Here is a 60948-nt window from a genome sequence, read left to right as displayed (position 1 = left end):
AATTTGGTGTCTACAGTACTCTGTTGATAAACAAGTTTTGTTACTCATCTTGAGAAACTTGAATTTTCCCGTAAAATAGTCATCTTTTATTTTTGACTTTAACAACTAATGTTTACATCGTAAGGAAATCACCTTTCTGACACAGATATAGTTTATGTATGATATGCCTGTAAATATAATCATTTTTGTATACAAAATTTATTTATCTCTACATCTACCTAATGTTTAAAGTGTAAGAAGTAATCACCTTTCTATACAAAATTTATTTTTCGGTTCTCAATCCTACAAGGAAAAAAAAATACAACTTTTAATGGTAATACACCAAAAAGATGAGAAGTAAATCAAATATAAATGAATCTTTGTTGATTCAAGGTAAATTGAAAAATATTTTTTATTTTTACACGTCATTACTTATTTATACAATGCATCGTAACCCTTGTCTCTTCACCCAAAAATAATATATTGCTTACACTATATAGTTATGTTAAGTTGTGATATTAGTTAATATTCTTTACATGATTATCTCTGGTAACACATTATATATTTTGGTCAAGAGCATTCCCATGGTATCAGAGCATGCTCCAAGTTGAGCATTCTAGATTCCCACCATGCTCCAACTTGTGGGGGTGTTATGATATGAAGAAGATATGTTGAATATTTGATTTGATATGTTTAGGAGTTGTTAGTTGGTAAAAGATAGAGTTATGTGAAGTTGTGATCTTAGCTAATATTCATTTACATAATTATCTCTTATAACACATTATATTTTTTTACCAAGAGCATGTATGGATTTCTTCCAAAAAAATGAGAAGTTTATAATTTATAAATTAATCCTTGTTTATCCCAAGTGCTTCAAACAATTATTTTACATTTACAGGTATTGTATATACATTGCATTGTAAGATTGGTAACCCCTTTTGCACGCCGAACATAAATTACAAAATATATTGCCTTTGCTATATCATCCAAATTTAACAATGAAATAGCAAGATAACATGAACATTAGATCAATGTGAATAATATACATTCAAAAAAAAAAATAATAATAGATAAACAAATAAATAAAGGTGCATCACACGAACTTAAATCTAGTCTTTTTCATTGTTATTAAACAAGTAATCCTCAACGCATATCAAAATACATTTAACTCATAATAAAAGTTCTGTTAAAAGTATCTTCTCCCCAAGAATCACTTCCTTTATGTAAGGTTATGTTGTGAATTCAGTTATAAACAATTGCATTTTTGGTTATGGAGTATGTGTAAGTACATCCGCGTGTATGTCAGAAATTGTTTCTAAGCATATACAAGTAATCATTCTACACCTCTCCCATTTCTCTTTTGACTGAAGGACTTTAGATGATCCCGTACATAGGAATGTCACCTGTTCTGTTACATCAGAAGTTAATGTAAGATGGCAGCAGTACAGTCCATCTGAAGCTAGTAAAATGCTGCAGCAATGTACAACTGAACCTAGGAAACGACTGCTTAAGGTGAAGAAGATTCCCTATCTAAACTACAGCTCCGGTGTGACTGGTTTCCCTCATTACTGTTCTTCCTTTTAAAAAGTTCCTTGATCTCAGCCTCTTTTCTATCAATAAAACCAATCAAGTCCTTAAAACTGGCCGAGCTCAGACCTCTAGTCCTGACTGGTTCAGCTGGCTCTATCTCATCTTGACTAACTATTTCAGGAGCATACCTGCTGTATTGATAACACACTCTGCAAAAGAAAATACCAAGTGCCACAAAGCACGCAACACCGCAAATCAAGAAAAGCCCCCAAAAACTACTCAGGGAGAGCCGACTATCATCAGCTTGATTTGATTGACTTGTGCAAGTACTGTGTGTCAACCATTTGTCGTGGATTCTTTGGAGTTCACCATTCTCAGAGAGTTGAAGTATAGCTGTGGACATGTCAACTGCAAGAGGAGAGTCCCGCTGAAAGGCCTGAGAAAACAAATATAAACAGATAAGCTCATATTGTGCCATCCATTGCAGAAAAGTTGCACAATTAATCTTCCAAAATTCTTTATAGTTTAGAACCTCGGAGGCCTAAGGTTAACTGTTGTTCTAGTTTTTATACTAATATGATGTCATGAACATTCAAGAGCAAGTCAGCTTCTTACAAATCCCCAGCCGCTTTTTGTGAATTCTTGTCCTACTATCTGAACATTGCAGTTACTGAAGGACAAGAAGACTTCAATATAAGGAAGCTCGTCGACAATGGCAGCTACTCCGCCATTTTTAGGCCCGCGAGCAAGGGCATCAGCATATGCTTCTTGATTCTTGAGGCTTATAAGCCGAGACTCAGCTATATTTAGCTCTCTAATAAGATAATCACGAGCAAATGAGCCATCCTGAATCCCTATAGGATCATTACTTGCTTTTAAGCTGTCAATTCCTTCAATCCTTGATGATAGTTGCTGCACTGTGAGGATAGAAGTCAAACTAGCTGTATAGCTAGAATTGATAATCAAAACCACAAAGAGCCATATAAGAAGCACAAATCGTCCCAAGGAGCTGAGGGTGTTTTCTCCTGTCAATTGCAGCAAAGCGACAACAGCAAATTTAACTGCATTAGTAACCAGAATGTTTTTTTTTTTACAAGATTAGTAACCAGAATTATGGATATACTAAGGGCCTGTTCTGATTTACTAAACTGAACTTATTGGAGCTGAACTGAACTGAATTGAATATTTTATGAGAGAAGGAAAATAAGAACTAAACTGAAAATAAGCTGAAGAGAACAAGCCCTAAGTTACAGGAAAATATTATATCGGTAACATTTCTAAAGAAAGTCAAGAACAATATACACTACTGATAAACAATGTTGGTATTAGACATTGAAGAGGAAAACAAAAGCTTTTCCAATCCATATATAGCAAAAGCAGTAATGAAACAGATAATCGATCAGTTAGGGAGGATTTAGAAATGAAGAACAAAGTAGATCCCCTACAATCAACTAGCACTTATGAGTTTATATATGTATATATGTGTATACTCCAACTGTGATCATATCCTCCAATTAAGTTTCACTCACTAACTAATCATTCTCAAACTACTAGTAATTTAAGCTGTATCTAAATACACTTGTATGAATTATAAGACTATGTTCTTCCAAAAAAAATAAATTATAAGACTATGCAGTTTACTGGACTAAACTAGTAAAATAAGAATGAGAAATCTTCTTACGGTGTGAGAAAAACATTGTTGAAAAGCTGAACCTGCAAAATTACAGCCTGTGTCAGAAAGTCATTATAAGAAATACACAATTGTTGATGAATATTCGATAAGGCGCCTATGAGTGTTCAATTGCACCAACGTAAAATAACTATGTATCAGATAATCATTTCATATCTGAGGGAAGATAGGAAATTGATACTTCTACTTCACACCATTCATAGTTTTCTGCAATCATTAGTCCCAAGAGAACTCAACTCATAGTGCCAACCGCAAACTAGTATACTACTCCATCTGGTAACAAAAGACAATAAGTAACCACTTCCTTCCTCCTCTCATATAATACAGAAGAATTGATTAATAATTAAAACCTATATATGAGCAGATTCCAGGCAACAGATATAGCAGTTGAGTAACATCACCAGTCTAAAATAGCTACAAAACTGCTATCAAAACCAAGAAGCTTCAAGAAAAAGAACAACTAACCAGATTATTGTAATAAGTTGCTGACTTGGTGGACCACGGAATTCACTATTGATTCGATGCTCCAGAATCCAAACAGCAGCTCCCACAAGTAAAAAGAAAGACCCGGTAACGATCCACATCTCCACAGTAAAGGGTTTGAGAAAAGCCCAGGCACTTGACTTGACTTTTCTTACAGGAGCAATTACAACTAGTCCTGATTCTATATATGGCTGTGTGAAGTCCACTATCCTTGTTCTATTTGTTATAATAGTTATATCACCGACAGCTGCATCAAATTTCTGATGAAGGGACAAAAATTTATATAAAAATAAAGTTAAAGATGTATAAAAAAAAAAAGAAAAAAAAAAAAAAACCAAGCACATAAAAAATGGCTCCTGCACCTATAGAAAATTATGAAAAAGTTCTCAAATAAATCAACAGATACATATGTTTGCATATAGAGGTGCGAAAAAGGGGTAATGATGATGTTAAGGAAAAGGCCTGTTTAGCAAAACGAAACGTGAAGCTTTAATTCTCCGATGGAGTTGATTTAATAAAAAAAATAATGCACATCAAGCAATGTAGGAAATATGCAATAGTACTGCGTGTAAGATAAACTGAGAAATAGTCTCTGGAAAAATTTGCAATACTTACATTATTAGCAACATCATTGACAAGATTGTCGAAATTTGGATTTCTTTTACCATCACCATAGAGCACATAGTTGTGCGGAACAGGATAAGGAAGCAGTTTTAGAGCTGCCTCAAAGACATCAATACAATATCCCTGAACTCCAGGAGGATCCTTGTCTAAAGAGACAAATGCTTTATAACCAACACGATTGGGTACCACAATCTGCAGAGGTTTACCATTATTAGGAAATACCCATCCTCGGGGAATTTTGGTGACTTGACCTGGCCATATAACACTACTAAGATGTTGGCTACTAGAGGATTTGTTAGGAGGCTTCAGATACAAGGTTTCTGGAGTAACAACTGAAAGGCCAGAATAATTAGACCAATACCCAATCTTATTAGATCCAGTTCCAATAATATTCAGTATGTCCACTGCAGGGTGAATTAGGTTTCTTTCTGAATCAAATTGAATAACTCCTGACAATCCCGTGAATTTCATTCCCATCAGTCTTTGTAGCAATTGCTGGCCTCCTTGGAAAATTCGAAGATTTGATAAGTTGAGTGAACTTCCATTAATCGTGAGGTCACTGGAGAATGATAAGTTACCACCCTGGTGGAGAAACGAATCAAGCGCATAGGCAGCTAACCAAACAGAATCATAAGCATAAAAGGCATAAGAATTAATGCTCGAATTTCCTGCATTTTTCAAACTCTTCCATCTTGACATAAAAGCATGTTTCTGGTCAGACTCTGCAGTATGATGGCGGAGAGCCAACACTCCTTGTAGTAGATCCATAGTACTAGGATCTACAGGTTTTGAGTCAAGAACTGACGAAAGCCAATCCGTAGCAATCCAAACATAGCCATCGCTTATCATCCCAAGAGACTTTGCAACAGAAAATACAGTCAGACCAGAATCAGGATTTACATGCACAATAATAATTCGAGATTCCATCAAATTGACTTCAACTAACAAATCGTTAATAGCATTTTTTGAAGCATCTGGAGGGAAGGCAGCCTTGTATGAAATCTTGGCACGCTTTTTGGCAAGAGCATCGCCCAATGCAGAAATCCCATTTCTGCCATAATCATCATCCACAAATATAGCAATTACCTCCGTCCATCCATAATACACAATCAGGTCAGCGATAGCATACATCTGAAAATAATCACTCTGTATTGCACGAAGAAAATATGGGTACTGTAGTGAAGAGAGAGTAGGATCTGTTGCAAGAGACAGTAAAGGCACATGTAGCTCATTAACAACATTGGAAATGACATGAGCAATGCCAGAAGATTGAGGACCAATTGCAATAGCCACATCTTTCTCCATTAGCTGTATAGCTACATGATAAGTAAAACAATGTCAATGTTTTCAGTCATTCTACCAGGGTGAAAGAATAAGTTTTGCAGTAAAGAGCAGATACTGCATATATATTTCAGTCAATAATTTTCATGTAATTGGCATTCTTAATACTTCAACCCTAACATACTAAGCTCAACATATTACCTACAAACATGAAAATATCATCCATATGTAATTTTACAGATTACAAGCACAATACTATTTCTTTTTTTTTCAAGAGTATAAACCATCTTTCTGTCCTTTAACAAGAGGTTCTCTTTTATTATCAATATTTGATGATTAAACTGGCTGTATTGACAAATATGTCATCTTTTCCCCATATCAAATTGAATATCCCCATATCAAATTGAACATTTAGACAAATTCTGCTGCACAAATGCAACAGCTTAAGATAGACAGAGATTTTCAAATAGAGTGGAAAATTATTACTTCTAATCAACATTTTGTTTTGTAGAGATGAACATCTTAGATATATCATGTTTCTGATATAAAAATAGAGTTCCATTTCCCAAGTAAGAACAAAATTAGATATACGTGTTAATGGACCAACCTAACCAAAAGCTTAAGCTTATGGTTGGAGCACAGGAATATGTTTTATACTCTATCAATACGTTACCAAAAGCCATAAGGCAAACTATTATCCAATTCACAGATAAAATATAAGCCATCTAAAACTGTCAATAGTCTTACAAAAAAAAATCAAATACTCAAAAATACAAGCATTAAAAAGTTATATAAGATACGTGAAGATAGATGCAAGAATACATAAAGCACTAGCTCTTGTTAAATTTCATACTACCACTGCATTTTCATGAACTATATCAAAAACTATATATATGTAATTTATATATGATTTATATAGATGCCAGTAAAAATAAACACAGTTTAAAACCGTTGTTTGAAAAACCAAGCAGAACTTAGAAGATTTTCAAACCAAGACTGTCAACTATAGCAATTCAAAAAAGGATTGGCAAGCGGTCCTAATTTCGTTGGAGATTGAGAGTAATAATTTAGGGGGAAAAAATTTGCTTGTATGTCTCCCATTTAACTCCCAATCTACATACTTTACATTAATTGGTTTTGGTTGGGATACTGAACAGCGTAAAATGGAAAGTCTAAAGAGTGTACGGACATTTCTTTTTGTTTATTTTTTAAAAAAAAAGCTTTCAATGGTGGAAAATATTAGTCTTTTTATCTACTAAAGTGCACAAGCCACCTCAATGAGCTTTTCCCGCCACTTGATTTCTTTTATAAGCTTCTAGCCAAACTCGAAAACAACTACTTACTAGTATGAATTCCTAAGTGATGAGGCTTAGGTGAATATGTATAAAGCATTACCCCTTAAAAGCTCCAATTTATGTCACAACTCAAGAATTGATCTTCTATAAATAAAAAAAAAATGTATAATACTTACGCACACAAACATAAACAATTACATAAATAATCGAACAGCGAAACAAAAAGAAAAGGCTCCAGTGACAAAAATTACCTTCCATAGTTCCCACGAAACCACTGCAATTAGTATCACTATATATAAGGTTTATTGTTGTTCCCTGTAAAATGCTGGAATTGAAATTGATATCATCAACTGCTGCAGACATTGCTGGCTTCACTGCTCTTCCAATAACCGAATTGAAGGTGAAAAGAGCACCAATGTTCACAGATTTTGGCCTCGAAATAGAAGATGTTACACTAGAATTATCGGCCACACCTTTTCCCAAACTGGGTTCCACTTCCACCATACAAAGGATTATCACTAATATAGCTCCCATCCAAGGTACATGTCCAAGCCTTCTACTAAGGTGGACACCCATGATTAAAAACACCGGCTTTCTTTGGATTTTCGACTGAATGACTAATCAATCAAACATACCATGCCTGTGTACAAGAAATCAACCTTCAATGTAAAGACCCAAAAAATACAACACATGAATCTATGAAAAAAAATCCCAAAAAAAATTCCCATGTAATTAAACATCATGGAATATAAAATCAAACCTCATCACCTAACTACTCAGAACCCTCAAATATATAATTTAAAACTACAAAAATCAATAGTATAAACTTAAAAAATTGCCTGAAATTTCTAGTTAGCTAATAAACAAATTTTTGATTCCCAACACACTAATCACTAAACTACATGACTACTTGTTATAATTAATATTTTAAAATGGCAAACTTTTGTCCTGTTTAAGATGTTAATCACCCGGGAAATCATGTACTTAATAAACTAATGTAATCTAAACTGTGTATTATTAGCATAAAATAAGAAGTACAGTCAACTTCATAGAAAAACCCAACAAAAATTAGAATAAAAAAATACCCAACAAAAATGATTGTTAATTATGATAGAAAGATTACCTAAAACCCTCAAATTATGAGCAGATGAATGAGCAAGAAATGCCTGGATGCCCAACATTAAAAATCAGCAGATAATGAGTCCAAGACATATGGAAAAGAAGAAAAATATGCGAATAAGTAAGGAAGGAAGCAAGCATAAAAATCCAAAAAATCACATTCATTAATAATTAAGTTATAATTGATAAAATTGTGGAAATAACCTACAAAATTGGATAGAACATTGTTTTTGGGACCAAAAGAGTTTGTGGACTGTAAAGTTTGTAAGCAATAGTCTTGTGAACTCAGAAAAGAATGATTCATTCTTGATGTTCAAATCTAGTAAGTGGATTTTCTTCATAATAATTTTGCTACTGTAATAAAATTCCCTTACTGTAAACATTTTTTCGCTGTCGGTATGTAACATGTTTTTTTATTTTTTATTTTTTTTTATTATATATATATATATATATATATATATATATATATATATATATATATATATATATATATTTATCTAATATTTCTGCGGGTCAAAAAAATAAAACGCGTTGACTTTCACATAGTGATAGGAAGATCAGTTGAATTTATTAAAATAATAGGTTGTGAGGTATAAGTTTGAGGAGAGATAAGAAAGTAAGGGATTTTGAGGAGTATTAAAAAAGTAAAGAGACGGTTTATTACCGAGAGACGGTTTATTTTTACTCTTTCGTGATTGCTCTTCTTATTTATAATCTTGTTCTTTAATTTACAACTATTGTTAAGGTTTAGGGCCTGTTCATATTTACTTATTTTCAGTTCAGTTCAGTTCAGTTCAGTTCAGCTCATTTGTTAATTTTTTTTGTTTTAGATGTTTTAGCATATTACAACAACGACAATAATAATAATAATAATAACAATAATAATAATAACAATAATAATAATAACAATAATAATAATAATAATAATAATAATAATAATAATAATGTAATAATAATAATAAAAATAAAAAATAATAATAATTATTATTATTATTTTAAATTATATTCGTCGTTCAAAATGTCACATGTTTTTTTATAGTTGAACTCATTGACAAAATGAGAGTACTACACAACAGTTACTAGCTTTCATAATCGTTTAGTTTTTCGTCTTCTTCTTCTTCATTAAGTTGCTCCATTACCTCGGCATTCCTCTGAATTGACTCCCATATCTGATCAGTTATTTGGTTTCGTACAATATCCATAGCCGCTTTTCTGTTATCATCGTACATAGTATGATCTTTTGTTGGTCCCATGACTTCAACTTGGTGCGTGAATGGAATCCCTAGTTCATGTAAACGAATAAAATTGTGTAGAGTACAACAAGCAACGATTGACTACAGTAAAATATTGAAGAATACTTTTTATTTTTATATATATATATATTTAAAATATAATACACAAAAATTTAATAATTTAAAATATAATAATTTAAAATACAGAGTTATTTTTAAAACACTTTTATATTTTTCACAATCCACTATATATATTATCATTAATTTTCATAAACATTTTCATATATTTTTATGCATTTTAATTTTTCAGTTCAGTTCAGTTCAGTTCAGTTTAGTTCAACTCCAATCAGTTCAGTTCAGTTCAGTTCAGCTCGGTTCAGTAAATATGAACAGGCCCTTATTAGCTTTTGAATTGTACATTATTTGATGGCACGCAAAAAACAATGTTATGAAATTTAAATGACATTAATATTAAATAGTGATCTTTGAGCAGATGTTACCAAGAGGTATAAATAACTTAAAAAACCTAAAATCGAGGGAAATCGATGATAGAAAAAAATGGTATTAATTATGGAGAGAATTTAAGAGGAAAAAGATAACTAAGTGGTTATTGTTTTAGTATTATATATATATAGATATAGATATAAATATTAGATGGTCGTAGAACATTGAACTTACATCATCAAGTTTTTTGCTACAACGAACATTTCACATATTATAACTCCGTATGACCAAAGCTCACAAAAAATTCGTTAGCAGGAAAATACGTTAAGTATTATTGAATCATGCAAATCAATTACGAGTTCTAAACTAACAATAGCTTGGTATGAAGCGATGCAAATCAATTAAAAATTATTTAATAATTATTTTTAAAATAACATTGTCAAACTTTTGAGTGTTAAAATAATTGTCATAAAAGATTTTTGTGGCTTTCTTATATCTACAAAGCCATTATATAGCCACATAAACCAAATAGTATGTATTAAAACTATCAGGTCTACCATCCAAACCAAAGGTATAAATACACGCATGTAGGGAATATTTTAAGCATCCCACAATTGAGCCCCATTGTGTTCATACACTTAAGTATGGTGACGTCCAAAGGGAAGGAAGCTAGAGCAAAAGAATCGTCAACAAGTTTTAGGAACTTGTAAACCGTTCATAGGGTGAAGGTTACACCCTTCACGATCCATGAGATCGCTAACTCCATAGATGTCCTGAACCATGACTGGATATTCGGGGATGTGACAGGGTAAAGTCGTATCCCCTAATAAAAAATAATTACCTAAGTCCTCTAACTAAAGTAGATAGGGAAGTAGGGTCGAACTCCACAGGGAAACAAGTCTTTCTATTCCTAATTAATTATTATAGTCTAAATTATCTAAGTAACCAATATTTTTGTGAATAAAATCTAAACTACGAAGAATAAGGTCGAAAGAAATAAAGTAGGGGGGAAATCAAATATTAAAAGACCTAGGGCATAGGTTCACTAATAAACAATATTCCAGGGCAAATCATAATAAGAAATCATCAATCATTGGTTAATCAGATTATAAAGGGCTTTCGCTACGTATTATAATCACAGAGTTAATTTACCGGTATTAAATCTCATCTGTCGAATCTCGACTTAACCATTTATAAATTAATCCGCCTATTGAAACTAAGCCTAAACATCAATTCTCATCTGTCGAATCTCGAATTAATATTGCTAAACTCATACAATTAAATCTGGCCAAACCTAATTGCATAACATTAAAACAATCAATAGGAAATCAACCAAGCATTGATAATTGACAATCACAAAATTACCCCTTCATATCATTTATTAGATCCCCATAAACCCTAGAAATAAAACTACTCACGCATCATCATAACTAAACTAATCAAATAAATAAATAAAAGCATAATCAAAGAAGTAAGTAAAATAGTTGAAATTAAAAGAGAAGAAATTGTTATCAAGAAGAAATCTGGATTAATGGAAATAATTAAGAACAAAAGTTGAGAGAGAATTTAAGAGAGAGAAATATTCTAATTAGAGAGAGAAAGTCTAAGAAAGAAGTTAATCAAAATTCTGTACAAATCTCGTACTTAAACGTTTCCTAAAACAAAAATTAAAACTAAACTAATCAGGCTCCATAAAAACACGCGCCCGATCGGGCCCACCTTTTTCTTCGCGTTCCTTCTCAGCAGCATCGCCCGATCGTGCTAGACGCTCGCACGATCGGGCGCGCTATAAGCCATGCACAACACCAAGCAACGCCGCGCCCGATCGGGCCACTCCTTGCCCGATCGGGCCCTTGCTTCACTTTGAGGCTCGGACTTCGATTGGGCTTGATTTCTCGTCCCAATCCAGGTTTCCTCTTCGGGTCTTGAATACTCGGTCCAAATGCCTCGGGATCCCAATTACCGAGCCCTTAATCACCGGCTCGATGACTCTAACCGGCCTTGGGCTTCAAAGATGGTCGTGCACTTCTAATTCTAGTAGTCGCTTCACGAAAAACTCGAGAAAATGCTCCAAAGGCGTAATTTCCTACAAAACTCAACAAAGACTACGAAAACACTAGAAAACACAAATTAGTAATAAAAGTGGCTCGAAAGAGCCAAAAACACTACTAATTATGACCAAGGGACGGGGGTAAATTACTATATAAAATAGACATATCAGGATGAAGGTACAAATCCAATCTAAAAGAGATTGAACCTACCCTAAAAATAGGCATCTACTTTATTTTTCTCATATTCATGTGCGCTCTACCAGCCCTCCCTTTGTCTTGTTGGTTAGGATCATTCCAAGCCTAACAAGGTCAGGGGTTCGAGGGTTGGTAGGAGGATATTCATGTGCGCTCTCTGACTAACATACAATTAATATATTAATCCTAAACCTGTTTAATCTATGTTGGTTAAATATTAATGCACAAACAATTCAATTATTGGTGACCACTTGAATTAAAATCACATTAGCCTAAAATAAAATTATTAATTATCTTATTAAGCATGATTTCAAGTACAAAAAACCTTTAATCTTGCAAGAAAGGTCGTGATCAAGCAATAACAATGATTTGAAGCAACAACAATATATTAAAACAACCAATCATCATCATCATAATAATATCCTCAATCTCATCAAAGCATAATAATAATAGCATGATCCTAGGCATGATACTAACTAGGGGTGTTCGCGGTGCGGTTTGGATCATAAACCGCACCAAATCGCAAAAGTGCGGATCGTAATTTTTTCAAACCGTACCAAACCACACTTTTAAAAAAACCGCACCAAACCGCACTATAAGATACGGTTTGGTGCGGTGCGGTTTGCGGTTTAGCTGTATTTTATTAAAATTGTAATTATTCTTTTTAAAACAACACTTTTATTTTATATTATAATTATTATTTGATAATTAAACATTAAACTCTTTTTATTAACTTTAATTAACTAATAGTAAAAAATTAGCTCATATATTTTAATTCTTTTATATAATTTTAATGAAAATATGATATAAAAATCGCAAACTGCATTAGAGTGCGGTTTGCGGTGCGGTTTGGTCTCAATAATTTTCGGAACCGCACCAAACCGCAAACCACACCAAACCACACCGCAATTTTCAAACCGCAAACCGCACCAAACTGCAAAATTGCTGTTTGGTTTGCGGTTTGGTGCGGTCTAAACCGCACTCTGTACATCCCTAATACTAACATGATTAATATATAACAAATCCTAGTATGTCACTAAACATTAAAAATCAAATCTTTAGCCCTAACATGATACTAACATGATAGAAGAAAATTGGAAGCAACCTAATCATGATACCGGAAAGCATCCTAACATGATACTAGGAATTAAAATAATCTAAGCATGCTTTCTAAAGAAATATAGCAATAAAATTACTCACTTTTTTTTGCCTCGTACCTCATTCTATCAAAACAATACACACGTTAGTAACTTCAATAAAAATATTAAACAAACGATTAATTTAAATAATTGAATTAGGGATTTGTGACCAAACCCTCAGTAATTATCAACCTTTCACGTCTTGGGAGATGGCAACTTCGAGCTTGGTTAGGTGCGTCTAAGGCTCGTGAATGCGGTATTGTTTTCAAAAGGGAAGGCTTAGAAAGAGGGAAAAAGAACAAGCTTCTAGCTTTGAGAGAGAGAATAGAATTAGATGATTTTTGATGATTGATAACGGGGAATAACACCCCTATTTATAGAGAAAACACCCGAAACATTTAGAAAAGAGTCAGAATTTGACTCGAAGTAAAACAACCCCTATCGCGACGTGATAGAGTTATCGCGATGCGATATGGCTGTTGCGATGTGACATACCATATCGCAATGCGACAGACCTATTGTGACGCGATAGGCTCTCCGTAGCGCGATGGCGAGATTAGGATAAAAATTCTGTATGAGTATAATTAGGTAATTAGACTCCATAATTATCTTAATTAAAATCAACTTTATCTCTTAAAACACTAGTTTCATTTCAAATTGAATTCTTCATCTTTTCAAAACAATATAAAAATATAATTATTAATCCTAACTCTATTAGAATTTAAAATAACCCTCTAGATTATTCTGGAAAATTAAAATCAATCCTAATAACTTTAGGAATGATAATTAATGAGCCCTCTACTTGATAATTGGGCCATATAAAATCATTTTGGGCCCAATCTAGTATTTTGGCCATAGCTTCCTCATTATTCACCGGAATTGGTCTTATAATAATACATCATCGGAAAGCTCTTTTCAAGCCCTATCCAACTACACTATTATCGGACCCATATCATGGACCAAACTAAACTAGACTAGACATTTTTCATAAATAAGGTACGAAAAGAAATATTTTTGAAAACAGAAAGAAGTATTTTTATTAAACACGGGTGCATCACGAGACTCTTTCACATTTCACCTCGTTCGATAATCAAATGACATGAAAGGTATTCATCACTAGGTTTTGTTTTTGAGGAGACACAATCAGGTGTCTATATAAGCCTCTACTTTGACTGATGAGTTTGGAGAAATGTAAGTTTCGAAAACAAAAGTCAAAGTAGCGATAGGGACGGAGAATGATTCAGAATGTTCTGCGATCCTAAATCATTCTTGTAACGCCGATACCTACAAAATAGCGTTAGTTAAACAGATAAAAGAGTTAGAAATGCGTATCTTGCACTGTCGAGCACACTTCTTTGGAGTAACCAATTTGTTTGTTGCAGCATTTGTGACGACCCTCCTCAAGTTAGGGGATATCACCAAAGACCGCTCTGCTTTTAACTGCCTTCATTTCTGTTGTGACAATATTCTGCAAGGTAGGGAATACCATCAAAGATTGCTCCACTTGTAGCGATCTTCTGCTGTTTTGAGACCATCTTCCACAAGCTTGGGAACATAGTCCGAGATAACTCTGCTTGTAGCCATCTCCCATTTTCTTGACAGTTCTCCACAACTAGCGAACATTGTCGAAGGTGACTCTGCTTGTAGTCATCTTAAGTTGTTTGTGTCAACTTTCCACATCTTATGGAACATTGTCGAAGATCATTTTTGCTTGTAACGATCCTCAGCTATTTGTGAAAACCCTCCACATCTTAGGGAACGTCGTCAAAGATCATTCCGCTTATAACAATCCTCAGTTTGCTAATGCTTTGCCTATGCTTTAATTTGCTTGAATGTTTGTTGTGTTGTTGCTTTGCCATATTCTGCTATGAACCAATATCTTGGTGCTTGTGATGAACCAATATCTTGGTGCTTGCGATGAGCCAATGTTAGGCGCTTAAGTTAAGTGAGACGACAATTATAGGCCGATCGCTTAAAGAGATTGTAATTGAGCTGAAAACTAAACATGTCAACTTGCTTATAGGGGCTAACTAGCATACAAAGGAACCCAATTCTGAATAAGGTCCACATAAACCAATATGGGGCCTAAGGAGTTGCGTCACTGAGGAAAGGAGGCCATCGCTTGCCAGCACGTGCCATCGCGACGCGCCAGGCTTATCGCGTTGCGGTAGCGTTATTGCAGCGCGATAACCTTATCGCGTCGGGATGGAATCGTGTTTTCCGGATTTAAACCACTTTCTTCTCCATTTCGCCGCAGCACCTCATTTTCTTCCGTTTTCGCTCGAAAACTTCTCTTGGCTTGTTCTCCTTCGTTTCTCAACAAAATTCGCTCAAGTGTTTTGCAAATTGAAGCTTGTAATCTCTAGTTTGTTGATCTATGCAAGTTTTCCTCAAACTCACACTATTTTGTGCGAATTTTGTGTGTTTTTATTCGCTGATTTTTGAAAATTTTGAAATCAATTTTTCTTGTTTTGCTTTGTTTGTCGAATTTCTTGCCTAAAAACACTTGTTTATGTTTGTATATTGCCTTAGGAGTATTTTAAAACTTGTTTGGCTCAATTTGGTGAAGAAACAAGCAAGTTGCCATTAATAAACACCTTGAGTTCGTGAGCATAATGTGGCTTTTTCTACATGTTTTTGCTTGTTTTTCATGCTTAGTTTGTCACAATATTTGCCATAATATTGCAAGAAATTATCTGATTGCTCAAATTTTCTTGTTATTGTGGAATCAAGAAAATGCTCTGTTTTAGTACTACGTACTATGGTTTTTGACGAACATAGTATCATGCGACTAGGCGAACTTTAGATACTATAGAACCATCAATTCACTGTTTTTATGTTCTTGAACATAATTAACATGACTCATCATCGAAGTTTCGGCTCTCGTTCTTGCGGGGTTCACCGGGAGGACGAGTTTGTCAACGCAAGCGAAGGGACTTCCACTAGCCTTGGGGAGTTCCCCGAGTCGGATGGGCAGAACCTGTATTTCGCGCCCAAGTTTTACATTTTGGAGCGCGTTTGGCTCGGTATGGACGACGAGCGGGTTCGTTGCCACGGTTCAAGCAACGAAACCATTAGTCATTTGTACGAGACCTATTTCATCAACAACGCGGAGCTCCGCGCGTTGTGGGAGTCATGCGGGTTGACTCCTCTGCTGCAGGCCACTCGAGCCCTCTACTCCTTGCAGTCGAGCCGCTTTATCATACGTGGTTTGGTGCAGTTCTTTTGGGACACCACAAATACGTTCCATTTTCCCTAGGTTAGATGACTATCACTCCCCTCGACTTCTCGATGATAACTAGACTAGAGTTCTAGTCAATCGCAGTTCCTTTGGGTAAGGATATTACCCTTTTGTCACTTGCAGTGGACGAACTGCTGGAACCTATCGCTGTTCGGGCCCATGCTGAGTTGCGATCAGTGCAGTTGAGCAGCCGGTCCATTCGCTGGTCTCTGCTTGCAAAGGCCTTTCGAGATGATGTGACCACCCCTGAGCAGCGGGTGAGCATTTTTGTTTTAACTCTACTGTCAGGGTCCTTTTCTCCTGACAAGGGTAGCCGAGCGCTGCTCTATTATCTACCTGCTCTTCGCGACCTACGAGAAGTCGGGACCTTTGATTGGGCCATTTTGGCCTATGATGACTTTCTACTTGGATTACGACTCGTCTGTTGCCATCGTGACTATGAGGAGGAGGTCACACTTTCTAGCTTCTAGAGGATCGTAGAGGTATATTAAGCTTTTAGAAGCTTTCTTTTGATACATGTTAGCTTTTGCTGACCCTTCCCCGTCGTTACAGGTGTGGTTCTATGAGTATCTCCCATCTTTGTCGCCAGGCAGGCCTTCGCCACGAGGGCTCCAAGTTGCTGCTTGTTGGGAGGCTGTTATCCTAGCTTGAATAGTCCCAGACTTGTTCATGAGGCACTTCTCTCGGTATGCATTGTTGCTGTCATTTTTGTTCGCTTTGTTTTGTTCCCCAGGATTCTGACTCATGGCTATTTCTTTTACAGGGGCCTGAGCCTCTTTTTCGTCCATGGGCTGAGTTGGACATTCAAACGCGAGCTTTTGCGTAGTCAGCCCATCATCTTTATTTCCAAGGGACATATGACGCTATGGTGTACTTGGGTAAGAGAGTTGTGATTCAGCACTTTACGGAGTTTTTCGTAGTTCCGCGACGTCCTCCACCACATATGATGGATCAAAAGGCTCTTTGGACTCATATGGAGAGATCTGCGGTTGGTTATAGTTGGCAAAGACATAGCCATCCGTCCTAGTATTATGCTAGGAAGCTCTTGTCGCGATTGGCTACACCGCCTTATGTTTTGGAGGAGGAGGAGGAGTTAGTATGCTTTATTTATTTGATTTGTTTATCTTTTGGTAGCCGTTGATGACCTTAACCGTTAGGTTTATTTCTGCAGGAGGTGGCTGATGCGGAGTTTGTACCTTCACCTATGTCTATCACCTACCAAGGGTCGTTTGGACCCACAGAGGAGATGACACTAGTAGAAAAAGGCTCATTTGCGTCGCTTCTATGAGCGACGCAAATAAGAGTCATTTGCGTCACTCCTTTATAAACAAGTGACACAAATAAGAGTTATTTGCGTCACTCCTTTATAAACAAGTGACGCAAATAGCTGTTCTGAGCAACTTGTTGTTTTTTTATTTGCGTCACTTGTTTATAGAGGAGTGACGCAAATAGCTTACTAGACAATACAAAGCGAGTTATTTGCGTCACTTGTTTGTTTAATGAGTGACGCAAATGATGTGTTTATTTTTTTTTAATTATAAAAATTGCTTGTATATGTTTGTAGTACCTGTGTCCCTTGGTAGTGGTATAACGTAATATGCTAACGCCAATAATTGAAATTAAAATGCAATATTAATGAATGCAAATGTAAATTTCGGCAGAATTTCCTTTGTATTTTGGCCTACCCATATAATTGGGAATGACGACATTATATTAACAACCTGTCCAATAAGTTTACATCTCAATATCATTGACATTATACTCATCATCTCAACACCAATTAACCAAATTCATTCACGTCAAGCCTATAATCCAAAACAAGAGTCGAACATTTGGTAAGTGTAAATCTAAAGTTCAACATTACATATAAAATACTCTGCCCAAATATCTCGAATCTCATTTATCTCCTCCTCGATGTACGGTGTATTTCTTGAAAAATCCTATTAACACAACAAATATACAAGAGGAAAGTTTTAATTCAAGATTGAAGCTAACATAAAATTGTATTTATCAAACAAAAATGAAAATTTGACAACTCATACCTTAATAAGATCCTCACGGACAAAACTTTTTTAAGCCACGTACTGATTAGAAACAAAGCCAACTGATCCAGGCCTATAAAGCTTGCACTGAACAATGTTGTCAATAGTCCAAGCGATGTCACCAATCTTCAAGGCTCCTGCTCTCATAACTTAAACAGTAGAAGGACCTATAACAGCTTTAAACTGCAAATAAAAAACTGAACAAATTAGTACTTGAATCTTATGCAAAAGGATTATGATAAGATATTAAGTATTAACCAACCACATACCGCCAAAAATTCACAGATTCTTGAACAAGAAAAAGGGTAGTGTTTATACACACAAGCCTTCATAAGCTATGATAAATTTGTGAATAAATTAATATTCAATGTTTCTTGATCTTAAGAAGGTTGTGGTCTTGTGGATATCCTGCTGCACGCAAGACGCAACACAAAATGGCAATGTTAGTCTCTCTTAATATATGAAATTATCATTAGACACCAAATATCGCATAAAATGACTCACTATAAAATATCGATAAAATCACTCATATAATCTACCAAAACTCCACTAATTATAACTATTGACCTTGGAAAAAAAAGGAAGATAAAAAAAAAAAATGGGCCATAGTGCTCAAAGTATGGTCATGGGAAAGATGAATGATTAGAGTACACATCAACAACTACTATCTAAAGTGAGGAAACTATCTAATGTATCACCATGCTATAATTTAAGATAATTATTTAGTGACATAGCCTTCACAATACTCTTTGTTACCTAACAGTGACTATTTTTCCTTCATGAGTAGCTGTATTATGATAAATAATGTCTCCTAATTAAAATTTCATGGTATAGATAGTATTGTTTAGGAGTTGGGGTTGTATAAGAAAATCATTAATACATCTCCTTAGAAAATTTCACATAAGTGAAAACTCTATAAGAAAATGAAGGGTGTTCGAATATTATCTTAGATTGTATTAATCAACCTCAAATTTCATGCTATAGCTAATACGGTTGAATTAAGCATTTCCTAAATAAAGATATGCTCTATACTAAGATTACTAACAAGCCACAAATAATACAACTTCAATGTCAAAGACATTTTAAGGTAATAAAAGCTAATATGTAAGAGAGATTTGCAAGATGCATACAAACATGGACAATAATATAGTTCAAATTCTACAAAAACAGAATGCTAATAACCATCAAATATTTTGAAGAGGCACACAGTCTTCCCATTCTTTTAGACATTTTGACATAAAAATAAATCTTCCATGCTAGCTCTCTTTCCTCGGAAACTTGAATATCCACACCTTAACTTTTCATCTTCACTATCATACAACAAGAACACCAAAAGTACAATGCCACTTAATAACATATATGAATGGCTTTTTATTCAGAAAGTAATTCTATTGCAGATATAAAATCAACACGTTAAGAAATAACAATGTCAAACAGGCTTTGGAGAAAGAAAACAGATCAAAACTCGAGTCCAACTTAATCTACAAAAATGCCACAATTTTTTTATTCTTTTTTTTTTTTCTGGTAATTATGGAGGGTTAAGCAGAGCAAGAGAGCCTAAGCTAAAGTCTCATCCAATGCAACGCATTGCTTATAATCATGAAAGGAATGGAACAAACACCTAATTGTGCCGAGCAAATGATAACATCAAGGGGTGAAAAAGTTACTAAACAGGAAAACACATAGTTATAGAATTCTAGGCCTTTTCAAGTGCCAATTTCTAAACAAGGTCAAGCTTTTTGTACCCACTTACTTAGACACCATGCCAAATAGACACCTTCATGTTATTCTCTGTGGAAACTAGAAAGTGTGCCAAAGATGTGCTTCTTTCATTTCAATACTATTAAATATCTCTTATATTAACAAGAAAAAAAAACCCCTTAAAAAAACAAACTGATCCCAAGAATCACCTTTGATACAAGAAATCAAACAAGATAAATTAAGCACAAATGGGAATGATTTCTGTCACGGATTCACAAGTGAAATATTTAGAAGTTAGATGAATAATAGAAAGCTAAAATGTTTCTGACTTTTGTGTCACTTCTTAGTTAATGTGCGACGCAAATCACTTTTAAGGATGCTAAAAAAAAGCATTTGCTTCGTTCTTTTGTATGAGTGACGAAAATAAGGCGACGCAAATGTACGTTTTTCTACTAGTGTGATACCTCCAGCCCCCGAGGAGTGGCGTCTGGTGGAGAGATCGATTCCCCACCATCAGACTTCGGTAAGCTACGTCTTGGTCTTTTCTATATGCATTTTTTCAATTGCTTTTAACCTCTTTTAATTTTGCTGTTTTCTCGCGAGGTGGTGACGAGGATGGCGAAGGCTATGGGCGCCTTTCGTTACCATCTCGTGAGGATGAGCCACCATGTGTTGTGTCATCTGACAACGATGTGGCAGAGGTATGTCTCTTTGTTTACACTTGATTATTTTAGTTTCCTCTTTTCTTTGTATTTAACTTGGCTTACTTTTCTATTTTAGCATGTCCCTCCGACGCGTACTCACATGAGACCTAAGAGTAGGAAAGAAAGGTCTGGCTCTGGATCGAGACGTCGCCACACCTCGGTTGAGGATCAGGGCGGACGAGAGGGGTTAGACCATGAGGTCGTCATAGAGGGTTCTAGTTCCCCTACTGAGGAGGAGGTTAGGCAGCCCCCTAGTCAGGATGCTTCGGTGCCGATTCCTTTCACGGCTAGTGGGATGTATGAGGTCAGCTCGTCGTCGCAGCAATCTCCTTATCAGGACCCCTATCAGGGTGAGCCCGGTTGGACTGCCCCTACTATTTCTTTTCCTCTGAATGGAGAGGCTGATGCTAGGCAGGAGGTGACTCCCTGGACTTTACAATTTTACAACACATTCGGTATTCATCTTCTGGGATCATAGATGTACCTTTGTTCATTTTTATTTGACATGTATAGGACTTTGCTATGACACTTATATTTAGACATATTGTATATACATACTTTTGTTATTATGTCTATTCTAATTTTTTGTATTTTATTATTTTTATTTTATGTGCATGTGAGTGTGAAAAAATTATGACAAATTTTTGCGCAAAAATTTTCGTCATTTTATTACTAATGGAGGGTATCCGATGACTTTCTCCCCAATAGAAAAAAATGAAAAATAAAATGAAGTTTGATTAGAAATAAGCTTAGTTAATTAAACTTAAGAATAATCAATATGGGATATGTATTTGAGTGAAAGTTGCCAAAAATAGAATTAGATAAGGCTTTCAAAGGATAAAAAACCGTAAAGTCAAAGTAAAAACTGATTCAATGTTGAAAGAAACGCAACCAGCATATATAACGCGTGACGCTGCCACAGGCGAGAGCAGGTTATCGCAGCGCGATATGCCTATCGCGTTATAATAGCCTTATCGTAGCACGATAATGTTATTTTCCCGAATCCGTTTAGGATTTGGTTTGCGTCAATCCCTATTTATAAATAGCCCTCAAATCTGCTGATTTTTAGCATAATCCGCGCAGATTAAAAATACTTTGCTTATTAGTTTTTAACCAAGTAGTCATGGCTAAGACTTTTCGTGATTTTTCTCGTGAGTGGTGTCGGTCTTTGACTTCCAAGGAGAGGAAAGAGCTTGACTTTTTTTTACTTGGGGGGTTTATATGGTATTAAGGGGGTAGATCTTGATATGGACTTTGTTCATACCGCCTTAGAATATTTGGACTCAAATACCCATTGCTTTAGACTAGGTTATGATGAAATTTTTCCTTTACCGGAAGAATTTGGTGCCATTCTTGGCTTTCCTTCTTTAGATCTTGCGGTAATTCCTAAGGTGAGCGAATATTATTATAAATATTTTGAGCGTCTCCTCAATCTTAGGTATAGGGACTTGAAGGATATAGTGCATAGGAATGTGATCAATTTGAAAGAATTTGCTCGTTTTTATTTTGATAGACAACGATCTGAGTCTTTTTCATGTTTACAAGAGGAGGGCTTTCCTCTTTTGCATGTTTAGCCAATACCTCCTCACTAGTGGAAACATTCAAGAGGGTCAAGCAATTTTGGTATCTGTTATGGAGCAAGTTGACTCAGTGATAGGCTAAAGTGGTATCACATAATCAAAAGTAATTCCTAAAACCACTAACTAATAATAGATGGGGAAGTAGGGTCGAATCCATAGGGAAACTGGTTTTTCTATTCCTAATTAATTCAAGCAATCTAAATTATAAAGTAACCAATATATTATAATCAAAGGATAACTAAACTATAGGAGTAAAAGTAGGGAAGAATAAGAATAGAGGAAATCAATGAATAAAAGACCTAGGGCATAGGTTCACCAATAAATAATATTCCAGGGTAAGGCATAATAATCAAACATCAATGCATCAATTAATTAGATCATAAAGGGCTTTCTCTATGTATTAAAATCACATAATTAATCTACTGGTATTAAATCTCATCTCTCGAATCTCGACTTAACCATTTATAAATTAACCTGCCTATTGAAACTAGACCTAAACATCAATTTCTCATCTCTTGAATCTTGAATCAATATTGTCAAACTCATGCATAAAAGATCAGGCCTAATCTAGTCACAGAGCATTAAATCAATCAATAGGAAATTAATCTAGCATTGATAATCAACAACAATAAATTACCCCTTCATATTATTTATGGATCCCCACAAACCTTAGAAATAAAACTACTCACGTATAATTAAATATAAACTAATCAAAGCAATAAAATAAGACATGATGAAAGAATTAAAATAAATAACTGAGATTAAGAGAAAATAAATTGTTACCAAAGTAATTTGGAATTAAGAGTAGAGTTAAGAACAAAGTATTAGAGTGAAACTAATCTAAAAGCTAAGTAGAGAGAGAAAATCTAAGAGAAGAATTAAGAAAGAGTAAAAGAAGATCCTTAACTCGCTTAACGGAAAAGTATTTATATTAAGCAAGAATCCTAAACTAAAACAAACTTAAATGACGATTAAACCGCCTAATAATGACACGCGCCCGATTGGGCGAGGCACCGCCCGATCGGGGGCTCCTTTTTACTCATCAAGTGTGTCTCTCGCGCCCAGGCGGGCGTGAGTTTGGGCGTCATCTTTGCTTCCCCCGCCTTCGGGCGGGAGCTCTTTTGGCCGGGCGGCACTCTTGGGCCACTCTTTGGACTTTGATTGGGTTCCAATTCTTCGGGCCAATCTGCGGATCTTAAATACTTGGTCCAAATGCCCCGATATCACATACACCGAGCCCTTAATCACCGGTTCGATGTCTCTAACCGGCCCTGGGCTATGAAGGATGGTCGTGCATCTCCAATGTTCGTAGATATTCCATAAAATCTCGGGAAAATGCTCCAAAAGTGCAAATTCCTACAAAAGTCAACCAAATATATGAAAACACTAGAAAACACCAGTTAGTAATAAAAGTGGCTCTAAAGAGCCAAAAACAATACTAATTATGACCAAAGGACGGGGGTAAAATACTATATAAAATGAACATATCACTCAGGGCCGGTTAGAGCCATCGAGTATGAAAGTTGACTCAACGGAAAATAAAGTATGGGTTGAAAAGAAGCATAGTGTGATGGCTAAATGGGAAACTATCTCTACAAAAATTCTATGCAAATCATCTAAGGGATCCCTATTGGTTCAAGAGATGGATGATGAAGAGGTCGCAGACAAAAATTGGAAGAGGGCTAGAAAAGAGAAGACTGATTAGAGCATTGCTTTACTTACATTTATTTTGTTTTCAAGTTAACTTTATTTTTAAGCTTTTTTTTAATTCCATTAATAATGTAATTTTTTAAATAATTATTAATGCAATTTTTCAGCTTTAAAAATTAAATTAACTCTTCTAAAATAAAAATCTATTTTATTAAAGCAATGAAAACGACTTGAATAAATCGAGAATAGTTCGAGTTCGAAAGTCGAAAATTCTCAAAATACACCGAAATTTGCCCAGATCAACGAAAATAAACTGGTATTGGAATTTTGAACCTATCGCTGCGCGACAAAGTTTGTCGTGGCGCTCTGGTCCAAATTTTTGTTCGTCGTTGTTTCTGCTTTGGTGGATTGATGTTGGAGTGCGAGATTTGTAAAAATTATAGTGGTCGCGCCCCATAAAGGGTTGCCTACGTATTTTTTCCTTAGGAATTAGGCCAAACATAGCTCTTTTGAGTATACTACTCAAGTCTTCATGGGTAGAATTTCTTCAGTTGGTCAAGATTCATCATGATTGAGAACTCATTACCATCCATGTCAATTAGTTTTGCAGCACCTTTTGATAGGATAGTTTTGACGATGTATGGGCCAGACCAATTAGGCCTAAATTTTCCTCCTAGGTCTAGAACATTTTTCCTCAATGCTTTTAACACCAATTATCCTACTTTGTTATTTCTTGTCTGGACTTTCTTATTAAAGTGTCTAGCCATGCGAGTTTGATAGCATTGAGTGTGATGTAGAGCTTCTAGTCATTTTTCATCAAGTAGAATTAGCTCTTCATATCTCGCTCTAGTCCATTCTACTTCATCGAGTTTACTTTCCAAAGCGATGCATAAGGAAGGTATTTCTAGTTCTACAGGTTGTACGACATCCATTCCATAGACTAAGGAAAACGGTGTATTTCCCGTGTATGAACGAATTGACGTGCGGTAACCCCAAAGAGAAAAATGGAGTTTGTTAGGCCAATCCTTGTAGTTTTTTGTCATTTACTCGATGATAGTTTTCAAGTTTTTGTTGGCAGCTTCTACTGCACCATTTGCTTGAGGCCTATATGGGGAAGAATGACGGTGTTGAATAATATGCCATATTTTTGAAGCAATTCTTCACATTCTGATTGGAAGTGAGTTCCATTGTCACTTATCATTTCATGTGGGACTCCATATCGACATATAATGTTTCTCTCAATAAAGAGTGCTACATGCTTTGTGGTGAGTTTTTCATATGACGTTGCTTCAACCTATTTTGTGAAGTAATCAATTGCTACAAGAATGTATTCATGGCCTTCTGTCCCAGGAGGGGTGATTTTTCCAATAATGTCTATCCCCCATGTTGAGAATGGCCATGGTGATGTATAAATATAGAGAAGTGATGGAGGAACGTGTTGTAGGTTAGCGTATACTTGGAATTTAGGTTATCTTTTTACATATTAATGGCAATCTCTATTCATGGTAGTCCAATAATATCCTTGGCACATTACTTTTTGAGCTAGCATTTTGCCATTCATATGATTTCCATATACTCCTTCGTGGATTATTCTCATTTCCCTTTGAGCTTCCTTTTTGCCTACACATATGAGATTCCTACCTTTAGGTACCCTTTTATGTAGCTCGTCATTTATGAGCACATATTGGGAAGCCAAAAGTCTTAGTGCTCATTTTGCTCTCATGTTAGTGTGGAGTGAATATTCTCCTTTGGTGACATAGTTGAGGATGTCAGTGTACCAAGGTTCTTCCTCCTCTTCTTTTTCTTGAAATACCTCGTTATCTTCTATGGCTTGTATTTAAGTCGGTTTGTGGCTTTTTTCAATTGTTAAAGGCATTTGCTCAATTTATTTAGGAATTCTAACCATTGAGGCTAGTTTTTCCAAGACATCAGCAAATTGATTTTCTTTTCTTGGTAGATATGTTTCTTTTACCTTTTTGAGTTGATCGGTAAGAGTTTCCAAATATGTTTGATAAGGAGCTAAGATTTCACTCCTTACATTCCATCTTTTGGAAATTTGGTTGATGATTAAGGAAGAATCTTTGAATATTCGAAGTTTCTTTACTCCCAATGCCAAAGCTGTTTCGAGGCCTACCACGCATGCTTCATATTCAGCAGCGTTGTTGGTAACGTCGAAATCTAACTTTATTGAGATTGGGACGTGCTCTTCTTTCGGTGATACTATTAATACTCCTAGACCATATCCATTTTGCTTGGAAGCTCCGTCGAAGTATAACGTCCAAGTATCATCTTCTGTAACCATCAGATCTTTGTCAGGAAAATCATTCTCATGTATTGGTGTCGAATCTTCTATTGGAAAGTCCGCTAAGAAGTCTGAGACCATTGTTCCTTTAATAGCCTTTTGAGGCGTAAACCTTACATTGAATTGAGCTAAATTGACTATCCATCTTGATATTCACCTATTAAGTGTTGAATTCTCGAATAGATACTTAAGTGGGTCCGTTTGAGATACTACATAGACTGTATGGACAAGCATGTAGTGTCTTAACTTGGTTGTGGCCACACTAATGCGCGAGGCATAATTTCTCAAGAGGTGTGTAGAGTACTTCATACTCAAGCATCTTTTTGCCTAGGTAGTAGATGGCGTCTTCTTTACCTTCTACTTCTTGTGTGAGCATATCTCCCATTGTTTCTGTAATGACTGTTAAGTATAATTGAAGAGGGATTCCTGGAAGCGAAGGTGCTAATACAAGAGCATTAGTGAGATAGGCTTTGATTTTGTCAAAGGCTTTTTGACACTCATCGTCCCATATTACTGGCACATTCTTCTTGAGCTTCTTAAATATTGGTTCACACATTGTGGTTAGCTTAGATATGAACCTACTTATGTATTGCAATCGGCCAATAAATCCCCAAATCTGTTTCTTGGTCTTGTGCGATAGCATTGACATGATTGCTTTGATCTTGGTTGGATCTATCTCTATTCCTTTAGAGCTGTTGACATAGCCCAAGAGTTTTCCCGAGGTGACTCCAAAAGCACACTTAGCTGGATTTAACCTCATGTTGTATTTCCTTAGCCTTTCGAAGAATTTTCTTAAGGCTATCTGATGTCCTGGACGGTCTTTTGATTTTACAATCATATCGTCCCCATACACTTCAACTTCTTTGTGTATCATGTCGTGGAGCAAGGCAGTCGTTGCTCTTTGGTAAGTGGCACCGCATTTTTTAACCTGAATGGCATCACCGTGTAACAATAAGTTCCCCAACGTATTATGAATGTAGTCTTTTCCATGTCTTCTTCATCCATGAGAATCTGCTTGTACCCTGTGTACCCATCCATGAACGTGATTTGTTGTGTTATCTACTAAAATGTCGATGGGTGGTAAAGGGAAGCCGTCCTTTAGACTATCCTTATTTAGATATCTGTAATCAACACCCTATTCTTACCCTTCCATCCTTTTTAGGAATTGGTACCACATTTACAACCCATTCAGGGTATTTAAATACCCTGATAATACTTGCAGTTATTTTTTTTTGAACTTCTTTTATCTTAAGAGCTACATTGGGTTTCATTTGACTTAACTTTTGTTTTACAAGTTTCATTCTTGGAAGTAGTGGTATTGTGTGTTGAGCTATTTCTCTATTTATTCCTGGCATATCTTCATATGACCAAGCGAACACATCAATGAATTCCTTTAGTAGATTAATTAAATCGGTTATTTATTCTTTGTTAAGAGTTAAACCAATTTTAACCTCTTTTAATAGTGGGATCTTTTGAGATATCAACCGTTTTTGTGTCTTCAATTACTGGTGTTTTATTTTCAAGCGTTTCCACTAATTTAATTATTTTTTTGTCATTTTCATTGTTAGTTAAGCAACGCTCGTCATTTTGATTAAGATAATGACACGAGGAGTAAGCAAATGAAGACATGTTATTGAACTCGGAAACCATTACATCAAATAAAGAAATGTTCGTTGGGACATGACTACTAACTATCCTAGGAGTAGATTTTGAACTAGAAAGGACAGAAGGAGATGCAACTATATAAGGTTTAGAGGACTTGACTAAAAAAGACTTGAATTCAGACTCGGACTCAGACTTAGACGATTCAGACTTATCAAACATTGGTCCTTGTCCTGTTGTTATAGAGATCTTTCTTCCACTTGGCGTAGTCACCTTCACAGTCTTTCCCCATCCTCGAACTAATCCTTTTGCAGGAGTAATGAGCTTTGTGAGATCAAAGTTTTCATTTTTAAGACTGTTTAGATAAGCGCAGAGTTATGGTCGATACTCTTAGGCTCATTCTTCTCGTAGCCAAAGAGGAGTCCCATGACATTAAAGTCAAAGCATGGGGGTGCTTTCTCTTTGTGAATAGGAGTTGGGATCTCATCTATGAAGTTGCAATCCAAAAAGATTTCAAACCCTGGTTGTCTCACCCTATCTTTGACAAAGGATTCAGGATATTCATATAATGGATAATTCTCTCCCTCTTTTATGAATTTTCCATTTAAAGTGTGAGGGTAACGATCCATTGGGATTGCTTTCTTTTGGGTACGAGCATTCCTCCGTGCATTGGACTTTTCCCGGGCTTGCTTATAGTATTTTGAATGGGTTGGAAACTAAGTCCAAAAGTATCTAATTTAGGAAGGCCAGGCAATCCCATTTGTGTTGTTACTCCCTTTTTCTTTCCTAGAGTCATTCTAAGAAAGTGTCCTTGTTTTCTAAGAATGCCATTGACTATCATATTCGAATGGAGGTTGTAGTGAAGAAGGGTCTTCTCATCTTTATCGATGAAAGAAACCTCTTCAACATTGAAGCCCCATAAATCCTCATCATGCTCCACATTTATGAGAGGCTTATCAATTTCCTTGATCCTCATAGGAGAAGCGTCAATCGTGATAGGAAGTCCTCTAAATATTTCCTTAACATGTTGATGAAGGGATGAGGGGACGACCTTAAGGTTGTGAAGCCAAGGGATTCCCAACAATAGATTGAAGGAGGCTTTGATGTCTACCACTTGAAAAGTAGTAGCATGCTCAATAAGCCCTGTTGTAACATTCATAGTAATAGTTCCAAGAGCTTGGTGACGAGTATTGTCATAAGATCTTATGCCTTTTGTTGATGGGGACAAGTCTTCATTCCTTATTCCTAGCATCCTCGCAGTTCTAATTGGAGAAACATTAATTGCCGACCCATTATCTACAAAGGTGATTGGGACATTCATTTGTTTGCACACCACTGTGAGGTTCAAGGCTTTATTATGTTTACCACCTTCAGGAGGTAAATCTTTGTCAGTAAAGGTGATTAGATTGATGGTGCTAGGAAGATCACTCGTGAGAAAGTTAGCCAACCCCTTAGGAGTGGTTTCTAAGTCTATTCCTACTTTAGCTAAAGCATTCATTACTACAAGCTATGCTCGTGGGATGTTACTAAGAGTTTCCATACGTTCATCTCGATCTTAGTCTATTTTAGTTGTTTGACAACATCGTTGTCTTCTATGATTGGTATGGGAACTTGTTGAGTGGTATTGTAGACACCCATTTGTGTCTCCCCAAAACCAAACCCAGTGATGAATACCTTTCACGTCGAATAATAATCGAATGAAGTGAAAGTGTGGAAAGTCTAGTGTTGCGGTTAGTTTTAATTCTCTTCTTTCTCACTGTTTTTGAAAACCTATTTTATGAAAATATCTATTCCAGTTTAGTTTGGTCCATGGCAAGGGTCCAATAATGGTTTAGTTGGATAGGGTTTGAAAAGAGCTTTCCAACGATATATTATAAGCCTAATTACGATAAATAATGAGGAAGTTATGGCCAAATTACTAAACTGGGCCCGGTTTGATCTTTATATGCGGCCCAATGATCTAGAAGAGGGCCTATTATGATTTATCATTCCTAATGCAATTAGGATTGATTATAGTCTTCTAGAATCTTCTACAAGGTTCGTTTGAATCCTAATGTGATTAGCATTGATAAGTTAATTTTAAGAGTTTTATTTAGAATAAAAGAAGTGTTTTAAAGGAAATTACAGTTTTACCCTTCGTACGCTTAAATTTTATCAAAATATCTAAACGTGTGAAAAAACTGTCTGCAGCGCCGCACCACAGGTTGTTGCCTGGCAACAAGCCTATCTCTACGGCGACACGTCTGTCGCCCAGCGACAGAGGCTTGTGTGGTGATAGCGTCGTGTTTTATTCTTTTTTGAAACTCTGATTCTTTTTTATCAAATCCGGTTGATTTTTGTTATAAATAGACTCCAAAAACCTCCGTTTTTAATAATCAACTCTCATAAAGAAATTCTTGATTCTCTCTCTCTCTTTTCTAAACTAGCCTTTTCAAACACAAAATTCCGCATTCACAAGATATAGACACACCTAGCATAATTCGAAGTTGCCTTCGCCCTAGACGTGAAAGGTTTGATATTTCTGAGGGTTTGGTCCCAAATCTCTTTTTCAATTATTTAATTTAATTCTTCGATTTTATTACCTTCCTTGAAGTTACTAACGTGTGTATTTTGTTATTAGAAAGAGGTACGAGGCATCCAAGTGAGTGCTTTAATTGCTTTATTGATATTATGATATAGAAATCATGTTTAGGATGTTTTCCTAGTATCATGTTAGATTCTTTTCTTAATATGATATTTAGGGTGATTTGCTTATATCAATTATTATTTCTATGATTCCTCCTATTTTCTTTCCTAATATCATGTTAATACCATGTTAGGGCTAAAGCTTTGATCTTTAGTGACATGCTAGAGTTTGTTATTAATCTTGTTAGTATCATGCCTAGGATCTTGCTACTATTATGCTTTAACATGAACAAGATTATTTTAAATATGATTATAATTGTTATTATAATTATTATAATTATTATGTTGCTTGATTATATTTATTGTTACTGCTTGATCACACCTTTTATGCATGTTTAAAGGGAATTTGTACTTGTAATCACGCTTAATAAGATAATTAATAATCTTGTTTAGGGTTAATCTGATTATAATTCAAGTGATCGCCAATAATAGTTTTATTTATGCATTAATATTCAACCAACATAGATTAAACAGGTTTAGGATTAATCAATTGATCGTATGTTAGTCAGAAAGCGCACATGAATACGAGCAGAATAAAGTAGAGGCCTATTATTAGGGCATGTTCTTTCTCTTTTAGATTGGATTTGTACCTTCATCCCCGAACTTCCATTCATGGTTCCAGACCTATTGGAGTTGACGATCTCCTGGATCGTTAAGGGGTGTAACCTTCACCCTATGAACGGTTTACAAGTTCCTAAAACTTGTTGGCGACTCTTTTGCTCTAGATTCCTTCCCTTTGGACGCCACCATGCTTAAGTGTATGATCACAATGGGGTTCAAGTTTGGGGTAATGCTTGAAATATTCCCTACAGTTTTTGGCGACTCCAATGGGGAGGATTTCTATCTTAATTCCTGAAATTTATTTCGGCAATGATTTAGAATGAGTGGATGAGACTCGAAAAGTTCTAAGTATTTCATGTGCATAAATTTGATTAACATTATTGTCATATGCATAAAAAAGGATCTCATTAGAAAGACCATCCGTAATGAGTCAAAAACATAGGATTTTTACACGTAGGAAATTTGAGGAATATCTTTCACAACAAGTATCGAAATAATGCTGTGAAAAACTGGAAAATTTTACGAACACAGAAAGCTGCTAAGGCATGTAGGAACTGGCGCCCAGAAAACAGAGCCTATCGTCAAATATATGGCTCTGTCGTCGAGCGACGATTCTGTCGTTAGGCGACAGGGCTATATCACGGCGACAATCCCTATTAGCTGGCGCTGCGTTCTTCCAATACCGAGCTAGAAATATGAGTTCTAATTTCGACCAGTTCTAGCACTGTTGGCTCAGTTCTACTTCCTGATTGAGTTTTTCTCTTTTTTCTGAAACCCATATGTGTTCTACATATGGACATAACCCTCTGGGAATTCATGCTCCATCTACCTGATTGAACGCTCTAAGCAACAAAGGGTACATCCGAGAATTTTGAATTCACCAAACCATGGAAGCGAGTTTAACTCGCGGGGTCCCATCCACTCCCGCCAACCCTCTTTGATTAATCCATATCCCGAATTTTAGAGAACTAGAGCCATGGTTAGGTTGCAAACTCATTGCATCATATTGTGCCTACTTGACTAATTGTGCATTATTTGTTGTGCAAACTCTATGTATTTTTCATAACCGTTTTTTTGACTTGTGTTTAAGATTTAAATAAACTAATTAATGACTAAAAAGACTTTTCCTGATTAATTAATTAATTAATTACAGTAATTAAAGTCTAATAATTTAATCAGAATTGACTTAGTACGACTTTAGGCTTGTCCCGTTGAGTAAAAATATTGAAAGTAGTCCCAGATTAATGCTCCAATAATGGCGCAAAAATTTGGAATGCAGCGCCACACACTGCTATGCAATGCCGAGCGACAACTCTGTCATCTGGCGCTGCACTGCAGTGTGCGGGGACAATCTTGTTGCTTTGACGATAGTTTAGGATTTTTCTCGAGTCATCACGACGAGTCTAATTAAACAGTTTCCTAATCAGTTCGATTATTTTTTTAATAACAATACCCTTGTTTAGTCCTTAATTGAGTCTAGGCACTAAGTCCCATGGTCTTACACAAGAGTCAAAGCATGTCACTTGCACTCACAAATAAAGCATGAAAGGAATGGTGTCCTTCGAACAAGTGTACTATTCCGTTAGTGGGTTCATAATTATTAGAAAGCTAATATATTCAGTGAGGTCAAGTGATCGGAATGCCTGGGTGGAGGCCGCTTCCGATCAGCAATATTAATGCATAATTAATATTACAACTTAATCTTGACTGAACCCTTCGGGTCACACCCAAGCAACTAACGAACCGAAGCGACGAATTAATTATGAATTAATTAATAAGTCAACCGAGGAATTAATATTTAGACGTCGGGAATTCGAGCTTAGAGCGCCGGAACCGAACGTAGGAGGTCGGGTCGAAAACTGGTAAAAGACGAGACATGAAAATAATAATAAATCAACAAAGACCAAAATACCCCTAGCATCGGAACACCGAGTGCTAGGGGGTATAGCCGAGCTAGCAGCCCGCACCTAGTGCGTAGCAGCCCACACTAGGTGCACGACATGTTAGCAGCAACTCTCGGCAGCAGCAGCCAGCACACAAGTTTATGGGTGCCGGTCGAGAGAATGCAAGCTGCAGCTCGCATTCGTGTTGCGGGGATGGCTGGGCCGAGGGAAGGGTAGCAGTAAAATTGGAAGCCCACTTGGGTGCCTTGGTGCCCAAGTGGGAGTTACCAAGTGGCGCAAGGTGAGGGAGAGAGTGGGGAGCAAGTTTGGTCCCCCCTCCTCCAAATGGTCCTCACCTAACCTCTCACATGAGCTTGCCACTTGTTGATTTAAAATTAGTTTGATTATTAATTTTATTTTAGCTTTAAAGTAAAATGGAAAAATCAAATTCTCCCACATTGATGGGAGAGCTTTTCACTGTCTTATTTTTCCTATAAATACCCAAGTTGGGGTATTGGGAAAATTGCTTGAGTGAGAGTTGAAAAAGGCATCATCATTGTGAAAACCTTAGAAATCACTAATCACTCGGGTTTTGGTTGGGCCTTGCTAACTCCAAGGCATTGGACTGTTTTCGGTGGTCAAGTTGTGGGTGGTTTATCGTTGGAGGCCGTTGTATTTTCGAGGCTAGCTTTCGAAGTAAGAGCCCCTTCCGTTTGGGCGAAGCACGCTCCAGAGGTAATTATCTTGTCTTAATATTGTGATTAGTTTATTTATGTTTATGGTCTTATTTATTGCGAGTGCGGTCTTGTTTTTAGGTTTGTTTCCGCGGTGAGTCGGACTCGCCAAACCCCAACAGCGGTATCGGAGCCTTGCTCGTTTATTTTTAAAATCATAATATTTTTCAAGGTGTTGTTATGGCTTAATTTTTCTGGTTTTGAGTTGCTAATTAGATTAGTAGTTCGTTTTATATATTTTAACCTCGTATTAAAGTTGTCATCAGCCCCGAACCCAGATTTCGAACCAAAAATAGTAAATTTTGCGTGGAAAAGGCGTTCTGGAAATGTTAATACCCTTTAGGGCTAGGTTTTTAGCTAAAAAACGACCAAAAATGCACTTTTCGAGGGATTTTTCATTTTGACGAAATTTTTTAAGTCTTTCTAACCTTGAAAATTAATTGCATATTTATGGTGGTTATGTAATTGGTTCAATACATATTTTATAAGCAATTTTAAACCTCTTTAGGCATGATTACTTGGTGGTAATTTTTGTTTGAAAACTTGGTTTTATTTTTCACATAATTGCAAACTAATTGCATTAAGTGTGAAATTGTTGTTCTTTGAGGCTTCCAAGTACTGAAGATTCAATTTTTAATTATGTTAAGTGATTGAAACTTTATGTTACTAAATTCCATGAATTTTTGTTAAACTTTGTTGATTTAATCATTTTTTAGTTGATTGGAATCATAAAGTTTGAAACTTTGTGATAGGAATTTGTTTATCTTCATATTGGAAGATATAAATTTTTCAAGGATTTACAAGTATTAAAGTTGGAATCTTTATTGAACTTATGTTCATTATTCCAACTCCCTTTTATTTTGTCAAAAACTCAAGATTAATTTAAATTAATTAAATTAATAGTGAGTAATTGCCCTCTTATTTTTGTTGCACCAAGTTAAACCAATTTAATTAAAGAATGGTTCTTGGGAATTATTTTGGTTAGATGCACTTTGAAAATTTTATTTTAAGTTAGACTTGTTCAAAATTTTCATTTTGCTCAATAAATTAGTTCTAAAATTAATTTAGAATTAATTATAATGTCACGGAAATTTTTGGGATCAAAGTCTCGTGGCTATGGCACGCTAATCAAGGCAAAAGCACCCTTGGCTAGCCAGGCTGCATAGCAGCCCGCATGTGGCTGCCAAGGGGCTACCTTGAGGGTGCGTGCAGCCAAGCTGTGGCTAGGTGCGCACGATCGCATAGCAGCAGCACGCTGCCTTGATGGTGCGTGCGTGCGTGCTGTGGTTCGTGGTGTATTGGCTGCTGTGGTGCGTGGTGCGTGGTGCACGAGCATGGTGTGCTTGGGCTTGGTGCATACGTCGAGTAAAGGGGAATATACGTAGACGTTGCTTGCGAATCAATGTAGTGCAATGAGTTCGTATAACATGGCCATCAAAGGCCACGTTATTGATGTGTGAAAGTTCGCTGATGTGGGCGGTTGTAGGCACGTAAAAATGTCTCCCCAAAACCAAACCCGATGATGAACAAACTTTCACTCCCATTGTTGGTCGGGTTGAGTATTAAATCTTGGAGTGCTTAAATCCATATTTCCATTTCATAAACCAACCCAACTTCTAGCCCATTTCCCCAAACCATAACTTATTTTCCTCTTTTCGTGCCTTTAAACCCAAAATAATTCATTTCGTGTCCTTTTTATAAAAAAAAGTTTAATCCAATTTATTTTGGTCCATAATCCGGGTCCAATGATTGAATAGTTGAATGGGGCTTTAAAAGAGCTTTCCAATGATATATTATAACCCAAATCCGAGTTATAACGAATAAGTTATGACCAAAATATTAAACTGAGCCCAAACCGAACCTAAGCCCACCTTACCTACGACCCAATGATCATGTGGAGGGTCCAAATGATTTGATCCCATTCCTAAACCAGTTAGGGTTAATTAGAAGCTTTTAGAAATTTCTAAAAGATCTTAATTATCCTTTTTGAAAAGATAAGGGTAAAGAGTTTGAAATTTAATAAAACTTTTCTTTTTGAAAATCCTATTTCTATCCGAATTGAAGACGTTCAATGATAGACAGATATTATTTTTGTGCCTCATATTTTTTATCTAAATTTTATATGGTTGGATAGCCCTTGAAATTATATTTCTAATGATATATTGTAATATCAATTCCGAGCTATAACGGAAAAGATATGAATAAAATGTCAAACTCTATCCAAAACTGACACCGTCTCACTATTTCGGCCATATCTTTTATTCTATAAAATATTTTATCTTATTCCAATTGGGTTAGAAATTAGACTTCAAGAGCTTTCCTATGATATCTTATTCATCTTATTCCGATTTCTGGATCAAACGATATGATAAAAACAAAAACCGCAAAGACTGTAGTCTATCGAGTTTTATTCCGATTTAATTCGGATCTTATCTTAATTCTTCGACCCTTCTTTTTTTCTCTATAAATAAGGTCATATCACCCCTTTTCCAAATCAACAAGCTTCATGATCAAATCCTTCTCTCTTTCTCTCTTTTACACCAAAAATCATTCTCTGTCTATCTCCCATATTTTAATCCTTAAACCTATATTCCTAATTACATCATTCTTCCCTTAAGCACTCCAAGGAGTCCATACTTAACCCGATGTTCCATCCTTAAACCAAGGCGTGAAAGGTACACATAACTGAGGGTTTGGACCAAATCAAATCTACCTTTATTTAATTTAATTTTCTATTTTATTTATATTTTTATTGAAGTTACTAACAGTTTATTCATAATGTAGCAATTCAAGGAAACACGGAAAGTGAGTAATTAATTCATTTAATTACTCTTATTTTTATATTGCTAGTATCATGATTAGGGTTATTATTATTATTATTTGATTTGAATAATGATATTATTGTTGAATTGCTTCCAATATTAATGTTTATTCTATTATTTTTATGATCTCCATATTGCATGTTTAAAGGGAATATGTAATTGATAATCACGCCTAATAAGATAATTTGGACAACCGGTTTAGGATGCTTTTTAATCTTGTTGTTTAATCAAGTGATCACGATATTTTAAAATAATGTGTTGCATTAATATTAAACCAATTTAGCTTAATAATAGTTTGGAGCGAATTGAATATTTTGTTTGTATGCCTTTGTGATCGCAGGAATCACTTTTCACTATAAGAATCGAGTAGAGGCCAATACGGGCGAATGTGACTCCATGACTCACTTCGTACCATCATCCCTGATCCTCCTTTCGTGGTTCCGAACCATATGGAGTTAGTACTCTCATGAATTATGAATGGGGTGTAACCTTCATGGGTCAATCGTTGTTGCCTATCGTTGTCCCTTATTCGTGGTTGCCTTTTATGATCCATGAACGGTTTACAAGTTCCTTAAAATCATGTTGGCGGCTCCCTGCTTTATTTGTCCCTAATCGTTGTCCCTAATCATAATGTCAATTCCCACTTCCTATGAGTGCCAAGCATATTCACACATGCTTTTAACGTAGGCGCACTTCGAGCGACGCCTACAATTTGGCGACTCCACCGGAGAGGATTCTTGGTTATATATCGATTTGAGTGATCTGTATTTAATTGAGATGAGTGGATGAGACTTGAAAGATTCTTGAACTGTATTCCTGCGATTTAATTGGCCTTGTCACATATGCATATGATTTTAGGTTACCTATTTTTCCACAATAGTACGTGTTCTACGTATGTGGCTAGCCCGGGGGATTTAAGCTCTATCAACCCGAAAACGCTCATGGCAATAAGGGTTCATCCGAGTTTTTAAATCCACCCAAACCATGGAGTTGAGTTCGATTTCATTACGAACTTGCGGAGCCGCCCATTGGCATACACCCTGAAGGGAGGCTGCCTTGCTAACGCGTCCAAACTCTTAACCATGGTACCCTTTGACACCCAAAAGCTTGACCATAGTCGAACATAGAACTTGACTTTAGGTTGCGAACTTTATTGCATCATGCGTGACGATATGCTTATGTGTGCATTTTTTTTATTGACCTTTTTTTAATTTTTATTTTCTCTTATCAAACCCTCTTTTTTTTTATTATTAGAGTCGAGCCATAGATTTTTTTTTTAATTTTTGAGTCACCCGGATTTAATTCCCGTATACTGCACAAGAGTCAACTTGTTTTGGTCATAGCAGGAGTTCTAGAAAGAGTTACGTGTCGGGCCACCTATGGATCTGTAGCCCCGTGTTTTATCTTTCATTTAGCGTTGGTTTCGTCTCAATAAGAATCACAGATAAAAAGTTATAACCGATATACTACAACCTGTTCAGTTTAGGTGTCTTTTTAGCGTTACCTTTTTTATTATTTTTTTTTTAAAAAAATTTCTAGTCTTAGCCAATTCCTTTAATCCGTGTCAACTCGTATAACATAGGATTATAGATTTTTGTTTTTATTTATTTATTTTTTTATACCCATGAGTCCTAACTCTTCTAGAATTCTAGTCCTCTTCCTAGTTTCTTGTGATCGATTTTTGTGCTAACCTTAACATGTGTTCTTTGTCTTTGATCTTATTTATGACTAACGATTGCCAATGGACCGCTTTCACCTAGTAAATAGCATAAACATTAAAATTGGACAAAATTAATCAAGTTAGTTTGTCTTTTAGTCTTCCGTGCTATTTGGTCATTAGGTCCTTTTTTTTCACAACGTCCTCATGTCTAGCCATGTGATCATACCACGAGTCTTAATAAACTCACCTAATCACAGATGTTGAGTCATTGCACACTTTTTTTTTCGAGTAATGCACTATATTGTTTATGATCGTATATTAGGACCATGCATGCGTCGTTTTCCGTCGTAATAGGAATGAGTGGAGTTTTTCCCATCAGATTTCAAAATTGTTTCTTACACTCTTCCTTTCCAATCTAAGTATTGAGTGAATGCATTAAGTGAGTTCTTCCTTACACAGTACTTGAGTTTAAAATCACTAGTTAAGAGTTTGAAGAATAAGGGGAACGTCATTCCTTCCTTCTTTTCTTCCAATCAAAGCATCAACAATAACAAACTTCTTGTCCCTCTTAGCGGTAACAAGTAATTCATAAGTAGCCACGAAGACGAAGCACAAGACAAGTTTCCATACAAGATTTCATGCTTTTTTTTCTTCTTTCGTTTCAAACCTTTCCCCCTAAAAAGTCTAGCATAGGTTCTCCTTATCCTTATGTCTATATGCCAAGTTCCATCAATGAGCAAATTTCCTTTACATCTCAATCATAGAATTTTTCATTCATTTATTCATTCTCAAAAAAAAAAAATCAATTATCGACCTAAACCCAAGGTACACCAATGACTTGAGGCACCTTTGCAACCCTGTCATTCCCTGTTAACCGTTCAATCACATTCCATTTCTTCTAACGTTTGGCCTTCATTTCTTCAACCCACATTCACTTAACCCTGGGATTGGAAGATGTGTAATTGTATAACATTCAAAATGCAAGTTTTAGGGAATATTTCAAGAATTAAACCCCTATCTTGAACCCTACTGTGATCATACACTAAAGTACGGTGGCGTCCAAAAGGGAAGAAGATAGAGCAAAAGAGTCGCCAACAAGTTTTAGGAACTTGTAAACCGTTCATAGGATGAAGGTTACACCCCTTAACGATCCAAGAGATCGTCAACTCCATAAGGTCCATAACCAAATAAGGGTTGGTGGATGAAGGTACAAATCCAACCTAAAAGAGATTGAACCTGCCCTAATAATAGGCCTCTACTTTATTCTGATCGTATTCATGTGCGCTTTTTAATTAACATGCAATCAATAGGTTTACCCTAAACCTGTTTATCTATGTTGGTTGAATTTAATGCACAAATAAACTATTATTGGTGATCACTTGAAATTATAATCACAATAAGCCTAAACAAGATTATTAATTATCTTATATAAACGTGATTACAAAAATTCCATTTAAACATGCATAAAAAGGCATAATCAAGCAATAAATAAATAAATAATGTATATCAAGCAACGTAATAAATAATCAAAATAATAATTATAATCATCACAAATATAATTAAGAATAACCATCATGATAACAATCATATTAATCATAATAATTATTATTATAGTGATAACAAAATTATAATCATAATAAAATAATAATCATCAAAATAATAATAATTATTATAATATTCATAATCATCATAAATTATAATAATTATAATCATAATCATGTTCATGTTAATATTAAAGCATAATAATAATAGCAATATCCTAGGCATGATACTAACAAGATTAATAACAAACCCTAGCATGTCACTAAGTAATAAAAATCAAATCTTTAACCCTAACATGATACTAACAATCATAAATATTAGGAAGAAAATAGGAAGCATCGTAACAATCATATTAAACATATTTGATATTATAACCTTTTCCCTAAACATGATACTAGGAATATCATAATAACAATTTAAACATGATTTCTACATCATAATATCAATAAATCAATTAAAGTACTTACTCTGATGCCTCGTACCTCTTTCTAATAATAAAATACACACGTTTGTAACTTCAAGGAAAATAATAATCAAAACAACAATTAAATTAAATAATTAAAAGAAAGATTTGGGACCAAACCCTCATAAATTAAACCTTTCACGTCAAGGGCGAAGGCAACTTCGAATATGGCTAGGTGTTTCTAGATCTTGTGAATGCGGAATTTTGTATTTAAAAAGCTAGTTTAGAAAAGAGAAAGAGATGAATGAATTAATGATTAAAGAGAATGAGAGAATCAATGAAAACTAATTGTAGGTGAATATTAATTAAAACTGATTGTTGATAAATCAAAACGGAGTTTTTAATACGTTATTTATAGAGAAAATCAGCCAAAAAGATAAAATATCAAAACAGAGCACTTGGCGCACGTAAAACAGAGCTGGCGCCAACCCTGGCTAACTAGCGCCAAGCACCAACACTAGCGCCAGGCGCCAATGCCTGGAGTCAGACTCCAAGCCTGTTTTTAACACGTTTTCGAAAATCAGATAAGTTTGCCGTACTGGAGGATAAAATCGTATATTTTCCTCAAAAATGTTATTTGATTTTAATTAAAACTCTGAAAAGTCAACAAAAGTCAATTTATCAATGCTAATTGAATTAGGAATGAAAAGAACCTTCTAGAAGAATCTAGAAGACTAAAACCATTCCTAATTGCATTAGGAATGATAAATCATATTAGGCCCTCCCCAAGATCATTGGGCCGCACATAAGGCTCAAACCGGGCCCAGTTTAGTAAATTGGCCATAACTTCGTCAATATTCATCGGAATTGGGCCTATAATATATCGTTGGAAAGCTCTTGTCAAGCCCCATCCAACTACACTACTATTGGACCCATATCATGGACCAACCAAACTGGATTGGCTTTTTTCTTAAAATAAGTTTTCAAAAACAGAGAGAAGAGAAAAGAAATTAAAACTTTCCGCAACACTGGATTTTCCGCACTTTCACTTCATTCGATTATGATTCGACGCGAAAGGTACTCATCATCGGGTTTGGTTTTAGGGAGACACAAATGGGTGTCTACACAAGTAAAAAAAAAAGCAGCAAAGCAACAATAAAACAATGTCTAAAGGCAAGTGTTCCAATGTCTTTGATATGAACACGTCTCAAATTGCGTCTCTCATCGAGTGCTTGGGATCGTGCCTGAGAACATGAATGCTAAGTGAGTGATGGACCACATGATCTGAGATTGCCTACATTAATTCAAAAGAATAGAAAAAAAAGAAAAAAAAGAAAAAAGAAATTCAAAACAAAAAAATGTTGAAAATAAAACTTGCAAAGTCCAATTCACAATTACACGTCTTAGGGATCCTCTCGGGTCCTAAGCCTTTTACCCCTTTCTTCTTTAAACCATCAGCTTAACCACATTACAACCCTTGAAAGACCTCTTTGAGGTGAACACACACTTGTGCAAAGTTTGGGTAGAGCTACGTTGGCCTGATTCCTAACGAATACGTAGGCAACCTCACATCGAGGTGCGGCCACATTCATATTCATATCCATGCATGATCGAGTCAAAGAATATCCAATGCTTACCCCTACCCATTTAGAGCTAGACTTGGGGGCTTGAACCCACATCATTTATCCTACCCAGCCTAAAGAGTCATCATCTTTGACTCTTCTCACATCTCTTTCCATCGCCATAACCCTGGCAGCCAGCCTTAGTATCGCATTCACACACTTCACTCACACATCCATATCCATATAATCCTTCCCTTTAGGAACCCTTTATCATGAAATCTTGTTTCCCTACCGTGCATGTTTCATCACATTTAAAGACAAAATTCGTTAGAAGAAACATTGTATACTTGCTTAGCATCCTGACCTGAGCAATATTCATTGTTTCATGCATCGCATAATGTGCTGAGAAAAATTTATATATCAATGATTTTTAATCATACAAAGCATATCATGCTTAGCTCCTTGACCTAAGAAACGTTCATTATGCAATAATCACTTCTTCTGTATACATGCTTAGCTTCCAGACCTAAGTGACGTTCAAGATCGTTTCTTTACACCATAAATAATGCTTAGCTCCATGATCTAAGTTCATTCATCGTGTCACATGATGTAATTGTCCTTAGCCTCCTTACCTAAGGACATGCATACATTACTTTCAAGAAAAGCAATTCAATCCATGCGATTCATTTTGTCTTGCTCAACGAGGAAGTTCAAAACTTCTTTACTTTTTTCGCGTCTTTTCTTTTAGGGAATTTTTTAAAAAATAATCAAAATTTTCTCATCGAGGGAAGTTCGAAAATAAAAGTTCAGTTTTCATCGGTACCCTCCACTCTTGACAAAAATTGACGAAATTTTTTTGCTTTTGCATCTTCGTTTGCTTGTGTCTGCACACACACATATACACACACACACACACTCACAAGTCATACACATGTAATGTCACATCAAGTCAAACTTGGTCAAGTTAGTGGTCAAGTCAATCACAATATATACGAGTCCAATGGCAAATTTATTTTTGCAGGTCTCATCTACAGCCCACGTTCGGGGACAAGCGGACCATCTACAGCCCTCGTCCAGGGATAAGCAGACCATTTACAGCCCACGTCCGGGGACAAGCGGACCACCTACAGCCCACGTCCGGGGACAAGCGGACCATCTACAGCCCACGTCCGGGGACAAGCGGACCATCTACAGCCCACGTTCGGGGACAAGCGAACCATTTACAGGCCACGTTCAGGGACAAGCGAACCAACTACAGCCCACGTCCGGGGACAAGCGGACCATCTACAGCCCACGTTTGGGGACAATCGAACTACCATCATTTCATGACGCAAGGTTCTCGATACACAGAGACTTGCAATCTCATCATCTGTCGACTTTCCTCAAGCATGGAAAGTATTACCTGGTGGATTTCTTCAAGCACAGAAAACCACCAAATTCCTTTGTCAGCTTTCCTCAAGCATGGAAAGTATTATCAGTGGGTTTCTTCAAGCATAGAAAAACACCAAATTCATATGTTGACTTTCCTCAAGCATGGAAAGTATCATCCGGTAGGTTTCTTTAGGCTTAGAAAACTACCAAACTCATCAGTCGGCTTTCTTCAAGCATGAAAAACATTTCAACAAACGTCATCCGGTGGATTCCTTCAATCATAGGAAACTACCAAACTAATTTGTCACTGATACACTGGTGTCAGATAAGCATTATATCCCTTTACTCTTTTACCTGTAGAACTAACATTTTTCTGCAGGTATTAGCGTATACAGAGTGATTTAGGATCGCAGAACGTCTTAAATCATTCTCCGTCCCTATCGAATACTTTGACTATCGTTTTTGAAACTGTTTCTACAAACTCAGTCAAAGTGGGGGCTTCTGTAGCTACCTAAAAATGTCTCCCCAAAATCAAACCCCATGATGAACAACCTTTCACCGCCATTATTGGTCGGGTTGAGTATTTAATCTTGGAGTGCTTAAATCCATATTTCCATTTCCTAAACCAACCCAAATTCTAGCCCATTTCCCCAAACCACAACTTATTTTCCTCTTTTCGCGCCTTTAAACCCAAAATAATTCATTTCGTGTCCTTTAAAATCATTCATTTCGTGTCCTTTTTATAAAAACGTTTAATACAGTTTATTTTGGTCCATAATTCGGGTCCAATGATTGATTATTTGGATGGGGCTTTAAAAGAGCTTTCCAACGATATATTATAAGCCCAAATCCGAGTTATATTGAATAAGTTATGGCCAAAATATTAAACTGAGTCCTAACCGAACCTAAGCGCACCTTACCTACGACCCAAAGATCATGTGGAGGGTCCAAATGATTTGATCCCATTCCTAGACCAATTAGGATTAGTTAGAAGCTTCTAGAAGTTTCTACAAGATCTTAATTATCCTTTTTGAAAAGATAAGATTAAAGAGTTTGAAATTGAATAAAACTTTTTTTTTTTGAAAATCCTATTTCTATTCGAATTGAAAGACGTTAAAAGATAGACAGATATTTTTTTCGTGCCTCATAGTTTTATAAAAATTTTATATGGTTGGATAGCCCTTGAAATTATATTTCCAATGATATATTGTAATATCAATTCCGAGCTATAACGGAAAAGATATGAATAAAATGTCAAACTCTATCCAAAACTGACACAGTCTCACTATTTCGGACATATCTTTTATTATATAATATATTTTTATCTTATTCCAAGTGGGTTAGAAATTAGACTTCAAGATTTTTCCAACGATATCTTATTCATCTTATTCCGATTTCTGGATCAAACGATATGATAAAAACAAAAACCGCAAAAACTGCAGCCTATCGAGTTTTATTCCGATTTAATTCGGATCTTATCTTAATTCTTCGAACCTTCTTTTTTTCTCTATAAATAGAGGTTATACCACCTCTTTTCTAATAAACAAGCTTCATGATCAAATCCTTCTCTCTTTCTCTCTTTTACACCAAAAATCATTCTCTATCTGTCTCCCATATTTTAATCCTTAAACCTATATTCCTAATTACATCATTTTTCCCTTAAGCACTCCAAGAAGTCCATACTTAACCCGAGGTTCCGTCCTTAAACCAAGGCGTGAAAGGTACACATAACTGAGGGTTGGGACCAAATCAAATCTACCTTAATTTAATTTAATTTTCTATTTTATTTATATTTTTATTGAAGTTATTAACAGTTTATTCCTGATGTAGCAATTCAAGGAAACGCGGAAAGTGAGTAATTAATTCACTTAATTACTCTTATTTTTATATTTCTAGTATCATGATTAGGGTTATTATTATTATTTGATTTGAATAATGATATTATTGTTGAATTGCTTCCAATATTAATGTTTATTCTATTATTTTTATGATCGCCATATTGCATGTTTAAAGGGAATATGTAATTGATAATCACGCCTAATATGATAATTTGGACAACTAGTTTAGGATCCTTTTTAATCTTGTTGTTTAATCAAGTGATCACGATATTTTAGAATAATGTGTTGCATTAAGATTAAACCAATTTAGCTTAATAATAGTTTGGAGAGAATTGAATATTTTGTTTGTATGCCTTTGAGATCCCAGGAATCACTTTTCACTATAAGAATCGAGTAGAGGCCAATACGGGCGAATGTGACTCCATGACTCATTTCGTACCATCATCCCAGATCCTCCTTTTGTGGTTCCGAACCATATGAAGTTAGTAATCTCTTGAATTATGAATGAGGTGTAACCTTCACGGGTCAATCGTTATTGCCTATCGTTGTCCCTTATTCGTGGTTGCCTTTTATGATCCTAGAACGGTTTACAAGTTCCTTAAAAACTTGTTGGCGGCTCCCTACTTTATTTGTCCCTAATCGTTGTCCCTAATTATAATGTCAATTCCCACTTCCTATGAGTGCCAAGAATCTCCACACATGCTTTTAACGTAGGCGCACTTCGAGCGACGCCTACAGCGGTATAACACTTAGCGACATCGGGCCCACTCCCACGTTCATTGAGCATCAAACGGTTGTGCGGGATGTGAGCACTCCATGTCTTAGTGCTAGGCACTTAGACATTTCGGACTACGTAATTTTTGCTTAAATTGTCGTTTTAATTATTTTATTAATCTAATTTGGTTTTAATTATTTTAATAAATTTTGGAGGCTAGGCCTCGGGTTTTTAGCGGCATTGGCAAAGTTTATTTTGACAAATTTTGGTTTCTACTGGCTTAAATAATTGAATTAATTGAGTTGGATGTGGAATTTAGTGGGAGCTTCAAATATTAATTGCGTTTATTTTCATAACCGGTTAAAACAACTTTGACTAGTTTTGATTAGGCGTGTTAATTGGATTAACTACCTAGATTAGTTACTAGTTCTCGCGTGTTTATCATTGCTACTTTTTTATCGTTTTAAAATTCATGGGCCATTCACAAATAGTGAATGGAATGTATATTCTCTCACAAGTTTTATGAAATGGCAACTAGTGGGGCCCGATTAGGATAGAAAATACGGATTGCGATCCGTGATGTATTTTTGTAAATCTAAATACGGTCTGCGTACCGTTGAGTATTTTTTTACCTTAATATTTAGATTAGTCTTAATCGTAGATACTAGTAGTTGCATTTATTTTGGTCAAGTCTTGGAAGACGAAGCCATGAAGGTGCAAATGAAGACCTTTTGAAGATTTGAAGATCTCAAGGGGTCATGCTAGTTTCCAAATGCATCTACATTTATGTTTTTCGATATATATATATGTTTATGTATATGAATTATATGTTAGATGCATGTTTAGGATTTCGAATGTTGTGATGATTAATTAAGTTCACTTAAATCAACCAACATAGAAACCCTAGGTCCCTAAATATTGAGTAAAACTTGCCATTCCAAAATAACACTTACCAATCGAACGAGGGTAGTGGTGGGCTACGCCAAAGCGAGGCATCACTACCTCTCCAAGGAATGTAAGGCATACCAGGTATGCAAGTTGGTTTTGATTGTACTCAACGATATGAGTGATGGAGTCCTAACATGTCGTGGCAAAGTGAATAAATTGTTAAGAGAGCATTAGATGCGACGATTTATTCAACCAAGAGTGTCTTGGAGCCATTAGCAAAGCGTTGCTTACCTTAGGAGATTGAGTGTTAAGACAAGCCAAAGCATGCTTAACCATTCTTTGTTTCTTTGGATCTTGGAATCGACTTATTCTCGCCAAATGGGGACATATTTAATGCGTGGATAAGACGTTTAATAAGATTGAAAATTTGCATGAATACCTTTTAATTTTCAAACTTATTATGTTATTTACTTGTTAAATGGTTATACTTTGCACTTATATTTTTAGAATTCGAAATCAAACTGTATTGTTTTCCATGATTGGTAAAGGAAATCTTTGAGAATGGTTCTCAAAGAAAAGTAAAGCATTTCCAAAATACAATTCTCATAAATGACTTTTATAACAAAGTCCGAAAGGACGGTTGGACATCATGTATTCAAAATACTAGGTAGTTTTGATAAAACATGAAGTATTGAGTTGCAAACTCAAATTGTAAATATTGACAGCCAACATATCTTTTCGCTTAATACATAGATGAGTAGGACTCATTGATGTAGTAATTCAAGCGTGAATTAAAGGAAAAGATGGAACTTTGTTTTATGGCGCATTAGATGCTTAATTATTCCTAACAAAGCATAAAAGTCAAAGATTCTTAAAGAAATAGTTCTTAAAAGATTATGATGATAAGAAATAAAGGAAACGAGGAACGAAGAAAAGGAATAATATTCCAATTCAACCCATGAGTTCATGTTATTGTAGTTAACTTAGCAATTCGTTATCTTCACAAGTATCGGATACTTCTTGAGTGTTCCACTTTGAAAGTGACCTCAAACTATTGAAGATAAGCTAAGTTATCGACTTACAAGTTAAGAATGAAGCAAGTGGTGCTACATCAGTTGTAAGGTCGTATGCTTTGTTTAAAGACCTTTAAGCTAAGGCTGGAACAAATAAATGGTTATTGTGTTCCATAATCAGCAATTGATCCGTTTACACACGGAAAGACTCACATTCAAAGCAATGAGCAATAGTTGCAAATTTATTTGATGGCATGGTTGTCTAAACCATGAGTCAAGAATGCTTGATTATAAACAAACATTTTCTTAATATGATAAACGGGCAAAAGCTCAAAGTCGTGGGCATGATTTGCGTTCCGAACATCTTTAGCAATGTCACATCGACAAGAACATACTCAAGGCTCTATTAGATAGGCTCTTGATAGTTTATCGATTCAGAATCATTCTAAGACAAGTAAGTCTTACTTGTTGAAACAGACAAAGTAAAGAGCTATTGTTCTTGGTATAGACAATTGACTCCGAAAGCTAAAGAGAATTCATTTACTTCAACATCTCACAAAGAATTTGAAAGAATATGGCTATATTCATCAAATGTGAACAAACTTGACCTTGAATAGTTCAAAAGTTCAGTGAAGTACAGAATTGACTTGGCAAGATATCAAAACGTCTAAATTAGATCGAGCGATGTTTGCTTGAGCCAAGCGTGACCATCACAAAGTTATGAAATTGAAATTTTCATAATAAATCCACAAAGAACATAGTGTGTCTTCACGGAGACCTCGATGCCATTTAAAAATGACTCGAACAATGATGGATCACATCCCTTCCTATAAAGTTCTTAAGATTTGCACGAAGGACTAATGTTACACTAAACAAAATGTCGAAGCTAAGAAAGGACGCCATATTCAGTTATGGATAGAATTATCTTCTAAATGTCTTTTCAAGTATATGTCTAAAACTTTTAGCCACAGTGGGAGTTCATTGGCTCAGTGGGAGCTCACCAGCTTAGCAAGAGCTAGGTGGTTGAGAGGGAGCTTAATGGCTCATTAAAGGCTAAGATAGCTCAAGTGGGACATAACTGTGTGTTTCATCACAACGAACTTTTACCCAAAGACAATATACATGTCTCTTTGTAAGAATTCAAGTGAGACCATGGGCATTACCTCCAGAACCTAATTGAGAACATAGTGTTTGTTGCTCTAAGTGGTGTCTTTCTAGACAGTAACACGTTTCCAAAACGACAAGTGGGGGGAAAATGAACTCGATGACCATCGAGCTTAGCAACAAACTAGAACTGAGAATCTCAGAAGACCTTAAAAAGACTTTGTGCGAATGCTTGATCAAGAACACTCAAAAGGACTTTACAAGTGCCTTAAAAGAGAATTCATTACTCACAAAACATCAGAAATGTTGGAGTAAGATCAACATAATAAAAGGGCATCGAAAGCGCCTTGAAACTCAGTGGTTGATGCAATTGCCCCGTATAGTTATAGAATTCACCCAAAGGCTTGGGTTGAATCCTATAAATTTCTATTAAGTTAGAAATAAACTTAAGACTTACAAGCATACTATTTACTATTAGATAGTAAAGGAATAATGTGTTGTAAGATAGCTACAACAAATCCAAATTCCGAATAATGGTTTTAGGCCATGAAAATCCAAAATAGACCCCATGTTTGAAAATTATGTTTGAAACTTGATTAATTTGCATAAAGGGTGAAAGACCCATCGATTGCAAATAATTTTTCAAGGAGAAAACTAACAAATGTGGAAATGTATATGCATACATAGCTAGATTGGTTGAAAAGGATACAATTAAATTCACGGAGTTGATTTTAATAAAAACCTATTCACCAATCGGGATGCTAAAGTCTTTTCGTGATTGTTTTAGCAAAATTGCTCATATGAAATATGGCAAAATAGATACCAAAATTGCCTTCTTAAAATAGGATTTTGGAAGTGACTATGGAAATAGTCTAAGGGTTTTGAAAATCTAAATAAATGCTAGATTTAAAAGCAAGCTTAAGGAATCTGTCATGGGATTAATGGAAGCATTGCATATAGTAATTGGAACAAGTTTTCTCATGAAGTTAATAAGAGGATTGAATTATGGAGAAACATAGAAATTCTTATGAATAAGAAGTTTAGTGGGAGCAAAAGTAAATTATATAAAGGTCCAACGAAAAGTTTGTGAACTCTGTTGGGAAATAACTATCAAATGCTAAATTCTTAGATTTGAAAGTATTTTTTACTATGGACCAAACAAAAGATGATACTTAGTACGTATTGGGTATTAAGTTCTATTATATAGACTTAATAAAATGTTTGAACGTGTAAAGGAGTTTACCGTGTTAAACATGAATTGAAGGACTTTGAAAGACTTTCGACCCGTATGTATAAAACTAAGTAAATGTTTGAACTAAGTATAAGCTAGGCTAAATACTAAGTTAAACATGAATGACTCTAATAGAGACTTTCAACCATATCACACAGCAAACTGTTTAGCAAAGACTTAGTGAAACTGAATGAGCTAAAATGACATATTGATGGAATAAGATTGAGAATTACTCTGCAATTTCATCCATCATGTACGCTTTGATATGGAATTGTCAGACGACTTACTTGCTTAGAGCATGTGAAGTATGTATGTAGTACCAATCAACCTTGATCTATGTAATAGATCGTTAGATTATGGCCAAGAACATCCAAAGTACTTGGATAAGTAACAGGATGAGTTCTTGACTTGTGGAAACAAATACAATTTGAGAATTGATGTTGCAAGCACAAGCCTTAACAAGGATTAGATCCTTAACAAGGAAGCCGTTTATAAGCACGAGCTTAAAATGAGTCGTGGCTTGAGAATGGTAACATGGACGTGGATCCATGTGTAATGTGCAAGAATTTAAGGAAAAATTCCATAATCACAAGTGATTAGGGTATCCTAAATCATTGTGAGCCGTTTGGAATGAAACCCAAGGAAAGCATCATTAGGAAGTCTACAAAAATATATGTTGAGAACATTGGTGCCTTAATGGCGGTAATAAAGAAGATGTTCTATGGAAAGTTTGTTGCTGGACGTTAATGATTGTAGGTTGTCAAGTTGAAAGTCTCAATCATGAAAATGAGTGGGAGCCATCACTTGGACAACAAATCCTAAATCACATATAATCCATGACACTCTCAAATTTTATCATCTTATTATGAAAGTGATCAGTGATGAAGATGCTAATATTAGCAAAGTAGTTATAACTAAACCTATGCAATAAGTGAACGACAACATTCATAATTGCATGAAAGAAATCAAGCATATTAGATATGGGTGTGATTTCTATATATGTTTTATAAAGAGTGATACTCTTAAAACATTCGGAATAACCATTTATCATAAGATGAACCATTCAGGTTTTGGAGTAATTTAAAATTTCATGCAATTTTATCACTCTGTTTGCTATTTAATTGTGATTTAGAATTAAATAATGAGTCCATTCGATTCTTAGAATATTCAAAATAGGGTATCAAGACCAGTCTTGGTAAGGAAACACCTATTAAGTTAACGTTGAATATTATAATAAAAAATTATCCCTAATCGAGGTCATTTAAACGATGGACGATTAATGACCAATTGAGATTAGCGTGTAGTCTGATTTATAGCACCGCTTCTTGTGCTACGAGGACATGAATGTCATAAATCATTTGCACAGGTATTGGTTTAGAACCATAATGGATCGATCTATGAGAATACTTTGAGAGATTAAAAATCGTCATAAGTATACTTCTCATTATGGCTGTCGGAACCTATTTCCTCGACCGTGAGTATTGTGAGTTCTCTTGTTAGAGTACTAGTATGCTTTGATGTTGTCAAACGTCTGCCGTAATAGGGGATTATAACGGCAACACTCGGGCAGCTAGGTCCTCTCAATATGAGGAGCTACATTACAAGACTGGGAATGTCCCCCTACTAAAATAGGGAAGATGTCTTTGTTGTATACAAGGCCTCTCGTAGAGCGAGACTGTAAAAATGCATGGTCATGCTCGGATGGATTTTAGAAATCATCTGTTTATTAACCGTCGGACTCGGAATCGAGAAACACTTCTGGACGTAATAAGGATGACGAAATAATCTTACCTTATAGTTCATGAAGATACATTAAGCGACATAGGAAAAAAGGTTGTACACTAAATGCGCACTTGTCCGGAAGGACAAGTGGGAGATTGAAAGGAATGGTATCCTTCGAACAAGTGTACTATTCCGTTAGTGGATTCAGAATTATTAGAAAGCTAATATATTCAGTAAGGTCAAGTGATCGGAATGCCTGGGTGGAGGCCTCTTCTTATCAGTAATATTAATGCATAATCAATATTACAGCTTAATCTTGACTGAACCCTTCGGGTCACACCCAAGCAACTAACGAACCGAAGCGACGAATTAATTATATATTAATTAATAAGTCAACCGAGTAATTAATATTTAGACGTCGGGAATTCGAGCTTAGAGTGTCGAAACCGAACGTATGAAGTCGAGTCGAAAAATGGTAAAAGACGAGACATGAAAATAATAATAAATCAACAAAGACCAAAATACCCCTAGCATCGGAACACCGAGTGCTAGGGGGTATAGCCGAGCTTGCAGCCCGCACTTGGTGCGTGGCGTGCTATCATGCTGCACCTAGCAGTCCGGACTAGGTGCACGGCATGCTAGCAGCAGCTCTCGGCAGTAATAGCCCGCACGCAAGTTTATGGGTGTTGGTCGAGAGAATGCGAGCAGCAGCCCGCATTCGTGTTGCGGAGATGGCTGGGGATGGCTGGGCTGAGGGAAGGGTAGCAGCAAAATTGGAAGCCCACTTGGGTGCCTTGGTGCCCAAGTGGGAGTTACCAAGTGGCGCAAGGTGAAGGAGAGAGTGGGGAGCAAGTTTGGTCCCCCCTCCTCCAAATGGTCCTCACCTAACCTCTCACATGAGCTTGCCACTTGTTGATTTATTATTAGTTTGATTATTAATTTTATTTTAGCTTTAAAATAAAATGGAAAAATCAAATTCTCCCATATTGATGGGAGAGCTTTTCACTCTCTTATTTTTCCTATAAATACCCAAGTTGGGGTATTGGGAAAATTGCTTGAGTGAGAGTTGAAAAAGGCATCACCATTGTGAAAACCTTTGAACTCACTAATCACTCGGGTTTATGTCAGGCCTTGCTAACTCCAAGGCATTGGACCGTTTTCGGTGGTCGAGTTGTGGGTGGACTATCGTTGGAGGCCGTCGTATTTTTGAGGCTGGCTTTCGAAGTAAGAGCCCCTTATGTTTGGGCGAAGTACGTTCCAAAGGTAATTATCTTGTCTTAATCTTGTGATTAGTTTATTTATGTTTATGGTTTTATTTATTTTGAGTGTGGTCTTGGTTTTGGGTTTGTTTTCGCGGTGAGTCAGACTCGCAAAACCCCAACAAAGCACACACTAATATGTATATAAACTTTGACCATGTCTAGAGAGTCTTGTATGCGCGTGTTTTCCGTCATTTTTTTAGGGGGTTAAGTCGTATATTAATCCACCAATTAAACCACTTGTTTGAACCCCTATACTTGATTCCCAAAATAATACACCCTATTTTTGCTATTTTCTTTTTCTTTATAAACCCGTAAAGTCAAAGTCAATTTGAGTCAAGTCATTAAAATAAATAAATGGTATAATTTACAGCGCGTGGTCAAGAAAGGAAGGGCGTTTGATCAGAGACAACCTTTTCGTTCAAATACAACTCTTTGACAAACCAATCGGTCAAAAAAGGAAAGCCAAGAAGATAATGGCGAGTCAAGAAGAAGTTAATGAGCTCAAGAAGCAAATGACTGGTGTTACTAAGTTACTAAAAACCCTAACCCGCCAAATTAATGACCCTGTGAAGCAACAACAAATGGAACTCATGCAAGAAAGCTTGAGCAAGATATCTAATGATTACAGGTTCTAGGGCATTAGCTCACAAGGGGTCTCGGTGTACAAGGAGCTTCTTCCGCAGAAGTTCAATGCCAACGACATCCCAAAATTCAAGGCAACTGATAACCATTACTTTCATTTAAGAGCTTTTGAAACAATAATGAGTATTAAGGGTATTGATAGAAAAGTATTTCATTCTTTATTTTCCTTATCTCTTGAAATCATTTGCCAACAATGGTTCTTTTCCCTTGAAAAAGAGAAAAGATCTACTTGGGAATCAATTGTAAACGCTTTCATTAATAGATATAAATGCAATATTCAAGTTGAAACTGATCATAGGGAATTTGAAATACTTAAACAAAAAGAGAATGAAGGTTGTACTTCTTTCTCCAATTAATGGAGAGAAACCTCTGCTAGGATGATTGAAGTACCAAGTGAAAAGGAATATGTGAGGTTGTTTCTCAAGAACCTCCAAGAAAAGTACTCCAAGCATCTTAAGTACCAAAACAACCTTCATACCTTCAAGGCCGTCTCTGATATTGGGATTAACATTGAAGACGACCTTACTAAACAAAAATCTGCTAACAATAATTCCAACAATGGCGGGAAAGGCAAGAAGAACGACAATCCTTCTTCTTCTAAAACCTTCCACTCAAATAATGTTAGCATCTTTAATTTGAGTGAAGTCCTTGCTATGAACAACCAAGGACAAAAGAAACCATTTAGGAGGAACTTTACTCCTATTGGTATGAGTTATGACACCGCATTCGATCGACTGAATACAAAAGGTCTTATAACTCCTATTAGACAATTTGGGGACCCACCAGTTGAAAAGAGGCCAGCTAACTGGAACCCCAATGCACACTACAAATATCACCAAGGTAGGGGTCATCTCACTGAGAATTGTTGGAAGCTTAAGGAAGCTATCCAAGATTTGATTGATAACAATAAGCTACCATTACCCCCTGCAAGCAAGAAGCCAAGCATAAAAAATGCACCTCTCTCCGATTCCTTGGCTATATCTGATGAGGAAAACCATGTCGATCCCTCATCTGTCATCAAACCTATTGAAGAAGTTCATGCCATCGAAGAAGAGGAGGAAACCTTTTTCGATGCCATGGATGATTTTCCTTCTGAACCAGAACTTTCAACCAAGGAAGAAGTACGAATTCTTATATGTTCAATGTGGGAGGAAATAGACTTGTTACGTGAAGCTATTGAATTAGCAAAGAAACAAGGAAAGGAACTTCAAAGCAAACAGGCTAAAGCCCCACCTATGGAGAAGAAATCATTCCCTCTCCATGTAATTGACACACCCAAGAAGAGTAATAAATTCTATACTCCAATGGGGACTTCCTATGCTAAAATGTTCAAAATGTTCTCGGAGAATGGTAAGGTCAAACCTCTCGAACCGAGACCATTTGAATCACTAAAGAGGAAAGATATATTCTACTGTCCATACCATCAATCAGGAGACATACCATTGAAAACTGTTTTAAATTCAAAAATTTAATTCAGAAGATGATTGATGATAAGAAGCTAGTTCAAATCCCATAAGAACAAGATATAAGCATTAATGGGGTTTGGGACAACAATGATGAAGACGTCTACCTTAAGGACATGGAAGAAACTCCACTTTAAATATCATATTCAATAAGTGATTTTTGGGATGAAGAAGATTCACCCATAGACGTCCTCACAAGATCTGGGAGAATGCAACCTCCCATCTCTACACAACCTAAACCTGTCGTGCAACAAGTTCCCATACAAATTGTAGAAGACAATGACATTGTCAAACAATTCAAGAAGACCAAGGTCGAAATGAACGTATGGGAACTTCTAGCTACATCTCGAGAACATAGGTTGGCAGTAATGAATGCCTTGGATAAGATAGGGATAGATTCCGACACCACTCCTGAGGGGTTGGCTAACTTCCTTACGAGTGATCTCCCTAGTCCTATCAACTTGATCACCTTTTCTGACAAAGATTTACCTTTAGAAGGTGACAAGCATTATAAGGCTCTAAACCTCACAATAGTCTGCAAGAGGATGAACGTCCCAATGACTCTTGTAGACAACGGATCGACAATTAATGTCTGTCTACTTATAACTGCGAGGATGTTAGGCATAAGGGATGAAGACTTAACCCCGTCAACACAAGGAATAAGAGCCTACGACAATACTTGTCGCCAAGCTATTGGAAAAATCACTATGAATGTAACGGCGGGAGCAATAGAACATGCCACTACCTTCCAAGTGGTAGATATTAAGGCTTCATTCAACCTATTATTAGAACTCCCTTGGCTTCATGACCTCAAGGCCTTCCCTTCATCTCTTCACCAACAGGTAAAAGCCATAGTTGGAGGAATCCCCATCACAATCGATGCTTCACCTATGAGGATTAAATCTGTTGAAAATCCGATTATCAACGTGGAGAACGATGAGGATGATGAAGACTTGTAGGGCTTTAATGAAGAGGTCTCCTTAATCGAGAAGGATGAAATGACCCCTCTTTTTCACGACCCCCACTCCAATATGACGGTAAATGCTCTTCTGAAAAGACAGGGACACTTTCCCTGAATGACTTTAGGAAAGAAAAAGGAGATAGAAAAACAAATGGAATTACCTGGCCTCCCTAAGTTAGATACTTTCGGACTTGGTTTCGAATCGACTCGGGAAGATCTTAAGAGATCCAAGGAAAGGTCTAAGGAGCGTAGGAACGCTCGCACCAAAAAGAAAGCAATCCCTATGGATCAATACCCTCTTACTCTCAACGGACAGTTGTAAAGGAAGGAGAGGACTATCCATGCTATGAATTTCCCGAACCTTTTGTTATAAATGGCATAAGGCAACCTGGGTTCGAAATCTTTCTGGGTTACTACTTTCTAGATAAGATCCCAACTCCTATTCACAAGGAGAAAGCACCCCCATGCTCTGACTTTAATGTCATGGGACTACTATTTGAGCGCGAAAAGGATGAGCCGAAATATGTAGAGGATAATTCCTCGCACATCCAAACGGTTATACAAAGCGATAACTTTGACCCTTCGAAGTTCATCACTCTAGCGGAGGGTTTAGTGCAAGGATGGCGCAAGACGGTCAAGGTGACTACTCCGAGTGGAAGAAAAATCTCTATAACAACAGGGCAAGGACCAATGTTTGAAGAGTCGTCTGAGTCTGAGTCCGAGTCTGAGTCTGAGTCTGAGTCTTCTCCTGTAGAGTCTTGTCTTTAGCTATAGCACCCCCTATTTCTAATTCTTCTATTTCTACTCCTAGGATAGTTAGCAATCAAGTCCCTGAGGACATTTCTCTTTTTGATGTAATGATTTCAAAATTCTATAATATGTCTTCTTCCTCTTACTCCTCGTTTTTTTCATTAACCCAAGATGACGAGCATTGCTTAACTAACAATGAAAATGACAAAGAAATTATTAAAGCAATGGAAACACTTGAAAAGAAAACACCGATAATTAAGGATACTGAAACGGTTGATATCTCAAATGATTCAACCATTAAAAGAGAAGTTAAAATCAATTTAACGCTTAATAAATAAGAACCGATGTAATTAATCTACTCAAAAAATTTATCGATGTATTTGCTTGGTCATATGAAGATATGCCAGGCATTAATAGAGAAATAGCTCAACACACTATACCACTAATTCCAGGAATGAAACCTATAAAACAAAATCTGCGTCGAATGAAACCTGACGTAGCTCTTAAAATAAAAGAGAAAGTTCAGAAACAAATAACTGCAGGTTTTAGGGTATCCAAATACCCCGAATGGGTAGCAAATGTGGTCCTAGTTCCAAAGAAGGATGGAAGGGTAAGAATATGTGTCAACTGTCGAGATTTAAATAAGGCAAGGCCAAAGGACGCCTTCCCTTTACCACACATTGATATTTTAGTAGATAATACAACAAATCATGTGCTTCTCTCATTTATGGATGGATACGCAGGGTACAACCAGATTCTCATGGCAGAAGAAGACATGGAGAAAAAAACATTCATAGCACCATGGGGTACTTACTGTTACACGGTAATTCCATTCGGGTTGAAAAATGCGGGTGCTACTTACCAACGAGCAGCAACTGCCCCTATTCCATGATATGATGCACAAAGAGGTTGAAGTATATGTAGACGATATAATTGTGAAATCAAAAGATCGCCAAGGACATCAAGTAGCCTTAAGAAAATTTTTCGAAAGGCTAAGAAAATACAATATGAGGTTGAATCCATCTTGTGATTTTGGAGTCACCTCAGGAAAGCTCTTGGGATTTGTCATAAGCTCTAGAGGAATAGAGATAGACCCAACCAAGATTAAGGCGATCATTTCAATGCCAGCACCCAAAAAACAAATTTGAGGTTTTATTGGCCGGTTGCAATATATAAGTAGGTTCATATCGAAATTAACAACGATATGCGAACCAATATTTAAGAAACTCATAAAGAATTTGCCAATAATATGGGATGACAAGTGTCAAAAAGCCTTTAAAAAGATCAAAGCCTATCTCGCAAATCCTCTTAGGTTGTACTTAACAGTCACCAAAGAGACAATGGGGGCTATGCTTGCACAAGAAGTAGAAGGTAAAGAAAATACAATCTACTATCTAAGCACATTTGGAGCGTTTTCCGGGTTTTTCATGAAGCAACTACGAGCACTAGGAGGACACGACCGTCTTTGAAGCCCAGGACTAGTTATAGCCGGTGATTAAGGGCTCGGTATGTGATACCGGGGCATATGGATCGAGTATTCAAGACCCAAAGAGGAAATCCGGGTTGGGCCGAAGAATCGAGCCCAATCGAATTCCAAGACTCGAAGAAGAAGCCGAGCCTGATCGGGCAAGCTTGCGTCCGATCGGGTGGGCGCGCACAAAGAAGCAGCACCAAGAAGGCGCGCCCGATCGGGTGAGCTTAAGCTCAATCGGGCGTGGCGCATCAGGAAGGGCGAAGGAAAAAAAGCGGGCGCAGATCTTTTATGCATGAGTTTTACAATATTTATTCGAGATTCGAGAGATGAGAATTGATGTTTAGGTCTAGTTTCAATAGGCAGGTTAATTTATATGGTTAAGTCGAGATTCGAGAGATGAGATTTAATCCGGTAAATTAATTGTGTGATTGTAATACATAGCAAAAGCCCTTTATGATCTGATTAATTTATGCATTGATGATTTATTATTATGTTTTACCCTGGAATATTATTTATTGGTGAACCTATGCCCTAGACCTTTTATTCATTGTTTTCTCCTTATTCTTAATCTCCGTAGTTTAGTTTTATATCCAAATTTACATATTGGTTACTTGATAATTTAGATTACTTTAATAAATTAGGAATAGAAAGGCCAGTTTCCCTGTGGATTCGACCCTACTTCCCTATCTATTATTAGTTAGTGGCTTTAGGAATTACTTTTGATTAGGGGATACGACTTTTCCCTGTCAAAATTTGGCACCGTTGCCGGGTAAACAGTTTTATTTTTATTTCTGATTATTTTCGTAGTGTAGGTTATTTCTTTTTATCTCAGAGAATGTTAGTTCTTTGAGGCAAGTCTCATATTTGCTTTTAGTTTTCTTTGTTTATGCCCAGGTGTTCCAGATCAGGTTACATCCCATTCAATCCTGAGATCGAACGATGCTTCCATAGACAGAAGAATCTTTACAAGCAAATTCTGGCAGATTCTGGTGATAATAATAATCACCGAGATCCTCCAACTGATTCTAGTGATTCATAGGTATCATCAGATCCAGAATCAGAGATGACGGCTCCAAAGAAGCTTAGTGATTAATCACAACCAAAGCTTACAGATTTTCCACACCTTACTCCCACTCCAGCTCTTGATGGGGTACAGTTTGAGATTAAACCCCAATTTATAACGATGATAGAAAGGATTAATCACAACCAAAGCTTACAGATTTTCCACACCTTACTCCCACTCCAGCTCTTGATGGGGTACAGTTTGAGATTAAACCCCAATTTATAACGATGATAGAAAGGAAGCAATTTAGTGGAGCTAAGGGTGAAGACCCAAATCTTTATATTGCATACTATTGTCAGTACTGTAATACCATCAGGCAAGCTGGGGTCACACAAGATCAAATTAGGGAGATTCTCTTTCCTTTTTCTTTGACTGGAAAAGCTAAATTATGGTTTAATGGATTAAATAGAACTGCACTTGGTATAACTGACTGGGAAACTCTTGTTTTTAATTTTTATAACAAATATTATCCTGCAGAGAGAACAGTCGTACTATGGAGTGCAATTCAGAACTTTGCCCAAGAAGCCGATGAAACTTTATATGAGGCTTGGGAAAGGTTCAAAGACCTACAAAGAGAATGTCCCCACCATAATTTGGCACAATGGCAGTTAATCCAAGCCTTTTACAATGGCATTGGAAATTCATCTAGAATAATCTTAGATTCTGCAGCTAGTGGGAGGTTTATGAATCTTAATGTTGATGATGCAGGTCAAGTTATCGAAGATATGGCGATACATAATTACCAATATGGGAATCCTAGAGGCTTTGCTAAGAAGGGGAAGCATAGTGTTGACTCTGTATCCTTTTTGCAAGCTCAATTAAGCTCTATCTGCCAGAAATTAGATAATCTTAGCACTGCTAATATAGCTAATGTTTTTGCAATTAATAATAATGCTAATGAGGCTTTCTATGAAAATTGTGGAATTTTAGGTCATTGGGAGCAAGATTGCAGGAGTTCCGTGGAGCAAGTTAATATCTTTCAAGCTTATAGGCAGAATAACCCATACTCCAACACCTACAATCCTGGATACCGGAGTCATCCTTAACTTTCCTACCGGAGCACCAATGTCCAAAATCCACCACAAGACAGGTGCCACAACAACAACAGCACAAATATTACCACCCCAATGCTAGCCAGAAGAATCAACCACAACAATCCTCCTCATCTTCAGACCCTGCTCTGGTAGAAATTAGAGCGATGCTGGTTAATATGCAGAAGCACAAGGAGAGTAGGGATGCCCAAATTGATTCAATCTTAGCACACAATAAAATTGTAGATAATCAAATCGTGCAACTTTCCGCTACTCTACAAGCCCGTCAACAGGGAACTCTGCCAGCACAGCTGACCAGGCCTACGGATCAAGCCTATGCAATTACTCTAAGGAGTGGTTCAAACTATGAAGGGCCTCCCATGCCCAGAGATGATGAACCTGTTTTAATAAATAATGCTAATCTTGATTTCGTTACACCTGACGATGTAGCTAATAGCCCAGAAGGGATAAAGCATAGTACTAATATATATAATTTTACATTGCAGGGTACGACTCCAGGGAAGGTAGCAGTAATGCTCCAAAGCCAGTTATCAAACTTCCATTCCCCAATCGTCACTTAAAAACAAATTTGGATAAGCAGTTTGGTAAGTTTTTGGAGATGGTAAAATATTTGCAGGTAATAATTCCCTTCACTGAATTAATTACACAAATTCCTGCATATGC

At 36.2% G+C, this 60948-nt stretch overlaps 1 protein-coding gene across 3 annotated transcripts; it reads right to left on the bottom strand.

The window, feature by feature from the left end:
• Positions 1–1180: 1180 nt before the first annotated feature.
• LOC110740293 (glutamate receptor 3.4-like) lies at positions 1181–8337 on the bottom strand. 3 transcript variants are annotated; one of them, XM_021920774.1, is made up of 8 exons: positions 8206–8337; positions 8006–8048; positions 7134–7522; positions 4298–5622; positions 3665–3942; positions 3191–3222; positions 2125–2534; positions 1181–1945 (listed from the first exon to the last, which is right to left on the bottom strand). In XM_021920774.1, the coding sequence occupies exons 3-8, from the start codon at positions 7456–7458 to the stop codon at positions 1487–1489; spliced, it is 2829 nt and encodes a 942-aa protein (XP_021776466.1). In that variant the 5' UTR covers positions 7459–7522; positions 8006–8048; positions 8206–8337; the 3' UTR covers positions 1181–1486. The 3 variants fall into 3 exon arrangements, with proteins under 3 accessions (XP_021776466.1, XP_021776465.1, XP_021776464.1); XM_021920773.1 differs by having other exon boundaries at positions 8210–8337; XM_021920772.1 differs by having other exon boundaries at positions 8006–8337.
• Between the last annotated feature and the right edge of the window lie 52611 nt (positions 8338–60948).

Source organism: Chenopodium quinoa, unplaced genomic scaffold (assembly GCF_001683475.1).
Source record: "Chenopodium quinoa cultivar QQ74 unplaced genomic scaffold, ASM168347v1, whole genome shotgun sequence".
NCBI lineage: Eukaryota > Viridiplantae > Streptophyta > Magnoliopsida > Caryophyllales > Amaranthaceae > Chenopodium > Chenopodium quinoa.
The sequence above is the reverse complement of the archived record's forward strand: the minus strand, read 5'-3'. Positions and strand labels throughout refer to the sequence as shown.

What these genes read in the sequence shown, in the direction of transcription:
- LOC110740293 (XM_021920772.1), bottom strand. Translation starts at nt 7,458, where the DNA reads ATGGGTGTCCACCTTAGTAGAAGGCTTGGACATGTACCTTGGATGGGA. An exon ending in TCAATGATGTTGCTAATAAT is followed by an intron (nt 3,943 to 4,297) that starts GTAAGTATTGCA and finishes TCCCTTCATCAG; the next exon opens with AAATTTGATGCAGCTGTCGG. An exon ending in CAAAAAGCGGCTGGGGATTT is followed by an intron (nt 1,946 to 2,124) that starts GTAAGAAGCTGA and finishes TTGTTTTCTCAG; the next exon opens with GCCTTTCAGCGGGACTCTCC.